The following is a 60,948-nucleotide window of genomic DNA, read 5'->3' as shown; positions in this document are numbered from 1 at the left end:
GTTAAAGTGCCTCGTTTGTACCGCGACCCGGGAGCTAGTGGGACTTGCTTCTGAGTAAACGCGCGCAGGCATCTTGCGCTTCCCAGAGATGGGGAGATAAAAGTGGGGCTGAGTCGACCATGGCTCCTTAAACCTGGAAACTGGAAGCGAGGAGAATGGTTCCCCCTTAAATGCTCAGGTTTCCTCTTGCAAGCGTGCTTCTGCAACCTCTCTGCCCTTCCTCAGGGTTCCAGTTTCATGGGCGGCGGGGGGGGGCTTTTCCCCACCCTGCCCCCCTTGCTTGAACCTCTTCCTCTTTCTCAGCTACTCCTGGAGTCTCTCCAGCCAGGCCTGCCCTGGGGCTTGCGCTGTGCATACTTTTCCTTCTCCAATCTCGCTTCTGGGCGAGAAGAAGCCAGGGCCTTGGGTGTGCATGGCGGTACTAATGCGCAGTGCAAGGAGCACATCTGCATTTATGGCACGTGGTGGCGTCCCTGGGCCTTTTCCCACACAGAGTTGAGCTCTGTAAAGGAAATGGCCGCTGGTTGTGAAAAAGGGCCAGGGGGATCTTCCCCACTGCCTGGACTCAAGCGGCTGGGGGGGTGGTATTGTTAGGGGCTGCCTGTCAAAGACACTGTGTGAGTGTATGGTGGCAGTCCACATTGGCTCTTGGGGCTTGAGGAGGCCTTTCAGGCTGGATCGTGCCCCAGTGTGCCGTGTTTTACTGTCCCCTTGGTTTCAGTGAGAGAGTTCAGCGTGCTTTGGAATCTTGCCGCTTGAATTCAACGGGGTGCAAAAGGACCTAATGCGATCTCTCTGTGTGTGTGTGTGTGTGTGTGTGTGTGTGTGTGTAGGAGGGGGGGTGTCAGTTCCCTGCCTTTGTTCCTTTAAGGCCTCTGTTTCTTCTGTCCCAGTTACTTTCCACCCCCAGTTAGAAGGAATACTGTGGTGGTCTGGCTGCATTCCCCCCCCCCCCCCCTTAAAGCCAGGAGATGCACTTAGCATAACTGACAGTCGCTTTCAGGACTGCCCATCTTGTCCAGCAAAAGAAACAAGGTGGCACTGGGTTCCCTTGACTCTGCCCACAGGCAGGTCAGGCCAGTAATCCAGATGTAGGTCTGAGTGTGAAATTCTGGGCCCCGATCCATGCTCCGTTCTTTTATTTCTGACCTTTGCTCAGAGAGGATATGGCTAAACAGATGGTGAACCGCACGCATTACTCGGAAGGAAAGAACACTTTGGGTGGAGGAGATGGGTGTGTGGAAATACTATATCTCGGTTGGCAGTTAAGCTTTGGGGCTGCCACTCTTATCAAGTTCCCAGACAAGGGGAAGTCAGTGCTGTGAGCTGCATACCTCCATGCTGGAATCTCAAGAGTTGTGATACGGATTAGGGGCTTGGCCCGGTTGATGTAAAGCAGGGGGGTGATACTTGGTGAGGAACTTGGGTGGAAGTTAAAATGGGAACTGAGTCACCTATCTTTAAGATGAGTGTTGCAGAACGGCAAATACAGATTTCAGGTGTTGGTGAACTATTCCTTGGCCTGCATGTTAAAAAGAAAAAAAAAGGGGGGGGGGGGAAGAGAGCTTGAATAGCAGCCTCACCAGCTATATCTTGCAGCCTGAAGATAGCTCTAGTCTGCACAAGCTTCTGCTACAGAAAATTTGTTAATCTTTAAGGTGCTCTGAGAGTCTGTTGTTACTATGATAACTTTTTAATGTCCTTTATAGTCCACCTTTACTGAGACTCAAAGCGGATTACACAGTATGAGATTAATCCAGTCAGTATCAAGGACATTTCCATAAACAGTGCTGTAAGGTAAATAAATGCAAGTTTATGAAGACTTAGCTTTAGCAGGAATCCAGTACAGAGTTGAAGACAACCTAGATATTAGACAACCTAGAACTACCCAATAGGATCTTACTTGGGAGCACATACTTAAAGCAACAGATAATATGTAAGGCAACGTAGTGGTGAAGTCTACGGTCCCTAACTCATTAGTGAAGCATCTGAGACCCCCTTCCTACAACACACCCCTCCTAACTGAGTCAAAAGCCTTTTTGAATAATTCGGTTTTGCGTAGTTTACAGAAAGCCAGGAGAGTTGAGGCTCTCTGGACATTATATGGCTTCCCCCTCTGGAATTAGTCTAAACTAGATGGGGCTCCCACATTTTATTTTTATTTCACTTATCCCTCACCTTTTCCCCAGTTGGGGCTCCAAGCATTTTACTATGTTTTTCACTCCTCTGTCTCTTAAAGCCGAGAAGGGTGTCACTTGTTAGTTATTGGTAGCTCTGCTGTCCTGGGTTTGTAATCGGGGCCCTTTGACCATTTCATCTGCAGGAGAATCGCGTGTGCCACATCTGGCCCTGGGGTCCTGTTACATATTTATTTGTCATTTATAGTCCACTTATTAAGAATCAAGGCAGGTTATACAGCTAGGGTGTTCAGTAAGCAGTGCACTACGGAATGCGAATTTGCTGGCGTTTGAAAACTCACAGAAATTCAACACAGAGCTGAAATGGTGCTGAAAGCATAAGCAGTATTTATAGTCCATTTTTCTCACCGAGACTCAGGCAGATTAAACAATGTAAATCAACACAGTCAGGGGCTGGAGCATTCAGTAGGTAATACAGAAGGGTACAGATTACAGAAATCCAATACAGTGCTGAAAAAAACCTGAGCAATTTGACACGACATATTAAACAACATGGTAGCTGCTCAGTAGGAATATTATAGCAATGAACAGTATGCAGTTGTATAGTCTACAGCTCCTATCCCTTTACCAGTGCGTCTCTTGGAATGATTTCCTTACAGTACGTCCCTCTTTTCTGTGTAAAAAACAAAAAAAGGCTCTAATTCCATAACTGTAGAGCATTATAATTTCACCCTCCCTGGATTCTGAGGCTGTTCCTCTGAATCTCTTGATTTCTTTTTCTTTCAGTGATTGTGACACTCCAAAGAGGAAAAAGAAGCTGTGCACGGCATTCAAGAAGGAGTGGTCTTCGCAGGATTCGGTCTCGTCGGAGTCTTCGCAGGATTCGGTCTCGTCGGAGTCTGCAGATTCGGGTCAGTAGCGGCTTGGCCACCCGCTCTTCTCCCTCTCACCTTGTGAGCTGGAAGTGGGGAAAGATCAGCCTGTCCTTTCACTGAAGTTTGAGGGGGGTGGTGGTTTGGGAGCGCAGCACCTCTTGAATTGCCCTTCCCCAGCCCCACAGCAGCTCAGACAACAGGAGCAGATTATTCTGGCTGGCCTGGAGGGGCGAGGGTGCCAACAGCGTGTGCCCCCCTGTGCCAGCCTATGCAGTCTAACTCCTGTGGCACTCCTTGAGGCACCCTAGAACTCATGAGTGATGGCTCTGAGATGTCCAGTAGTCTGGCAAAGCTGCTGTTCTCAGGGCATAAGCATAGCAGGGTACGCTATTCCCATTTGCAGGGCTTAAGCTTTGTCAGAGATCCAGAGGAGTTAGCCGTGTCATTCTGTAGTAGCAAAATAGTAAAAGAGTCCAGTAGCACCTTTAAGACTAACCAACTTTACTGTAGCATAAGCTTTCGAGAACCACAGCTCTCTTTGTCAGAGGCAAGACAAAGAGAATGGTGGTTCTCGAAAGCTTAAGCTACAGTAAAGATGGTTAAGCTTTGTCAGAAATGACTTTGCAGTCCGAATGCTTCCATCTGAAGAATCTGAGCCGTTTGGAAACTGCTGGGGCTTTTAAGCTGTAAGATGGTTCAGATGGAGCTGCAGAGGGATTCTCTGGGTGGCAAATGAGAGGGCACTTGCAGTTTGGGCCATTTTGGTCCTTCTCCCCACCCCATCTGTTGCGGGCTGAGGAGTGGGGTTGAGTGGGAAAGGAGGACACCACAACTACCTCTTCCTTTGCTACATCTTTGGGGCTGTTAATCTCTCTGTCTTTGCAACCCCGGTTTCATTCAACACGGCCGTTGTTTCTACCCACTGGCCTCCTTAGATGCCTCCTCGCTGGTCTCCCTCGCTGCTGGCAGTGCCTGACTTTCTCTCCTCTATGGTGCCCCCATTCTCCCTCCCAATGCACTTTAGGATGCTTCAGTAATAACTGCGCTTATATACCGCTCTTCTAGACAGATTAGTGCCTCACCCAGAGCGGTGAACAAGTTAGTATAATTATTATCCCCGTGATACAGCTGGGGCTGAGAGGAGTGGCTGACCCAAGGCCACCCACTGAGCTCATGGCAGTAGAGGGATTCGAACCTGTAGAGTGCTGATTCGCAGCTGAACAACTTAACCACTGTGCTGCCTGCAGCTGTATATTGCAAAGCCTTGATGTGTCTTTGCAAGTAAGCTGTGATGCTTTGCAAGTTGTATGCTGTTGGCATATCAGTGCTGTGCTGGCGTGGGCACTGAAGAGATGCTGGGCACATGCGTCCCACGGGAAGTTGCCTGGTTTCCCCTTTGCATGCTTTTGACATATCAGTGCTGTGCTGGCCTGGGCACTGAAGAGATGCTGGGCACATGCGTCCCACGGGAAGTTGCCTGGTTTCCCCTTTGCATGCTGTTGACATATCAGTGCTGTGCTGGCCTGGGAACTGAAGAGATGCTGGGCACATGCGTCCCACAGGGAGTTGCCCTGTTTTCCCTTTGCATGCTGTTGGCATATCAGTGCTGTGCTGGCCTGGGCACTGAAGAGATGCTGGGCACATGCGTCCCACGGGAAGTTGCCTGGTTTCCCCTTTGCATGCTGTTGACATATCAGTGCTGTGCTGGCCTGGGCACTGAAGAGATGCTGGGCACATGCGTCCCACAGGAAGTTGCCTGGTTTCCCCTTTGCATGCTGTTGACATATCAGTGCTGTGCTGGCCTGGGAACTGAAGAGATGCTGGGCACATGCGTCCCACAGGGGGTTGCCCTGTTTTCCCTTTGCATGCTGTTGGCATATCAGTGCTGTGCTGGCCTGGGAACTGAAGAGATGCTGGGTACATGTGTCCCACGGGGAGTTGCCCCGTTTTCCCTTTGCATTAAGCCTGACCCGCTTTAGCCCGCCCCCAGCTGAAAGGATGCTAAGGCACAGGTGATGGGTCTTGCACATAACCACCCAGGAGTTCGTGTTACCTCTGCCCACCCCTGGGTAGGAAGTGCATCATGGCAGGAACTTCAGGAGTATTCTCTAGGCGGCAACCTGACTTCAGTGCCAGCAGGAGAGACTAGGTATTGTGGCTTTCTAAGAACAACTCTCTTGCAAGGTGGGCCAGTTTGGCTTTTCAGCTGCTAAGTAACTCAGCTCTGGAGATTCTGCTTTGCCTGGGCCAGGGGTCAAGCCAGTGTTGAGCCGTGAGATTCGGGGCCCAGGATTCCCAACAGCTTTAGGCACGGAGCTGCTGAATAATCTTCCAAGTACCCCACTGTCCCGGGGACTCTTTTGAAATGAAATCAAAAGAGTTTTCGGCTAAACATTAGGAAGGACTTCCTGACAGTGAGAGCGGTGCCTCAGTGGAACAGGCTTCCTCGGGAGGTGGTGGGCGCTCCTTCTTTGGAGGTTTTTAAGCAGAGGTTAGATGGTCATCGGACAGCAATGCTGATTCTGTGAACCTGAGCAGATCATGAGAGGGAGGGCAGGAAGGGCTACATCAGTGCTCAGTTCTCACGGCCCCTTCTTACATGCACAAGTTAATGCCTATTGGGTCAAGAAGCAATTTTCCCCAAACCAGTTTGGCTGGGGATCCTGACAGTGTTTTGCCATCTTCTGGGCATGAAGCAGGAGTCACTGGGGGCATGTTGGAGGGAGGGAGTTGTGAATTTCCTGCATTGTACAGGGGGTTGGACTAGATGACCCTATAGGTCCCAACCCTATGATACTATGGTTCTATGACTGTAAGAGCATCAAAGGGATGAGGTCTGCCTGTGACTTGCTTGTCCTGCACAACTGCAAGTTACTTTCTTGCTCCCAAGAGAGAGGGATACTTTCTCTTAATCGTTCAAACCACCCCCTCACTAGTTCCCCACCTTCTGCTGTATTTTGCTTGATAAGATTTCAGAGCAGTTGCTGGGCCTTTGAACTCTTAGCATAAACTGCTGGTGATGGAAGCGGCCCTTTTGGGCGCTGTGCCCTGAAGGCTTGGCCAGGCTGGAAGCCTCCCAAGATCAGGCTGTCAAACGTGGGTGTGTTGAGAGCAGCAAAGGATTTTGGAGGTTACGCCAAATGTTTTTGCGCCGACCGCTTTCCTGCACCTCTTGTTCAGGGGCTGGAAGGGCCGGTGTCTCTGAGCTACAGGTGTGGATATAGAGGGAGGTTTTCACTCCCTCGTTCTTCTCCCAGGTGTGTTTTCAGAGTGGCCACTGTGGCCAGCCAAGGGAGAGGTGGCGAAGCTTATGGGAAGGCTGGACTCTTGAGGGCTGTGTACCTGTAGGTTAAAAGAAGTGTGCTATAGAAGGAAATCACTTGCCATAGTCCCTTCCCTCTATTCATGCTCTGTGCTCGGAGGCATAGATAGTAGCACCAGTCTTTCAAGAGAGCAAATGTGGTGTAGTCATTAGAATAGGAACGGGGAGGCATGGGTTCGAATCCCCACTCTGCCATGGAAGCTTGGGCCAGCCGCACAGTATCTACCCAACCTACCTTACAGGGTTGTTGTGAGCATAGAGTGAAGAAGAGTATGATTTAAGCCACATTGGGGAGGAAAGCAGGGTACAAACGACATAAATAATAAAATTAGCAGTGCCAGGCGCTGACATGTTTACAGCACGCCCTACCCATCGTGGTTGGCTCCAGCCCCTCTATTATTTCCTGCTGCGGTCAGGCAGGCAAGGCAGAGAGAAATTGGATCCCAGGGGACACGTGGCACGAGAGTATTTCAGTCCCCCATTCTGCAACCAAACCATACCCATTCCTCAAAGCTACATATAACTGGTATCAGTCGTAGATCCAGGGGAGTTAGCCGTGTTAGTCTGTAGTTGAAAATAGCAAAGAGTCCAGTAGCATCTTTTAAGACTAACCAACTTTATCGTTACACAAGCTTTCGAGAACCACAGCTCTCTTCATCAGATGCATACCCTCCATGCATCTGATGAAGAGAGCTGTGGTTCTCGAAAGCTTGTGCTACAATAAAGATGCTACTGGACTCTTTACTATTTTGGTGTTAGTCATGTTAGTATGTGGGGACATCGGCCCTTCTTCCTGAGGAACAGCGTGCTCCATGCTTCCTGCTTTGGACCCTCAATGCAGCAGACGTAACCAACTTAAGCAGTTGACCTGAACCCAAATCATTGGTGTAGGAAGAATATGTAGTTGAGTGCATATCCATGCTTCCAGTTCTGCAGCAAGGGCTGTCTGGCTGGAACGAGGGATAGACCCTTCCCTGTAAGTCCACAAAGTCCATATGCTTTTGTCCAGCAGGGCCAGCAGGTTCTTTGCTTCTCAGGAGTATAGTGTTTTGTGTTGTCACTTTCTGTCTTGTTTCTTGACTGATATTTCTCTTGTGTATCTTGAAACAGGTGTTGCCCCAGATTCCCCCATCGTGACAGATGTGGAGATCTTTGAAGACGTGTAAGTTGGAATTTTTCTTGATTGCTGAGTCTGAGTTTGACTGAAGCCCCTGTCAAGAGTAGACCTACTCTACAAATTTTGGACCTGCTTTGGGATTTGGTCGCAGTTGAGGAATCTGTGAACTTTATTTGTAACAAAGATGCTACAGATCTTTGTTGGAAAATTCCTTGACATCTGGGCTCTCATCACCCTATGATCACCCTATCTTACGTGTCAAGAGTAATGCCGATTGCCGCTTTGGGCCAAGAAAGAATTTCCTCCAAATCACACTGGCCAGGGATCCTGGAGGTTTTTGCCTTCCTCTGGGCAGAGCCAGATAAGAGGGGTCCTCCGATTGTAGAACACTCCAAAACAAATTTCATTATTCTCACTTTTTTCCCATCCATTCCAAGTGGGTTTTGGAATTGCCTGCTGATAATTTCTTCTTTCATTCTCTTTGTAATTAACTGCACAAGCATATCTCTCGGTAAATTCCTCTGGGCTGCATACGTTAATTCTATACGCCACACCAATATTGCTTGCAATTTCTTCCAATGGTTTATTCAAAAATCCTGCTAATATTTCCAAAATTTGCTCTTGGGAGGATTTCCCATCTTCCTCCGGGACGCCACGAAATCTCAGTTGTTTATCCATATTTTTGCACTCCATTAGTCCTGTGGTCTCCGCTTTAAAAGACGTAGCGAACTTAGCATAGAGCCCTAGTCTTCATTTACTGGGATAGCAATGTAAAGCTGGAAGGGACACCGAGGGTCATCTAGCCCAACCTCCTGCACAATGCAGGAAATGTACAGCTACTTCAAAACAAATTACAAACCTCGAAGGTTATATATTAAATATATTTTGTAAATTTTTATATTTTTGATTCTTACTAAAGTGCAAGTGCTCAAATGTAATAAATATTCTACAATAAATATACAGCTAATAAACCTTCATAAATAATCATAAATATTCATCAAACGTCCAATCCTTCCAGTCCACTTGAATTCCAAATGCCAGAGTTGTAAACTGTATATTCTTAGTTCTTGTTCTATTTCAAAGCTCATTTCCTGGAAGATGAAAGAGCCGACGGACCGTTGCCGTCTTCCAGGAAATGAGTGTGGTGGTGTTGGAGTGGTTTGTATGTTGATTTGAGCCTTTGAAAAAGACATTGTCGAAACGGGAAAGCAGGCTGGCAACACCCATCAGGCTCTTACAGCCCATTTTTGGATGGTCTTAGCTTTAACTACTGGGCAGTGTTGTTGTGTGAAGATATTCCGTACGGATATGAACAGTTCTGAAACTTCAAACAAATATCAACAGCTTTGAAACAGAACAAAGAACAAGATCATACAGGTTTTCATAGCCTAATCTTGGAGATTTTTTCAGCTGTAACTACTAGGCCATGTTGTCATCTGAGGATTCTCCACACAGATAATTTAGTTTTCAGGCTCCACACAGATATTAACAGCTTTGAAATAGAACTGTAAATATACAGTTTACAACTCTGACATTTGGAATCCAAAGTGGACTGGAAGGATTGGACGCTTGATGAATATTTATGATTATTTATGGAGGTTTATTAGCTGTATATTTATTGTAGAGTATCACATTTGAGCACTTGCACCTTTGTAAGAATCAAAAATATAAAAATTTACAAAATGTATTTAACATATAACCTTCGAGGTTTGTAATTTGTTTTGGAGCAGCTGTGAATTTCCTGCATTGTGCAGGAGGTTGGACTAGATGACCCTTGGTGTACCAGCTTTACATTTCTATCCCAGTAAATGAAAATTAGGGCTGTATGCATTGAAGCTGTGCTGTGGATAACCAAAGGTTAGAACTTTGAATGTTTTCTGGGAGAAACCAGGGCAAGTAGCCAGTTTTTTCAATGTGCGTTAAGAATCTAATCAATATTGCCCGATCCATTTTGGAATACTTTGATATGTATGCAAGATATTCTTCATAGAGTTTTGATAACATGCTAGAGTGGAGAGAGTATCTGAAGCCTGCAGGGACACCTCTGGCCGGTTTATTGCTGAAATTCTTACGGGACTCTTCTTTGCAAAGCTTAGGATGTGTTCTCCAGAGCTCTTAATCCTTTTACTGCTTGCTGCTTAGCCCTGCCTTTGTTCTCTTGTCTAATGTTCTTAGAGTCTCAGGTTTTGGTCACTTTGAAGTGCAGGCATTCCATGGAGGTGTGCTTCCAAAGTGACTGCTCTATCACTTAATAAGCTGTCCTTTCTGTACACTTGTTGCATTTCCCTCTCCTTTCCCAGTCTGTATAAACAGCGTCATTCGAGGATGGACTGGAATGCAGTGTGCTTGGCAGAGAGCATCAGCAGTAGAATTTGGGAGCTGCTGCCTGCGTTGCTAATAATAATGGTACACACTGAACATATGTACAGTGCTTTCCTGTTCGCTATCTTGTCGTAATTCTTACAACCTTGTAAGGTAGCCCAGAGGGGCACGGCTTCTGGTTTTGTAACGCGCTCACTGTTATGTGTCACTGTCTTCAAACTCTGGAAGTGTTTGTCTCTCTGAAATCTAACTTGCAAACTTGAAGCCCCAACAATTTGGGCCAACACTGTGTGTTATATGGTATAATCTGACTTTGGCATCTAGGTTTGTGAGTGATAGGATCTTTTTGCTTACGGCAGATTTCACAATCTCTTTGCAGCTGTGAGAAAAGGAGGGCTGTTGAACATTAAACTTTGAAAGAGTAAGGATTCACTTAAGGCTTATATATTGCTGTGGACATTTTGCCGAGGCTTGGAAAGCTGGAGCTGTGCGTTCCAGGATCCTATGTTCCCACGGAATGTGTATTTTTCTGCGTTGCTTGTTCGTTACTTGCCGTTCGTAGTCTGTGCACAAGATTGCCACTGGAGCACTCAGCTTGTTAATTTTCTTAAATATGTATATGGGCCAGATGCGAGCTTGTTAAAGTTCAAATAATAGCTCTTGAGCTAGTTTATTAAAGCAATCCTTGAAGCTGGACTTAAAAGAAAAGTAGGTGGCTTTGGTTGGCCCATTACCTTTATAGAACAGAGATTTGCATAAAGAGGGAGAATTTACAGGCTAGAAATGCAACTAAGCACTGCCTTTTGTTGAGGTTTGAAAGTGGCTTAACCCTGAAGGTGCTACAGAATGCTTTTGGTTATAGGTTTGTCTGTGTTGCATAAGGGTTTTTCAGGCAGAAACAAACGGATGCGTGTGCTGAAATGCGCTTGTTGGGGTGTTGGGACAAGGACTGTGCCCTGAGAGTTGATAAGAACTGAGTTGGCAGGAGGCAAAGAGTGCGATAGCCTCAGTGGGAACCCATGCCATCCTCCAGAGAGATGCTTTGCTGAGTGACGCTTACCGGCTGGTCTGTGTCTGTTGGGGGGAGGATTCTCTGGGTATAAAAAGTTTTTTCTTTCAAGAGAGGCTTCATCAGTCTCTTACTTCTGCAGGGGAAAGTAGACCGTGGTACTTCTTTGCTGCACGGCTACGAGGTTAGGCAGATGTGCTTGCTCTGAAACGGGTATGTGTCTTCCTTGATTCTTCGCACTAGCAGACACGGCAGGCAAGTGATGGCAAACGTGGTGGGAAACGTCTCCCCTTGTCTGCCACTTTAGAACTGGCAGCCCGCAAGTCCCCGAGAGTTGTGCTTGAAACTGCCTTATGGGAAGCGCATTCTTGTCAGATGGCGCACACTGTGTCGGTGGCCCTGTGTGTGTGTTTTTTTAAAGGTGTGTTGTTAATATCCTCAACAATCACCCTGTGAGGTGGGTGGGGCTGAGGGAGCTGTGACTGCCCCAAGGTCACCCAGCTGGTTTCAAGTAGAGGAGTGGGGAGTCAAACCCGGCTCTCCAGATTAGAGTCCTGCCGCTCTTAACTAGGACACCAAAGTGACATTCCATTTGACCATGGCTTCTGCTGTTTGCCTGGCATTAGCGCAGATGTTATCCCACGGAAACCGGTGCCACTAAATCTGGCATACTGAAATTGGCCACAGCACTGATGGTGCTTGAATTTTTTATTTTTATTTATTATTTATTTATAGCCTGCCTTTCTCACTGAGACTCAAGGTGGATTACATAGTGTGAGATCAGTACAATCAGTAGCAAGGACAAGGGCAGGCATTTCCATTCAGTGTCAAGGACGTTTCTCCCTCCAAATTTCAGTAGTCTGGTTACGCGACACAACCATTTGTTTTGCTTGCTACCTGATCGTGCAGGCTTCTAAATCTTCAAGGAGGCACCTTTGAGCTTTTGCAGCTGACTTCTGGTCAATTCCAGATAAATTAAGGATGGTTGGTGGCTCGCTCTGCCTCTATCATGAAATGTAAGCAGAGGGCAGATGCCTTCTTGCTGCTTTGCACCTGGTATGGGCGGGTTTGTTTGCAAGCAGCTGCTTGGCTGGTGAATGTAAAGCCTGGACAGATGGTCACTGGAGAGGGCTGGAGCTCTTTTCTTTTTTGGACGCGAACATCTGTCTGAATTCCTCTGCTCCCCTCTGTTGGCCTCTGAATCACAAAAACGGCTCGGAGAGGCAGACGCTCCTGCGGGATTCCCTGATTGTTAAAACGCAGCATTTTAGATTCTTCTGTCCCCCCACCCCTTCCCCAGTTAATGGGGCGTCCTGTCTGTGCCGTTGCTGATTCTTTTCATGGAGGCTAAATTAATTTTCCTCTGGAGCAAGCCTTTTCTAATTGTGGTGGCTCTCTGGGTTTGGTTATCTTGCTGCTTTTATCAAGCTTATTTTCAGTTTTGTTGGAGAGGGCACAGCCACTTTCTAAAGTGCATTCAGGGGGTGAGCAAGAAATGGGTTGCGGTTCTCTTTATTTTATTTATTTAGAATACTTCTGTGCACCTCTTCAGAGCCCTGCTTGCGGCAGCTTACAATTAAAAAGCTGTCGGTTATAAGCAGCGTAAAAATTACCCAGAAAACCGAAGCAGACCTTTTTTAAAAAGCTGAGATAAAACCCCAGATTTAAAAGCCTCAGTAAATGACGTGTTTTGGCCTGGTGCCTAAGAGACAGCAACGTGGGCTCCAGGTAAGCCTCGATGGGGCGGACGCGCCAAAGGAGAGGTGCCACCACAGGAAATGCCCTGTCTCTAGTGGCCACCCACCTTCCCTCTGAGGCCACAGAGAGTAGGGTTGGAGAGGCAGGTCTTAACTGGCGGCCGGGATGGTATAGGAGGAGATGGTTTTTCATACACGCTGGCACACTATTTTCTCTTCTAAAACACAGTTGAGGGCACCTGCTGTTAGTGAGAGGGTATAGATTTGACTGGGCTTTCTGTCCAGTTTCTCTCCAGGTCTTGGTATGTTGGTTCTACTCAGCTCTGACTGAGATCAGGATGGATAAAAATCAATATTTAATTTTTTTTTAATCAATTTTAAAATTTAAATTGGATTTTTTAAAATTTAAAATGGATTTTTTAAAAATAAAAAGGTTTTTGAGGAAAAATCTCTCTAAAGAGAGTTTTCTATTTAAGATACATTATCACTCAAAGATTATCATCATGAAATAAGGATTAGTTTTTTATTATGTAGCATGAGGCTGTATATTCGTGCAATGTTTAAATTTTTTGGTAAACTAATTCCATTAATTCATTCACAGTGTTATGCTCTTCCAGAGGTTTATACACGGAACCAGCCCCTTACCTCTTAAGTGCTAAGTTTCAAAAAATTCGATGCATAGAAGATTGTTGGGAGTAGAAGCTAGACGTGAGGAGTCTTTATGTAGAAAACCATGATTTAAATCTAGTCTTACTGACTAGTGATTTAAATCAATTTGATTTAAATCAAATCCACCCTGACGGTGATACTGTTTGGGGCTAGCAGGCCTTTTTCTCTTTTTGCCCCCTGCCATCCCCCAAGGAAGATATGCCTAGTAAGTCTGCAGTGTTCAGCTAGGCTTGAGAGACCGGGTTCGAATCCCCCGCCAGCCACAAAATGCACTCTGTTGCCTCGGGCCAGTCATTTTCTCTTGGCCTAACTGACTTCGTAGAGTCCTTGAGATAAACGGAAGAAGGGGAGAGCTATTGGATGCAGCCACCGACTCCTTGGTGAGAGGGCATCTGAACGGGTGAGCCCCTAAGCCGTGTGACATGACCTTGCCTGGGGTCGGGCAAGGCAGCCCTTCCCAATTGGTTTCTGCAGTTGCTGGTGAGCAGCAAAAACTGTTTGGCTTGGTGAGGTACCTGCTGACCATGGCTGTTGTGGCCTGTCTAGAGTTTTTAGCCTCTTGCCCTCTGCATTGGCACGCTGGCATGGATTGATGAGGGGTAGGGCTCCTTCCATGTATTGCAGCTCCTTGGGCGAGGGGAAGGTGTGCGTGCAGGGGCCCCGTATGCACGTGCAGGGCCAGTTCTCAGGTCACGCTACCTAAGCAGCTGCTTGGAGCGGCACAGGGTGGAAGACAAGGCACGTGCCCTGACGTCACAGATATTCTTGGTTCCTCGACCCGGCTTTGGGGGTAGGCCTGGGAGGTGGTGGGTCCCCGCCTTGCAGGGGGCTCCCAAAGGCCCCATGAGTTGGCATGAGGGCTGCCTCTTTCACAGGGCTGGGGAAGAGGCATTGTGGAGGGGGCTGCTGGCATCTGGGGAGTTCTTTCTGGCACGGCTGAGGAACAAAACCAACTCTGCAGTGGAGCATCAGTTAAATTGCTGCCCTCCTGGTTGTTAAAGGGGGTAGCAATAAGCGGGGGGGGGGGTTGGAAGTGTGCGGGCACGAGGCATATGGCATCCCAGCGGGCCTCGCGACTAATCTGCATACAGGTGGGAAGCGGCAAACGGCAACTGTCGCCATGGCAATGCCCTTGTTGGGCCCAGGCCTCTGCTGAAAGGGACTCTTTGATCCTCTTTCTTGGAAATTCCCCCCCCCCCCCTTTGCATCATTCCTTTTTTAAAACTCGCATTCTGCACCAAGGCAGCTTGGATGCTTTCCATAGCCAAGCAAGCCTAGTGCATAAATTCCTCCTTGGGAAAGGACCCGGTGGGACTTCAGCTACGGCTGCAACAGACAAGCCACAGCCCCCTGGGGTGTCTCCAAAGGGTCCCCCCTCACCTCCAGCCATGCTGACACTTCCTCTTGGGGGGCTTGCAGTTCACCTCCCCAAAGGCCCCTGTCATGTGTCTGAGCTCTTAGTAAAGCAGCGGGTGTGACTGGTTTGGGGTGGCGAAGGAAGAATTTTATGGTGATAGCATGCGTGCTGTGGGTGCGAAGGACCCCAGGTCTGCCCTCAGCAAGAAAGGTCTCTGCCTCCAGCAGAGGGAATGATACCAGCCTCAAAGGGGTATCGGTCTGGCTTGGTAGAAGGCAGCTGCGTGGGTAGTGTGGTGTAGTGGTTGGACCAAGAGTGTCACGTTAACAGGTTTCCAAGTCAGAAAACGGCAGAGATGAGAAATCCTGGGCAGGTGAGAGAACGGCAGTGTCGTATATTATACCAGCCTTGCTGAGAAGTCCAGGAATTCTTGAGCCACCTGTCCACAAACCCGCCTGTGTAATTATATTGTGATGCATGGAAATTTGGAAAGAACCAAACTGTGTCTGGTCCAGTTTGAAGAATGCCCCTGCGTGTTCCTCTCAAGGCAGTTCTTGCTTCTGGGGCATGGCTGGGCTGATGTCTGATTGCAGTCAGATGTGGCTTGAATAGCGTCCAGACCCACCCCTATAGAATGGGGAGAAGGGCAGCTTGTCTTGAAAAGCTGGAATGGGTGGGGGGAGGGAGTCCTTTTCAAAGTATGCAAGATCCAGAGGAGTTAGTCATATTAGTCTGTAGTAGCAAAATAGTAAAAAGTCCAGTAGCACCTTTAAAACTAACCGAATTTGTTGTAGCATAAGCTTTTGAGAACCACAGCTCTCTTCGTCAGATGCATCTGACGAAGAGAGCTGTGACTCTCGAAAGCTTATGCTACAATAAATTCGGTTAGTCTTAGAAGTATGCAAGAAAGCTCAACGTTTTTGAATGCACAGTGGCGTGACGGGAGACAACTTCACTAGGCTGATGATGAGAATTTTCTCCTTTGGCCCGTGTGGCTCCTGTTTCATGAAAGGGCAGTGGTTGTTGGAACAAGAATTGTGTGGTTTGTGCCTTAACTGAAACTGGCGAGGCTGGGGGTTTGCTTCGGACTTCACACTTCGAGTTCTATAAGAGAAACGTCCCCTTGCTCTCCTTCTCCCTCCCTCCCCATTTGTGTAGGTGATCATTCTATGGGGCATGCTTCTCTGCATTAGGTAGTTCGGCTAGCTTGCTTCAGCCCCTCTGGAGCTGTGTGTGTGTGTTTTTGTGCATAGTACTTGGCTCCCTCCTACCTACAGCACAGCACAACTGGGGTGTGTGTGGGAGTGGGGGCTGGTGTGTGCCTGACTCCCTGGCAGGCCCCCCTCAGTGCTTATACTGTGTTTACAGGTTGGAAACTAACTCTGTGTCTTCTTTTCTCCTGCAGATTTGAGAAGGCAGTATTGGAGTCTGGGAGAGTCCTCAACAGGTACGTGTAGCAAAACGTTAACGGGGTTTTTGTTTCATGCTTAAACCGATGTTGGGGGCTCCTCTGTCAGTAGCGGATGAAGAGAAGGGAAATCTCATTAGGGTTTTTTGCGACTTTTTGGTCTGGAGAAAGGGCTCCCGTGAATGGCTCTTATCCAGGCTTTGGAAAGGAAAGAGGGATATAGAAGCCTGGCGGCAACTTTGGCTGGGAGAAGAGCAAGATTTCCCATTGCTTGCAGCAACTTGTGCTCAGAGGTGCCTGGGCTTGGGGAGGGTCTCTGATGTGGGCTTGGGGCGGCTTTCCTCGGTCCTGTGGCTCTGCTCCTCTTCCCACGGTTGGGGAACCACTAATCTGGATTCTGCCGGCCTCTCTCCGATCGCTTCCTTGGTAACGAAGCTGACCCAGATACCATCACGCTTTCCCTTCCCTCCTCTGCAGCTGATCTGAGCATGCTGAGTCTTGTTAAGTTGAACAGATGGATTTACTGTCCCGAGATGCTGTGATGGGGGGGAGTGTCTCTAGTCTGGCGTTTGAAGCTTATAGGAAAGGCTCCATCGTGGTGGCTGGGAGGCGTTGGACTAGCTAGACTGAAAGGGCCAGGTCATGTGTTCAGCCTTCTCCTGGACTGTACCACTCTCCTGAAAAAAGACCATGGGTGGGGACTGTACCGTTTTCCTGAAAAAGGATGGGGGAGTGTATCTGCTTTGAAGCTTCCTTCATGGATGATCTTCTATGTAGAAAAACATAATTCAGGAAGAAATGTTAAGTGCCAGAAGCTTTTTTTAAAGGGGTGGGTTTTTAACCTAGAGTGGTTCAGAAGGAAAAAGGTTTTACCCTCGTAAGTTTCTCTGCAGCACATGTAAAATCCCTGAATTTTTTTGTCGTCTTCTTTGCAGTGACTCCTTCCCCATAAGAAGAATCAACTCCTTGCCGGTAAGTGCCAGCTGGTTTCTTACATCGGCTGTATGGTGGTGCAACTGGTTGGTGCAAGGATGCCAGTCTAGAGGTCCCCTAGGGGTTGGTATGGTCGCTCCTGCAGAAGAAGAGGGATGCCCATGAAACACCACTAAAGAGAGTTTGGTGTAGTGGTTAAGAGCGGCAGGACTCTAATCTGGAGAGGCAGTTTGATTTCCTTACTCCTCCGCTTGAAGCCAGCTGGGTCACCTTGGATCAGTCACAGCTCTCTCAGAGCTCTCTCAGCCCCACCCACCTCACAGGGTGATTGTTGTGGGGATAATAATAACATACTTGGTAAACCGTTCTGTGGGTAAGTCGTCCTGAAGGGCAGTATATAAATTGAATGTTATTACTTTCCAGTGCTGGTTCTAGCCTTGTCTTTTGACTGTCCAGTTTGTCTACCTGTAGAAATGTGTAGGGGGATTCCCTAAAAACCCTAATTTGAGTTTCCCCAAATTTTAATGATTGCACCTGTGAGGGTGCATCAAGGCAATGTAAGGGGCAAAGTCAAGAATAATTTTACTGGTGCAAGTACCCAAATGAACTGATGCACTTCAGTGGGCTCTGACAATCCGTGCCTCTCAGAGCATTTCCACTCTCTCTCGTAATTCTGCTTACTAACAAATTACAAGACCACTGTTTTGACTGAAGGAATGCAGAAGAGTTGTTTTTGCAAGCAACGAGGCAATCAAATATAGAAAAGTCACTGCGACCGGCCACGTGTTACTTTTGACATTCTTTCTGCAACAGTATGTTATCTTTTGCATATGATGTGGGACACATTGTGGAGACACACAGGGGAGTACAGGCACCTCAAAGTCTAAATATCTGGTTGGTCTGGAGGCCATCTCCCTGGTAGCATTAGCTAACATGCAAAATCTGTAAGGCCACTAAGATCTAGGTAAAGTATAGGACACAGGGAGGGGGTCAGCTACACCTCATCCCATCACGCTTTAAGACGAACCAAAGTTTCTAGCTTGAATACTATTATTACAGCCACTCGGTCTGAGATCCCTTTACTCAGTGCAAAAGCTCTTGTCCCCTTTTCAGGTTTTCTAAATATATTACTGAAATATATATATTTCAGGTTTAAATATATTACTGTTGTATAATGGAGAAATTATATAATTAAAATATAATGAACATAAGATAGCTAGAAGGAAGTAAAGAGTAACATATAGAGTATAGGTTAAATTGATTGACTTACGTTGAATGTATATTATGTTTATAGAAGGACTTAAAGTCATGCAGAATGTGAGACAAATGGTTTGTCCCATATTGATGAGACTAGAATGTGTAAGATCGAGTATAGAATACAAAAAATAGATAAATGATTATTATTATTAAAGGTTATATGCCAGGAATGTAATGTCTAGTTGATAAGTTAGGTGGGAAAGGGAACAGAGATAGCACGGTGTTACAATAGATAAGCTTAGAAGAGAGTGAAAGTATATGTTTATTAGAATAAAATAAGTATGAAATGAGTAGGGGGAAAATGGATAAGGGGTTGGAAAACTGTTGGAAGTCAACAAAAGGGGGGGAAAGGGAGGGGGTTAGAACTGGAATATTTAAAGGAAATGGATTGTAATGAGTATAATACTGATCGATTTCTAATCCAATAAAAATTTTTCAAAAAAATATATATATATTACTGTTTGCCCAAGTCTGTTGGCATCTGAAGAAGTGAGGGCAGTGCCTTTGCTGGTCTGAACACCACCTTCTTTTGTGGCCTGACTTTCAGGAGAGGCGCCTGGGCGCCAGCCCGCTTCTGCGGAACATCTCAAATTCCAAGGAGTTCAACGGCTCCCCCGAGGACTGCCGGGCCTTGAGGCTCAAAGGCAACACAGAAAACGTAAGTGGGGAGTTCATCTGCCTGCCTGAGATTCCCAGTTGTCCTCCCATTGGGGGGGACCCCTGCAGATGTTCCTTTGTGCACCCTTGTAAAGTTGTGCGCTTCTTCTTGCTGTTTCAACAGGAAGGCGTCTTTAAGAAGCCCCTGAGGCCACCAAGCAGGCTGTACTCTGCTGGTGAGAAGGCCCCGTTTGCACAAAGGCCGAGCTCTGCCCCAGACCTCATGGTGAGTACCATGGTGATGGTGGCAGCATGCGTATGCGTCTGGAAATAGATGCACAGTGTTGAAGATGAGCAGGTGCATTGCAGCAGAGGTTCTAATCAAGGTCGTGGTTTAGTAGTGGTGGAGAGTGTCCTCGAGTCACAGCTGACTTAGGACGACCCCGGTGGGGTTTTCCTGGCAAGAGACTAACAGAGGTGGTTTGCCATTGCCTGCCTCTGCAACCCTGGACTTCACTGGAGGTCTCCCATCCGATTACTAACGAAGGCTGGTCCTGCTTAGCTTCTGAGAGCTGGCGAGATCAGGCTCACCTGGGCTATCCAGGTCAGGGTAGAGAGAGCTTTAAGGGCTTGAAATAGACCTGTCCCTTCTCTCTGCAACGTCTGAATTTGAGCTTTTTCCAGTGAGCACATTGCATTGCGCTTTAGAATGGCATCTGGTTTTAACTGGAGAAGAGCGTGTTAACGTAAACTGCATTCACAACGTGGTTTTCCTGTGGATAATTTAGAGCTTATGGCTCTTTTGTACACTTTCAAAAATCTAGCTAACTGCAACATGAATCATGCTAGCTTCCTGACAGTCTGGGTACAATACCCCTCCCACCCTCTGCCTGAATTACAAGGACTCCTTCCCCTTTACACTCATATTTATTTATTTTATTTGCTGACAAAGAGAGCTCTGAATCTTGAAAGCTCACACCGTGGAAATCTAGTTGGTCTTTATTTATTATATGAGATTTTTAGTCCACCCTCCCCGCCAGGCGGGCTCAGGGCGGAGTACAACATTTCAATTTACATAAATAAAAATTAAAAACCAATAAAACATTATACAAATAACATTAAAACAGCTTTATGCAATAAATACAGTACAGCTTCTCTTCAGATGGCGACGATAAAATACTACATTTCAGGGCCTAGCTTATATATAGGATCATCATATATAGGGTGGTGGACCTAGCCTCCACCATATGCCTGGTGGAACATCTCTGTCTTACAGGCCCGGCGGAAAGATGACAAATCCCGCCGGGCCCTGGTTTCCTCAGACAGTTCCACCAGGTCGGAGCCAGGACCGAAAAGGCCCCGGCTCTGGTCGAGTCCAGGGTGGCCCCCCTTGGGCCAGGGACCACCAACAGTTGTTTATTTGTTGAACGAAGCATCCTCTGGGGCGCATACGGGGAGAGGCGGTCCTGCAGATGGTGTTACTGGACCTGACTCTTGTTCTACTACGGACCAACATGGCTACCCACTTGAAACTTTTTTTAAAAAGCAACCCACTGCTTTGGCCATTCCTTCCCAGAGCATAGCTTGGAGATGAAATTAGCTATGTGACTTTGCCTCTCAGCAGGTTGCGACAGGGCTGATGGATCACTAGGCGGAACATGGAAATACCTTTGGTCACCCCAGGATTCTAGAAATCGATTCTTTTAACGAGCATCAAATCTGCTGCTCTGTCAGAAATAGCCTGTCTGATGTATGGGGTGAAAAGGGCCCAATTTCCAATTCTCCGCACTGGAATTGCAGGGAGGAAAGGCTACTCAAGTGCAAGCCGAAGGAAACAAGCCTCCCCCTGCTTTGCTGTCTTGCCTGACAAAGTTGCAGAGACCACCTTTTCAGGTACGCTTGGACTTTGCTGCTAGAGATCCTTAATCGACCTCCTCCCCCTTCCCCCCCAGTATTGCAGCCCTCAGAAAGAAAACATGAGCCCAGGGGAGGAAAGCCCCGTCTGCCTGCGCCGGTCTTCCTTGACCTCCTTCATGACTGATGAAGAGGATGATGGGTTTATGGATATTATGGACGAAGAAGAGCTGAAGGTAAGAGGCACAGTGGAGGGCACCTTGGTCCGAGTTCTGCTTTGCAGCTGATTTTATTTTTCCCTTCTTAAATTCTCTGTTCTGCTCTAAAGAAAGCCAGCTGCTGCCTCTTGGCTGCCGTCTTGCTTGGGTCAGCGTGTGTAACTTTCTGGGAATGTGGATAATATTGGACAAAGTCATCTACACAATTCATTCTGCAAACGTGCTTTTTTGGCTGGCCTGCCTGTCTTTGGGGGAGCCCTGCCTTTTATTCTCCCCCAGTCTTGAGTTGCCGTGAGCGATTTCTGCTCTCTGTGATGGCCTCAAGAGGAGGCCCTTTCTTCCTGGTTTTTCTTATGTGATTGCCTTCAGGTGATAGTTGAACACGGTTCCCTTGCAGGTGACTTCTGGGATTGTGTTGCTGGCTTTTCTTTCCAAAAGTCCTTCTCCTTGGTTTGCTTATTTGCTTTTAGTGCAGTTGGTTTGATTTTTAGCTTTATTGCAGCTTTAGTTGTCTTGTAGGATAGAAAAGCAGGGTAGAATTATTTTGATAAATAACCTTTGGAATGCACACAATCTGTTAGGACGAGGTTTCTTTGTCTCTGCCCTTTCTGGTTGGGGCTAGTCTAATCTGTGAAGCACAGGGAGCTGAGTTAATCTCTTTGGAAGCTTGGCTTGGAATCGCTCCTTGTGTTACTTCAACCTGTCGTTGTGGCTGTAGGGTGCTGGGACGTTTGGTGTCAGAATATCCTGAGTTTCTGACTTCTGCATCAGATATTCCTGTCTGTCCCTACATGTGCAGTGTGGACTCAGAATATTTAGCACGGTGCTCCTTAAAACTATCCCTCCTCTTGTTACCCTGGATTTGCCAGTAGGCATTCCTCAGAATCCTGGCCTGATTGTTAGTTAGTTTCTAGCTGATCCGGAGAAGGTCTGTAAGTCTCCAAAACTCCTTAAAACCACCCCTCCTCTTGGTGCCGGGGAGCCCCAAGTTCGAATCCTTACGCCGCCATGGAAGCTTGCTGGGTCACCTTGGGCCAATCCCACACTCTCAGTGTAACCTACCTTACAGGGTTGTTGTGAGTATAAAATGTAGGAGAATGATGCAAGCCGCTTTGGGTCCATAAGGCAGGATATAAATGAAGTAAATAAAATAAGTAAATTTTTTTAAAAAATGATTGTTACAGACTGAAAAGATTTCAGTGTGGAACAAGCGTTTGTTACGAAGCAGCCGCCCTTGTTACGATGAGGTTTGTCAGTACAGCCAAGATAAGAACATAAGCACTGCTGGATGAGACCTGCGGTCCATCTAATCCAGCATTTGTCTCACCCGTTACTCTGGAGGGCCAACAACCAGGCATAGAGGCTGAGGCCTTCACCAAAGGTTGCCTCTTGGCACTGGAATTCAGAGGTAGACTACCTCTGAATATGGAGGCTCCCTTGACTCAGCATGGCTAGCTAGCCGCTGAATCTGCCTATTCCCTTTTAAAGCCATCTATGGCGCGTGGCCTGTGCTGTCTCCGTTGTCAGTGAATCCCGCAATTTCTTTACTCGCTGAGCAAAGCAGTATTTCCTTTTGTTTGTCCTGAATCTGCTGCCCTTCAACTGCACTGGGTGTCCCGGAGTTCTAGCATTTTGTGAATGCTAGAAAAAAGTTTCTTTGTCTCCTGTGTACAATTTTATAAGTGTCTGTTATGTCCCTCCCTTGGTTGTCTTTTTTCTTCTGAACTGAAAAGTCCCAGACACTTCAACCTTTCCTTATAGGGAAACTGCTCCGACCCCTTAATCCTCTTGGCTGCCCTCTTCTGTGCTTCTTCCAGCTCTGCAGTGTCCTTTTTGAGATACGGTGACGAGAGCGGCACGCGGTATTCCAAATGAGGCCGCACCGTAGATCTGTAATATTGGCCGTTTTGTTTTCATTCCCTTTCCTAATAATCTCCAGCTCTGAGTTTGACCTTTTCGCCCCTGCGGCGCTCCAGGTTAACGTCTCTTTGGTCTTCTTGCACCTTGTCCCTTCGTCCGAAGCGGGGGCTCTCTGTGACACTAGGGGTCTGCAGGGTCTTTCCCGTTCTGGCTGAGCCTGTGTGGGTGGTTCGGTGGGGTCCACGGGTGACTGTTTTCCCCTTGTGCCTCCTCTAGAGTGACACGGCTGTCCCGTTGGGTATGGAGAACCTGCTGAAGGCTCCGCTGGTGAGAGACAAGGAAGAATTTAGCCCGGTATGTCAGAGCCCCCCCCCCCCTTCTCTTTTCCTGTGGCCACCAGCACCGTTTGAGATAGAGGTGGAATCCTGTACCGCGGATAGTACTGTGCAAGGAAATGACCTTTTCAAGGAAGGAAACGCAGCAGCAGGAACCGCAACGCAAATTATCCTGGGGGGAGTGTTTGCCCACCTCCTCGGTGCCCGTCTGCACCCCCTGCCAGGCACCTCGTTTTTTTAAAAAAAATAAATTTTATTGATTTTCAAACACAGCATAAGAAAACACCATCTAGACCACAGACGTAACATTCACAGTTACATAAGGGAATAGAGAGAGAAAAACGTGTGTGATAAAAGGGGGGGAAGCTAAAGAAGAAAGAAGAAAAAAATAAAAGGAAAAGAAGGAAAACAGGCAGTGTTGAATCAACCTATTAATGGAGGACTTTTCAACTTTATCTTGTACTATAGCCTACCATGCACTTTCCACATTTTGGAAAGCCACTCTCAGTGTTTCCCCAAATTTTCGGCGGCGCCCCCTCCCATTTTTCCAATGAAAAAAGCTGTTTGGGGAGGGGAATATACTGATATTTTTTCCAGACGTTCACATTGCTGGCAACCAGACACCAGGGCTCAGGCAGTGTCTCAGAGTGGTTTCTGTGTGGAATAACTAGTAGATCTTTGTGGCTAGGAAAATGGGAACCGTTGGGCCACCGAGGGCAGCTCAGTTCTTGGGGTGGGGGGCATGAAGAGGGAACCAGACGACGACTACAGCCCCACTGTGGCTATTCCAAGAAGTGCCTTGCCCTACAGGGAGGGACAGTCCCTCATAACTAGGCAGCTGCCTGGGATGTCTTGAGTGAGAACCCTTCCCGTTACGTGTGAGAGATCCATGGGGGGGTATTGAGAGTTGCAGCTACTTCTCTTAGGTCAAGAAGTGGGGGTGGGAGGGTCCCTTGGGAACGAGTAGGGTGTAGTGAGGAGTCTTGAGTCCAGAAGTTGGGAAGGGAAGGCTCGGCTGGTGAGTCTGTGTCCTGTTGTCTGTCCGGGGCAATGAGAGCGCTCCCTGCCCAGAAGCGGAAAGCATGACTGTGCCAAAGATTCTGGTATGAACTCCATCCTTCTCACCAAGGCGCCCACCCTGTATAGGGGCTATGCTGCTGCAGACAGCCAGCAACGGGGCTTGCTTGATGGAATGTTCCCTCTGATTCTCCCTGCACTAGAAAGCTAGCACACCAGGAAAGAGGATTCTAGCCTAGCCTTCACCTGATATGCTAGCTTTCTGTGCGCAGGAGATGGTTTGAATAAAGGAGCATTCAGTCACATAAGTGCAGTCTGCTTGGCCATACCAGTGAGAATTAGGGGCCCTGGGCGTATCAGATTCCCATTTGGCCACTAATCCATGCAGCTGGCCTGAACTAAAGCCGGCTTTGGCCACGTGCATGAAAATTCAACAAGAAGTCCGATTAAGTTTATCCAGCACTGAGTGCCGCTTCCTCCGACCAATTCTGTTGGTATCAACATGTTGACGCGTACCTCCTGCCCCTCTCTCCACAGGCCCTGAGGTGTGCCAGCAAATGCCGCCGCCTCTTCCGCTCCCCGTCCATGCCGAGCAGCGTCATCCGGCCCATTCTGAAGCGCTTGGACCGACCTCAGGACAGAGACACACCGGTGAAAACCAAGAGACGGAAGAGTCTGGCGGGAAGCACCATTCCGGAGAAGGCGGAAGAGCCGGTAGGGATGGAGGAGGTGTGTTTGAGGGTGTGTGGTTGGGCTGCAGGCGGCTGGCTGGCTTTGCTCCTTGGCTCCAGGCTCCGCATCCAAGTGCTGGTCTCTGCAACTTGCCCGCTGAAGATTTCAAAACTTGGGGAGAATTTCTGGGCTCTCTTCCGCTAAAAGGAGGCAGCTTTGGACTACAACAAGGTTGTAGAGACGGAGGGAGGGTGATGCTGTGAGAAGAGCCCTTCTTTTTCTGAGCTGTCCACATCCCATCCCTCAATATTTCCAAGACTACTGTGTGCCCCCAAGAGACGTAGACACCAGTTCCCAGTCTCTAAGCTCAGAAAGATCCTCTTTGCTTGTGTTCTCAAGGTGCTCTTGTCTCGGGCGGGGAGCTGTAATGCAGTGGTGTAGAGCGCTCGCTTTGCACGTGAAACCTTGGCATCTCCCGTTAAAAGGGTCTTGGGTCTCTGCTGCGGGGAAAACTTTCCTCCACAGTTCTTGGAGAGTGGTTTGTATTTAGGGGAGTGGTTGGGAGCCAGCAAGGCACAACTGAAACCTGACTTAGCTTCACATGTTAGCCGGATGGTGGACATGATGTGAGAGTGTACCTTTCTGTGGTGTTACATTGGAGGCCGGTTTTTCTTAGTTTCTGTGGTCATCCCTTCTTCCAGTGGACAGCGGGTGATGATGATGCCTTGTGCTATAACAGAAGATGTGGATTAACTCTCTAGACCAGGGGTCCCCAACTGTTTTTTATTTAGTTTTTTAAACACAAAACCCCCCAACCACCATCTGAGTTGCACATGCGACAAACGAAAAAAACACATACGAAAAAAACACACACACACACACAGAAAAAAAACCAGAATAGACCATGTTGAATCTAGTTGTTGACAGAGGGCTTAATATTTAACACTTTTCAGATTCATCCTGCAAGATATAACTAACAGCTGTTCACAGCGATTCAGTCAGCCCTCCCCACGTAGCGCAAATTCAGGGGACTGAAATGCTTTTCTCTCTTGTGTCCTTCCAGAAGCCACGGCTGGTGCGCTCCAAGTCCTGCTGCCCCAGTGAGATTGAGAACATCTTGGACAATGATAACAGGGAAATGATTGGCGACTTTTCAAAGGTATTCACCGGGCGAAGGGAAAGCTTCAGGGGTGCTTCTGCACAGCATGCTGGCGGGGTGGGGAGTGGGCGGGTGCAACAGCAGCAGCCAGGGAGTTAATGATAATTGCACTTGATGTTCTGTTTCACTTGGAATGGGTCACTCTCTTGCAGCCAATCTGAATTTTTCCCGTCTCTTCCCTCCCCCTCCCCTGTTCTCCAATCCAGGCATATCTCCTACAGACGGTGGAGGGGAAGCATCAAGATCTCAAGTACATCTCTCCAGAAATGGTAAGGAAATAGTAAGCGCCATCTGTTTCCAAGAGACGGCTCTCGATCAGAATTTTGAGTCAACTCCCCCCCCCCCCCCGCTTGGGTAGCTAGCAGCAGAAGAAAAATCCCCGAGTTCACTCAGTGTTTCTTGGATGAAGGTTGAGCAATAGCACTAAATTCCTGGCCGGCTTTGTCTTCTCCGGCAAGTGGGCCCGCCCTGTTCACATGCTAAAGAGGTCTCCAGAGCGATTGGATCAACTGCAGGAAAAGGACTTGAGTGTCAACTGATCTGCTGTACGGTCTCTTTGCTTCCTCCACAGATGGTGGCCGTGTTGAACGGGCACTTCAGCAGCGTCATTGAGAGCTGTGTGATTGTGGACTGCAGATACCCGTACGAATACGAAGGAGGACACATAAAGGTCTGGCTTCTGTGCATGCTGCCTTTTAATGCCAAAGCGAGCGTGTTTGGCGATCTGTTCTCTGATTGTGCCATTAGTGGGTAGAAAGGTAGTGATGAGCAAACATGACTTGCCGGATACTGTCAGTCTTCCATACTCACAACAGCCCTAGGGAGCAGGCTAAGGCAAGTGGTGGGTTTGGCGGGAAATCTTCCCAGGTCTCCAGCATATTGGTCAAGAGGTTGGACTGTGCACCGGCACTCTGCTGGTTCGACTCTCACTCCTGCCATGAGCTCAGCAGGTGTCCTTGGGCAAGCCACTCCTCTCAGCCCAGCTCCCCAACTGGATTGTGGGGATAACAATAACACTTGAGATTTTCCCCTCTTAGTGGGGCGCTAAGTGGTTGGAATGTGAATCAGCACTCTGCTGGTTCGACTACCACTCCTGCCATAGTGGTTAAGAGGTTGGACTGTGCACCGGCACTCTGCTGGTTCGACTCTCACTCCTGCCATGAGCTCAGCAGGTGTCCTTGGGCAAGCCACTCCTCTCAGCCCAGCTGCATTGAGGGGATAACAGTAACACTGACTTTGATCTCCACTCTGTGTGGGCATTAATCGGTGTAGAAGAGTAGTATATAGAGTTAATATTGTAGGAGCTGCTGTAGCATAGTGGTTAACCGGTTGGGCTGTGAATCTGCACTCTGCTGGTTGGAATCCCACTGCTGCCATGCGCTCAGCAGGTGGCCTTGGGCAAACCACCCTTCTCAGTCCCAGCTGTGTTGTGGGGATAATAACAACTGAGTGGGGCACTAATCTGTCCAGAAGAGCAGTATATAGGTGCATTATTATTTCCCACGCCATTCAGACATGGCTTTATATCACTTGAGGGCTCCCTCTGCACAATGTGTGAACTGTCGAGCGTTTTTTTTGCTCGCTCCTGGATGCGTGGAAATTTTCACCCGATGAAGGGAGAGGATGTCATATGGGAACTGGCTTGGGTGGCAAGATCTTGTGGCTTGGTTCCAAAAGAGTTAAGGTGCTGTCGGCCTTAAGGCGCTGTCGGCGCTGTCTCTGTGTGTGTGTTGTGGGGGTTTGGGGGTAAGGGGACAGGCAGTGTATTACTACAGCTGAATAAGGCTGTAGCGTGTGTTTACACCCATGCCCTCTCTCCCCAGGGCGCAATCAACCTCCCCCTGGAGAAGGACGTAGAGGACTTTCTGCTCAAGAAACCAATTGTGCCCTTCGACGCAGCCAAGAGGGTGATTGTGGTTTTCCACTGCGAGTTCTCCTCGGAGAGGGGCCCCAGAATGTAAGTCACTTTGGGCTCACGATGGCCAGAATGGGGAAAAAACGTAGTGTGACTATAGTCACATACGGCTCTTGTTTACCTGCCCTCCTCTTCTTCAAAGGTGCCGTTTTGTTAGAGAAAAAGACCGAGCGTGCAACGACTACCCGTCTCTGCACTATCCCGAGATGTACATCTTGAAAGGAGGCTATAAAGAATTCTTTCCCCAGTACCAAGTGAGTGATGCCTGGAGTTGCGCTCTCTAGATCACTGTTAGTGTTAGACTCAAAGGGAGCCTTTCCCAAAAAATGATTGCAGCTTTGCTATGCAACTCTTAATTCCTGTAACAGGAAAGAATTCCAAGCTTTGTTCATCTTTCAGTCATCCCACAATCCCTTTGTGGTTTCCAGTTGGCTGGGCTGGTGGTCGCTTTTACGAGGCATAGATCTTGCTTCTTGAATGTTTCTTATTTTATTTAATGGTAAAAAGTCCAGTAGCACCTTTAAGACTAACCAACTGGATTGTAGCATATGCTTTCAAGAACCACAGCTTTCTCTGTCAGATGCATCAGATGCATCTGACACAGAGAGCTGTGGTTCTCGAAAGCTTAAGCTACAATAAAGTTGGTTAGTCTTAAAGGTGCTATTGGACTCTTTACTGATTTGCATTGAAGCTATAACCCTTCCCCTCTGTTCTCGAATTATCCTTAGTCCCGTTGTAGCAGTTTTGTGGCCACCAATACGTAATGGGTGTCTTCTCTTGCCCAGATGCACTGTGACCCCCAGAACTACCGCCCGATGCACCACAAGGACTTCAAAGAGGACCTGCGCCGATTCCGCCTCAAGAGCCGCACGTGGGCTGGCGAGAAGAGCAAGCGGGAGCTCTATAACCGGCTCCAGAACAGCTAGGAGGAGGAGACGATACAAAGACTTGTGGAGGGGGGGGGGCAGGAGGCACTGCTCGGATGCATGTATCATGAAGCATTATTGTCTGGGGTTTGTGGGGGGGTCTTCTCCAGTGTTGGTTTCTACACGGCAGAAAATCAAGAGATCTCTTCCAGCCATTTTGGTTCCTTTTTTGGGGACTGGGGAGGGGGCTCAGCGCTTTGTCCTGCGACTGCCACTGGTCTGGTCATAACAATACCTCCGGCTCCAGCAGGCTGGAGCCCCTCGTGACACTGTGAATCTTCCTCTGGGGCATGAGCTTGAAGCAGCTGGTCCAGCCAGGCCTCTTTCATGGGTTCTGGGTGCTCCTTGGAACACAGCACCCTCCTTGCTGTCCCTGGTAAAGGATCATCCCAGATTTTGCCATCCTGTACACGAGCCAGGCGGGAAGGAGTGTCTTTCTGACTTGATGCCCTTCAGCGGACAAAAATCCAGGCAGCTATTTGGGAACACCCACTTGCGCGGCACCGAGAAGAATCTGGTGTATGAGAGCTGTGTAGTTGTTGCCGTGAATTTTGTATGTGTGGCTAGGCATCTTTCCTCCCGTCTCTCTTTAAAGCAAAGTAGACACGATGCAATTGGACAGGTGTTTTTTTTTGCCAGCTAGCTACTGTGTTGTGATAGTCTTCTAGAGGCAGACTTCATTAGTAGACAAATTTGCTTCTGAAAATTCAACCGTAGCTATATTGATGAGCAGGAGTGGTTCACCCCAGGAGAGGTAGAGTGGGGGAGCGGGGGCTTTTCTTTTCCAACTTGCGTGCAGAAAGCAAGTGACTCTAGGGGGTTTGGACAGGGTGATACAGCTGGGGATTGCTACAAAAGTGGTGCAGCATTTCCCCCCTTAGTCTTGAACATCCTTTGCAGTTGGAAAGGATGTGAAATAAGGAGGCTTCGAGCAGCGAGATGTTTTTAGCGGCAGCCCCACCCTTTGTGTACCTCTGGAAGAGGTTTAGTGTGGCCGACGAGGACAACCATGTAATAAAGGGGGCCCGTCTAGCAGAGATCTGGCTGAGCCCCTCTTAAGCTGAAAGTCCCAACGCTGCCCATGTTGGCTAGCTTCTCTGTTTGCGTCTTTAAAGACCAGGCCTGGGACTGTGTCAGGTAGATGCTCTCACTATATATATTCCTTTTGCCATTTGTTTTTTGTTTCGAGGAGCAGCGTTCAGAAGGTGGGGCGTGTCGCAAAGGCCTTCAAACTTGCTCAGAGCTCTCTTGCTTCAGACTGGAGGTGAAAGGGGGCTTGCGTGACACAAGGAATCTCAGTAGAGAAATGGTCTTTTCACGGGAGGAGGAAAGCCTCTTCGCCTTCTCTCTGTAGAGAATGGCTTTGCATCTCCAGGCGAGGACAGCCCTTGCCACCTGGAGTGAGACGGCCCCCGATGCAGGTGGACTGGCTCAGACCAAACCAGTCTAGAGAGAGACTCGATCCTTGTATTCAGTCCCTACCATGTAAGGCCCCCACCCCACTCCAATACTTGGCCACTCGGAGAAGTCTTTCTTCTTCTTCTTTGATATACCGTGTTCTTGAGCATTTCTGGCCTTGCTCCAGCAAGGGTGCCTTTGAAATGTAAACAGTTGCCCCTGAAAATGATCATGCCAAAAATAAGGTTTTGTCTGCTTGCAGGAGCAGCGTCCTCCTTGCCTAGAGGTAGAAAAGGCGCATGCGAGATGTTTTCTTGCCACTTTTCCCTTAAGATCTGCAGTGCCCCCTGCTGGCCATCTCGCCCAGCTTTTTCCTGTGGTGGTGACGCTTCGTTCCCGGCTGGGTCTACTCTCTGTGCGGGCCCTTGGGACAGCTGTGCTCCCACTTGCCCTTACCTGCGGTGTTCTCTTCTTCTGCGCTCTTCACCTGGTGATGCTGCCAGTGGCAGAGGAGAACCGAGTCATCCGCTCTGATACGGCACCTGGCCTGCAGCGCAGCATGGGCCTTCCTTGGCCGGTTGTCTAGGGCGAGCCCCGATAAATCAAGGGTGAACTCTGCAATTGCCTGGCAACTGCAGGTGCTTTGGAAACAGCTTGGTGCAAATTCCCAGTCTTGTTCGTTTGGGCCGGAACGCTGTCTTTCCAGAAACAGTGGGCTGCACACGAGCTACTAAACCTTGCTTGGCTTTGGTCTCTTCTCGTCGTGCTGCCCAGACAAGGGCGGAGAGAAAGCACTTAATTTCTAATTTTGCGCAGAAAGAACAGATTCCCGTATTGAAGTTGTCCCCATTCCCTCCCCTATTACAAAGTAAGAGACCGTATAAAGATACGTATTTTCCGTGGCAAATAGCTTTGGCTGCAGGAATGAATGCAGTGTGGTTTTTTTAATGGAGGCACTGCTGCCTTCTTGGATAAGAAATCTGTAGCTTTTTTTTTGGGTCAGGAAAAAGAGAACTCTGCAACCGTTGAAGCTTTTTAAAAAAAATCCACCGGTCACTTTGGTTCATACCTGTTTTTAATGGAAAGTAACCCTTAAAGCAATTTTTACATTTTGTGCTCAGCTTTAAGATACAGTTTTTACACTTTTTATGTTTTAAACGTTTCTTATGAGATTCTTTCCAAAGCAAACTGATGTTAGCAGACCCGCCTGCTCGTCGGTTGTCCAACCCATGAGGCGGAAATGCCTTTGACTATTCTGTGAACGCATCGATTTGATAGCGAGCAGAAATGAAGAGGCTCTACAGGAAAAAAGGGGGATTTTTGAGAAAACATGCTTTATTTCGAAACTAGGAGCCCTTCAGTGTGGGGGAAGGGAATCTTAAGCAGTTGTGAGGGGGAAGGGGGTGAGTCACTATTGGCGGGGGGGATTTGGAATGAGGTGAGCGGGGGGGGGAGAGGTCTGGCATTATCCTGAGCAAAGATGCCCCTGGAGCACTGAGAGAGGGTGGGCTGCTTTGAGGCCCTGGCTGGTTCCTAGGCCTTGAGAGAGACGTGTCTGTACATTGCTTTTCAGCATCTTGAGGACTAGAAACTTTGGCAACTGTCAATTGACTGAGCGTATCATCATGTTCTGTACGGGAGGCTCTGTCTGGCTGTCGGTGTGGCTTGTGGGTGTTTTGTGCATAAAACCCTTTTTTATCCATGTGAGACTTAGCAACACTGCCTTCAGAATAGCCACTATAGCCTTGATGCAACCCAGTGTTGGGCCAGGTGGTGGCTGTGTAGTGCATCAGTTAAGCATCCTGGTGTGTTTTCCACACAGGGACATTCTTGGGTAGTTTCCCCATTACTGTTGCTGCTGACGCAGCATAGTGACAAGGGGGCTTCCATGCGGCCGACTTCCCTGCCCCAGTCCCCCAACAACAGTTACACATACACACACCCCAGTGCCAACAAGGCTTTCCCCACATTTTTAAGTGCTGAGTGTTACAGTGTTGCAACAGCAATCTATGTATCCCATTTTTCTGAATGCCCAGCTTTTTAAAAGAGTCTCTAACCCCTTACGTTGCAGAGAGGCACCTTTCCCCTTATATCTCTGCAATGAAAGGGACTAAAGAAGTAAGAAACAAAAGCTTGGCATTCAGAGAACAGAATGCACAGATCATTAAAACAAATACTCCCACTTTGGGGGAGACGGGGAAAATACCCACTGTGTGGGTAGGACTAGGAAAATCTGAATTTTTCTCTGCCCTCAGTATCTAGGCCTTATTGCAATCTTTCTCCAAATCGCAACAAAGCGGGTCTGGGAAAGGTTGGGTTACTGTCCAATCAGTGTACAATTTAATGATGGCCTCTTGTTCTAGTGACAATGCCGCATTGAACTTACCCCAATTCTTCTCTGGATGAAAGAAAAAACGTAGTAATTGGGGGTTGTAGATTCTGGCTCTGATACAAATCCAGTGCAGCAGGAATATGCGCCCTGCTGCAGAATGCAACGCAAATGGACATTTGGACACGTGCTCATGGTCTGCTCCGGCAAACCCTGGGTCTGCTGAAGCCTGCATTTCTTCCCAGATTCTTCTGTGGAGGGGTACAGCCTCTTACAAAAAAGCAAGCTGGTAAAGAGTTTGAAAGTTTTTGGGGGGTGTGGAATTGGGTCAAGGCTGATCATGCAATGCCAGATATTGCAAGCCACATGGACAACTGCTCTGTGTGTTTGTGTGTGTGTACATTTGTGTTGATGAAAATGTGCTGTCTTTTTAAAAAAGTAGATTTTTTTTTTGTTCGGTGTTTAAATGCCTCCTACCCCTACCCCCTTTCCTAGGCAGTAATGTATAATCAGGGAACAAATAAACTGCTAGGTTGTGGAGACTGTCTGGATGGTTGAACTTTCTGTGGCTGCCTTGAGATGGAGAAAATGGGAGGAAAGATGTAAAGGGGGCCGGGGGGCTAGCCAAGTGTCTGGCTGTACTATTTCTGAGTGGATGTATTGGGAGAAGCAAAATCAAAGAGAGTCCAGCAGCACCTTTAAGACTAACCAACTTTATTGTAGCATAAGCTTTCGAGAATCACAGGTCTCTTCGTCAGATGCAGAACTGTGATTCTCGAAAGCTTATGCTGCAATAAAGTTGGTTAGTCTTAAAGGTGCTACTGGACTCTTTCTGATTTTGCTACTACAGACTAACACGGCTAACTGCTCTGTATTGGGAGAAGAACTTTCTTGGCTGGGTGTTCAGTTCTCCCTTTAGGTTGAGTGCGAAGCCTGGAAGCTCCCCCCCCTCCCCCGGATTTAGTAAACTCTGCTCTCAGGGGAACCAAGTGCTTTCTGGCCCAGGTGAAGAGAGTTCCCATTTTGATTTGTATTTCATTTTGTTTCATTACATTTATAACCCGCTCTCTGTGCAAGCAAGCTCAGAGCGGGTAACAACAATCCAAATTACATTAAAAATCTATTAAATATATTAGTTGCATCAAAAACGCATTGAAATCAAAAATCAGTGCAAGAAGCAGCAACTTTTAACAGCAACCCATATGCTGAAACTGAATACATCCCATGGTATGTGTAATGGCATGTCTTGTTAAGTGGGTCGGCAGATGATCGGGAGGAGGGGGCTGCATTCTCGACTCAACAGGAGACTGGCTAAAAAGCCCACCCAACCTCAACCATATGCCTGGCAGAACATCTTTGTTGTACAGGCCCAGCGGAAAGATAGCAAATCCTGCCGGGCCCTTGTTTCCACCAATGAGTTCTGCCAGGTGGGTGCCAAGACCAGAAAGCCCTGGTCGAGGCCAGGTGAGCATCCTTGGGGCTGGGTACCACCAACAGCTGTTTATCAGTTGACTTAAGTACCCTCCGGGGAACATGGTGAGAAGCGGTCCCGCAGATATGCTGGTCCCAGTCCATTAAGGTATTTATAGGTTAAAACCAACACCTCGAACTCGATCCAGAACTCCATTGCCGGGTCTTGGACATGTTCACGTGGGCGTTGGCTGCGGTGATGGTGTTTGCTCCTGTGCATGCGTGGGGGTGACAAAGTGAACCGAGTTGCAGGAAGTTGATGTGGAAAGATTTCTGCCTGCCCTATGCACCAACAGGAAAAGACTGGTGCAGAAATGGATCCATGCTTTCAAAAGCCAGAAGGGAGTTCATGATGGTGGGCATAGAAATCTCAATCTAGTTCCTAGATCCAGAGGAGTTAGCTGTGTTAGTCTGTGGTTGCAAAGAGTCCCAGTAGCACTTTTTTTTTAATTTTCATTTTATTGAATATGAACAAGTAATATACATAAGTCAACAATATAAACTATTAACATTTGAACAAGTATTATTACAACTCCCAGTATAGTGGTGACCTCGATATAGAAAGAGGAATCAAGGCAATACAGTTTGTCATATTTTGACATTACAGAATAAAGTTTCCAGATTGGGTTATTGCCAGTAGCACCTTTAAGACGAACCAACTTTATTGTATCTGATGCATCTGACGAAGAGCGCTGTGGTTCTTGAAAGCTTATGCTACAATAAAGTTGGTTAGTCTTAAAGGTGCTACTGGACTCTTATTTTGCAACCTAGTTCCTGTAGCTAGAAATTATGGGGAAGGAAATACCTGAGCAGCAGGGTGTCTCCACTTGTTTCTTGCAGATTGATTTATAACTGGCTTTTCTCCCCAAGGGGTTTAATTCTCAACAAGGTTCTAGTGCCCTTTATACAACGTTTATACAACGTTAGAGCCCAGGTGTCCCCTTGGGTTACTGAGGGCCGTGGGCAGTAATGTTGAAGCTGGGGCATTTGGAGTGGCAGCTTTGCCCAAAGATGTCAAGGCTGGCAGTTGATAAAGCAAGCCCTGAGAAAATACAGTGTTGGAGCTTAAAGTGAAATCCAGCTGCAATTCTTTTTTTTTTTAAACTTTAATTCTAAACCAGCTGCAATTCTTGATCTCCTTTTTTTCCTTTTAAAAGTGCAAGAAGCAATCCAACGGTCTTGTTTTCAAAAGAGAAACTCCCAAGTCACGTTTTAATTCCTACTGACTGGCATGTGTTGAACCTCAGCACCAGCCAAAGTTTCACGTGGCTAAAGGGTGGGGTGGGGGCTCCACCCGCACATTGCTTCTGCAAAGCGTGGCCAAACCCCAAACCTTTTCTGCCTGCCAAAACTTGGGGAAACCACACCTTGCCGGAGGGCGAATTGGCCTCAGATCAACACGTGCTTTGGTGTGGCATTTCCGCAGCAGTTCTTGTTGACCTTGGACTTAACATAAGGTGCGCTAGGCCAATTTTTCTCCCCGTCTCCTGCTGCAGTGGAATTTCTTTTTGTTGCTTCTGAAGGCCAGATGCTCAAAAGCAGGAAATATATTTTCCTGTTTTGTAGGCTGATAACGCTCATAATCTGACACTAAGGCGAATTTCAGAATTACAATGCAGTGGGAATGGTATAAACATTGTCGTTTATAGTCCACCTTACACTAAGATCAATACAGTTAATTTCCATCGGGCATATGATTGAGACTGGTCTTAGGTGTTCTAGACATGCCTCCCAACCGGTCTCCAGTAAGGGGGGGGTCCATAACATCTGCGCCTCCCCACATACAAAGTCACAGTTCGTACCCCCTCTCCCCCTTGCTTATATTATGGTTGGGAAGAGTGGAAGGAGCTGCTACCTTGAGATTTTAAATGTATTTCTTGCTGATTCTGGTTTTTAATATATTACAAAGACATAAAGAGTTAAAGAAATGCTGAAACAACATAAGCAATTCTAGGGCTGACATCAGACCACATGAAGCACAAGTAGCTTATAGAAGCACCTATTTAAGACAACAGGTAGTAGGTAAGGCAACATAGTGGTGAAGTCTGTGGTCCCAAACTCATTAGCGAAGCATCTGAGAGCCCACCTCTTCGTCTCCTCTCTCACTTGGTTTTGCACAGAAGGAAAGAGATCCAGGGATTCGGACTTACGCCAGTTTCAAAAAGAAATGATCAGTATGAGTGTAAACAAACTGAGTTTCCTAATGTCCAATAGTACACTCTAAAATGAAGTATGTGCTTTTGTTTAAAAACACACAGAAGCTGTTATTCCTAAACCCAGCTGCTGTCCCAGGAACGCAGTCCTGTCTGCAGTAAAATCTAGCCAAGTCTGCGCTCCCCGCCCCTGCTGAGGGTGCAGCTGCAGCCCCTCCCCTTTGGCTCAGATTCTGATGCGTGTGCCATCTGCTGCCAACACACAGGAGGCATTGGCAGCTCAAGTGCCATGAAGGGCGTTTCCTTACTGAAAGCTGGCAGCTATGGTGAGAACTGACTACTTTTTCCCACTCTGAGGGGTGCCATTATTGCACACGTGAATTCCGGTTATTCAGTATGTACGGATAAAGCTAAATGCACTTTCAAAACCCAGGAGGGAAGGACGCTTGAGAACAGCGGGGCTGGTGAGAGGGAAGGCTTTAGCCATGTATCCTTTTGGGGAGCAATGGATGTCTTCAGCTGTTGGTTGGCAGGCAGAAATCAACAGGTGAAGCTCTGCAGCAGCAGTGCAGTGATCCGGAAAGGTGCTTTGTTGAACTTCGGCCTGCTTTGCATCACTGGCCGTTTTCACACGTCTTACTGCGCAAAATCGTGCAAAACTCCCGGAATGACGGCGTCTTCCTGGCGCGATTACCCATCATGACTCCGTGCCACAAACCCGCTGGTAAGGTGTGGGAAAAGGGCCACTCTTAAGGCATCAACCTGCAAAAATAATTTCTGTTCTAGTTTCTGCAGCAAAAAATTATGCGTCTGCCTAGTGATCAGATATGCTGGCTGGAGATGAGGGCCCCTAGGCCTCGCCACGGAACAAGTAAAGCAAGCCTAGTTAGGAAAGGCCCTCTGAGCACATGTAGCACGTCCTCCTAGGCTCTGAGTAACTGCTGGTAGAGAGAGAGATCTTGAGGTCGTGGCCTGCTGTAAGTCCTGATAGATGACCAAATAATCACGCATCTGACGAAGAGAACTGTGATTCTCGAAAGCTTATGCTACAGTAAAGTTGGTTAGTCTTAAAGGTGCTACTAGACTCTTCGATTTTGCTGCTACAGACTAACACGGCTAACTCCTCTGGATCAAATAACCTGTGTCTTCCTGAGGATGCAACAGGTCTGTTTTGTTTGTTTTTTGGGGCGGGGGATGAGATTGCTCTAATATGTGGCTTGGCCCACTTACTGGAGTCACCTGCCATAGTTGATTACTTCTTCTTTTTTTTAACTCCAGTTTGGGCATCCCTAAAAAGGGGATGTAGGCCAGGCCTACCCTATGACTGCATCCCGGTGGCCAAATGCTGCTCCTCTGCCCCCTGCCTTTGCAAGTGATGGTTCAATGTCCAGCTGTTGCCAGTCCTTATAGGAAATTGGCCTTGATAACATTTGGTTGAAATTCTACGCAAAGTAAGGGTGCCAGCTCCAGGATGGGAAATTCCTGGAGATTTGGGGGTGGAGCCTGAGGAAGGCAGAGTTTGGGGAAGGGAGAGACTTCAGCAGGGTGTAATGCCATAGAGTCCACCCTCCAAAGCAGCCATTTTCTCCAGGGCAACTGATCTCTATTGCCTGGAGATCGGTCATAATTCCGGGAGAGCTCCAGACCCCACCTGGACACTGGCAACCTAGGAGGAGGAGAGGCACCGTTGGCTGGTGTGTGTTTTGCTGTGCATGTTGAACTTTTCTACAAGAATCCTCTTAACGGGAGATCTCCAGCTGGCACTTGGAAGCTGGCAACCCTAATCGCTTGGTTCTGATAGGGGCATGCACCATGCAAAGAACTCTTCTTTTGCGCAAGTTGCTCTGCCTCTGCTGTTCTTGGGGGTGGTTGGGAGGGGGGCAAGAGCCGAGTCTTTAACCACTGGCAGTCCCTTCTGCAGGCTGCCCAGGCTTCTCAGACCCCACATCCTTAAAGCGTTTTGTAGCCCTAAGGGCTAGACACGTGCAGCTTTCCCCAATGAGCCTATGAGCCAAGCTACAAGTGCCGAATTACACTTGCCTGGCAAGTGAACAGACTCACGTGTATTCCTCCCTGTTCACTTGCCATTGATCAAGCGGAGAGCAAGTGAGTGGCAAATGAACAAGGAGGAATACACGTGAGTCTGTTCACTTGCCAGGCAAGTGTAATTTGTCACTTGTAGCCTGGCTCTAGAAGAGCCGGTGCCTGGCCAAGCCCCCGCCCTTGCCGGCTGCAAAGAAGCGCTCACCTCCCTGCCTGCCGGGCTTTGAGCAAAGTCAGTGCCTGGGAAGCAGGTGAGGAGGGTCGGGAGTCTGCCAGCAGCGCTCACGGGGCTCTGCAACATGCCCTGCCCTGTGGCTGGCAAAGGAGCCACGGGGGCTGCCCACAGCTTGCCAGCTTTTGAGTGGGACACGTATCTGCCCTTTGCAGGGCTTCCCCACCAAGAGCATTCTGGTTGCCACCTCCCAGTCGGGAAATCCTGGAGATTTGGGGAGTGGCGCCTGGGAAGGGCAGGGTTTTGGGAGGGCTGGCGCTCAGCAGGGCATAATACCACACAATTCACCCTCCAAAGCTGCCATTTCCTCCAGAAAAATTAATCTCTGTTTCCTGGTGATGTCACTCCGGGAGATCTCCAGCCATCCCTTGGAAATTGGTCCGGGCCCAGAAGCACCTTAAAGACTGACTAGATTTCCAAGGTAGTTTCAGGTGGGCAGCTGTGTTGGTCTGTAGCAGAAGAGCAAGATTTGGGTCCAGTAGCACCTTCAACACCAACTAGATTTCCAGGGTACAAGCTTTCGAGAGTCAGAGCTCCCCTAGTCAGATAAAGGGCGAAAAAAGGAAGGAGTCCTTATAATCCAAGCAGAGGGTGGGGTATTGTGAATTAGAATAATACGCGTTGTATTTAACTTGACAAAGCCTGGGTGTGAAGTGCTGGAAATTAGCATCTGTAATGCAAAAAAAAAAAAAATCCCAACGCGAAAGTTTGCACAGTCCAACTGTGCTGAATCTGGGGCAAGGATGATTGCGACTGTTTAGAAAACATGATCTTGGAGCTCCCCCTGCTGCTGAAAACACTTTTCCTGCGCTTCAAGGGGCGCCAGAACCGTTCAAGACCGGCAGTTCTATTCCAGCCTGCTGTTCATGGGCCGGAGCTCTCGTGCATCAGACACCTCGTGCCCAGGAGCAGCGGGTGGTTAAAAAGGGGCGCCTGGCTTTTTATTCGGAGTCCTACTGCAGTCTCCTGTTGCCTTCAGGCTCCACCTCTACTGTGGCTGGAATTAGGCGATGCCACTGCCTACAACCGGATGAACCCGTTGTCCTATTGCCAGCCAATCATTAGTCACTGGAAGGGTTGCCAACCTGCAGGTGTTGGCTGGAGATCTCCATTCATTACAGCTGATCTCCAGGCCACAAAGATCAGTTTCTCTGGGGGGGAAACGGCTGCTTTGGAGTGGTGGACGCTATGACATCACACCCAGCTGATATCCCTCTCCAGGCTCCTCCCCCAAATCTCCAGGAATTTCCTGCCCTGGAGTTGGCAAACCTATTGGGAACATGGCTGCTTTGGGGAGACACTGTATGGCATTATATCCCTTGAAGTTCTACCCCTCCCTGCAGTCCCCAAATCTCCAAGCCTTTCCCAACCTGGAGTTGGCAACGCTACCAGGTTTAGAATCCTTTAAAACTTTGATCCGTGAGACCACGCCCTCCTCTATTACTTTCGCCAATTCCAGAAGGGGGCTTAATAAAACGCATGCGCATTATTTTAGAAAAAGGAAGCCTCCGAAAAGTTAACGCCAACTTTCAAGTTGACTACATTTCCCATAATGTCAGACAACGCTTGAGGTCGCGTATTGCTTCCAGTGCCACGCACGGGTTCCTGGGAAATGTAGTTTCTTTGCTTTCCCAGCCCCTGCTTTCCAGTCTCGGCTGTTTCCCTTCTTTCTTTCTTTTTTTTTGCAACACTTTGGTGGGAATTGAGATTTCAGCTGCTGCTTTCGGAAAGAGGAAGAAGAGGAGGAAGCAGGGGTGAGTGAGAACCGTTCGCCCTGGGGAGGGTCTCCGGGGAGAGTGTCAGGCAATTTGCAACGAGTGTGTTGGCTCCCTTCAAATGTCTTGTGGCGGAAGGTTCCGTGGACCAGAGGCCGCTTGCTTAGGGATGCGTGAAGCGTGGTCTCGCTTTGCGAATAATGCACAAGGGAGCAAATAAAAACCAGCCCTGCAAGAAGTGGTGCCAGAAAGCCCTGAGCTTGAAGGGCTGTGGGGAGACCAGCTGCCTCTTAGGGTTGCCAATTCCGGGTTGGAAAATTCATGGAGGAGTTCAGCCTGGGGAGGGACCTCCGCAGGGTGTAATGCCAGAGAGTCCACCCATCAAAGCAGCCATTTTCTCCAGGGGGACTGATCTCTGTCGTCCGGCGATCAGCTGTGATTGGAGAAGTCCAGGCACCCTCCTGGAGGCTGGCAAAACTTTTCCAACTCTGGGTTGGGAGTTTCCGGGAGATTTCCGGGATATGAGCTCCCTTTGTCAGATACAAGGAACGGAAAAAGGAAGGAGTCTTTATAATCCAAGCAGAGTGTGGGAGGGGTATTGTCAGGAGCTAGCTATAATAGGTGTAGTTAGCTTGATACAGTAGGGGTGCAAAATGCAGAAAATTAGCATCGAAAAGAAAAATCCTATGTCCTGATTCAGTCTTGGCTACCCACCTGAAAGTGTGGAGGAGATTTGGGGAGGTGGAGCCTGGGGAAGGTCCTTAGCAGGGCATAATACCATACAGTCCACCCTGCAAAACAGCCGCTTTCTCCAGGAGAGCCGTCATCTGGAGATCAGTTGTAATTTTGGGAGGTTGGCAGCCTTAGGTGTCAGGCCTATGGAAGCGGCTGGAGTGAACCAGTCTCCGCAGAGCCCCCCCCCCCCCAATTTTTTAGTCTTTCCACTGCCGTGGATGCAAGAAAGCTTGATAAGAGGGCCCTCTAAGGGAGAGCAAGCCCTTCTGCACAACGGGGGAATTGGAAGGCGCTGTAGCTATTAAATCAATCGCTGCAATTCAGTGATACCCCAGAACCTGCTCACTCAGGTGTCTCTGGAAGGGGCAGTCTGTTTTCTTTCTCAAAGAGCTGGTCTGATGGCAAGTTCAAATGCACAGGATTTCAGGTGTGTTTTATGTACTTACAGTAGTCGATCCTTTTGTTGCAAAGCTTTGGAAGTTCCTTTTGCCTCTGTTTGCATCTGCGACTGGACGTCCTTTCGGCTTTAATCCAGTCCCATCAGCTTGTCCTCGGCTCTTCTCCAGTAGCCAGTTGAGTGTCTTCCGACCTAGGGGACCTGTCCTCCAGCACTCTATCTTCGTTCATTTTGGAATGGCTCATAGGGTTTTCAAGGTTAAGAGGTTAGCAGAAGTGATTTACTGGTGCCTTCTTCTGCACAGTACTAAACAGGGTTAGCTGAAGTGATATGGCTGTGGTCTGTGAAAGATCCTCCACCAGGGTCACCTTCCAGTACTGCTGCTGCCCAGTAGCTGACCAAGAATGCCTCCGCTCCCATCACCATTGGAACAGTCAGTTCTCTTCTGCTGATGTGACTGTTTATTCCTGAAGGGGGTGGATACATCTTAGTCTGGTGTCTCAGATCTGCCCATTCCGCCTTGAGTGACTCTTCCAGGAGTTTAGACTCTTGCCCAGGCCTTTTTTTCTGCTGGAACGCGCTGGAAGGGCATTCCGGCAACTCTGCAAAGTAGTCACATGTTCAGGTGGCCCTGACCAGCTTACAAGGGAAAGGAGCTCTTTAACCCCCGCTCTTCAGCTGGTCGGGGTGAAGTCCCCCCCACCCAGCTGAAGAGTGGAAGTTAAAAGAGCTCCTTTCTGCTTGGCAAGCTGTGGGAAAGGAGCTCTTCAGCTGGTGGGGGAAGCCCCAAAGTGGCTTTAAACTTCAGCTGAGAGGAGGGGAATTCCCCTCCTCCCAGCTGAAGCCTTCCTTCCTTTCTCCCTCCCTTCCTTTATCTTTTCTCCTTTCCATGTCTTTCCTTCTTTCTTCCTTTCCCTTCCTTTCCTTCCTTCTTTCTTTCCCTTCCTTCCTTTCTTCCTCCCTCCCTTCCTCCTTTCCATGTCTTTCTTTCCCTTCCTTTCTCTTTCTTTCTCCTGTGGGGGGGGGCAGCTGTGCCCTATGTGAGGACATCACTTCCAAGAAGTGATGTCATCGCACGGTCCTGGGAACACACATGCGCTTTACACATGCATATGTTTTGTGTACGCATGCATGTAGTGACAGGGGCACCACCTCCTGCCGGGAGTTGCCCCGGGTGAGAGTTCCCCCACCTCTTTCCCCAGAAAAAAACGCTCCCGTCTTGACCAAGCCTACGCTCCAAACAGTATTGCTCTCAGCTTCACTGACGTACTCAGATTCCCTCACCCTGTTAAGGTGTGTATCCAAGTGGGGGACGGTAGTTGCTGTTGCTCATTTGTTTTTCTCCTTTTATTCCATTTACATTAAACCCAGAGAGCCAGTCACTAACCCCCATTGGCTCAGGCTGAGAACTTACTGGCTAGTTTTCTCAGTTTTGTGATTCAGTTTGGGAGGCTGGGGCTGTGCCAACCCCAGGAGGATGTCCAAGGGAAGCAAGAGTAATTTGCAGGACAGACCCCCTCTCCCTTTTAAAGCCATTCTTTTGGTGAGATGTCTCTCCTTCCCTTCATACACTGTTGCCAACAGGCCTGGAGAAAAATGCCTTGCCCCTTTAATAGTTGCTTAATGAGTGGAAATCGGCAGTTGAAGCTTTTCATGGCACTGGAGGTAAATGACATCGCCTGGTAAATGACATCCATGTTAAAGATAGAGGAGGAGAAGCCTTAGGAGTTCATTGGAGCTCAGAAGCTAAGCAGGGTCGCTATGTGGATGGGAGACCACCAGGGAAGATGGGCTTTGGTGCAGAAGGCGGCAATGGTAAGACCCCCCTCTGCTCACCTCTTGCCCTGAAAGCCCTATGAGGTGGAACTTCATGGGGTGCCATTAGTTGGTTATATCAAAAAGAGTCCAGCAGCACCTTTAAGACTAACCAATTTTATTGTAGCATAAGCTTTCGAGAATCAAGTTCTCTTCATCAGATGCCTGATACAGAGACCAGTCTCTGTATCAGGCATCTGACAAAGAGAACTTGATTCTCGAAAGCTTATGCTACAATAAAATTGGTTAGTCTTAAAGGTGCTACTGGACTCTTTTTGATTTTGCTACCACAGACTAACACGGCTAACTCCTCTGCATCTACGTCCCTGAATTCAGGCACTCAGATTATGTGCCTTGGCTTGGACGTCTCAGTGTTGGCTCATTCTTGGAACTGTATCCATCTCTCCTGATCCGCAGCCCCTTCCGTCGCAACCCGCCTGCCTCCATGGTCCACGCGTTCTTGATCCACACCATTCGCTGCCGGCCAGGAGATGAGGCGGGGCACTGCCGAGTGCTCTATTCAAGGGTGTTCGGTCCTGAAAGACTGGATGACGGCGGATACCAGGATGTTGAGAAGGAGCGGCTGGGCAGGAAGGAACAGATCCTGGCTGTAGCAAGGTAATTAAATGAAAGCTAGGGATAGTTTCAGTTGGGTAGCTGTGTTGGTCTGCAGTCCATGAGCAAGATCCAGGTCCTGTAGCACCTTAAAGACTGACTAGATTTCCAACTTACGAGCTTTCCAGAGTCAGAGCTCTCTTTGTCAGATACAAGGGGTGGAAAATGGAAGGAGTATTTATAATCCAGGCAGAGGATGAGAGCAGTATTTGGGACCAGGGCCGTAATAAAGCAAGATGCCAGTTCTGTTCCTCATATTTACTCCAACAATACAATCAGTGGACCTAACAGCACCAGCTATACCATCTCATTGTCTCACCCTCACAAAAGAGTCTTCGGAGCCCCTTTAACTGGAAACTAAGTTGAAAACTTGTGCAAAAGGAAATTTTGAAGAGATTAAAATTTAAAGTACAATGTTTGTTAAAATATGATAGATGTAGAGAAAAATGGAAAATGAAACGTATTGTTTTCTGTTTTTTTTAGTTTGTTTTTCTTTTCTTTCTTTCTTTCTTTCTTTCTTTCTTTCTTTCTTTCTTTCTTTCTTTCTTTCTTTCTTTCTTTCTTTCTTTCTTTCTTTCTTTCTTTCTTTCTTTCTTTCTTGCCCTTTTTACTGGGCTCTTAATTCTATTAATAAAATTAAAATTTCTTGAAAAAATAAAAATAGAAAACTAAGTTACAGTGAAAATCTAAGCAGTATTACTCCTGTCTAAGTCCATTGAGCCTAGCAGGGACGCACCCCCAAGATTTCTTGCATTTTTGTTAAAATCAAACCGTTCATCAATCTTAAGTTGTTTCAGAGCCCTTATGTAGTCCAGAGTATCCAAGCCTGGCCAATGATCATTTTTTGAGCTCATTTGAAGCTAGAGTCAAACAGAAGTAGATGCAGAAAAGCTCCTTCGCTGGTTCCTCTTCCAACATTAGATATGCCCTCAACTATGGTTGTTGTGGGTTTTCCGGGCTGTATTGCCGTGGTCTTGGCTACACCTCTGAAGATGCCAGCCACAGCTGCTGGCGAAACGTCAGGAACTACAGTGCCAAGACCACGGCTATACAGCCCGGAAAACCCACAACCACCATCGTTCTCCGGCCGTGAAAGCCTTCGACAATGCCCTCAACTGTCAGCAATGCCTTTCCGCTCTCTATATTGGACGAACAGATCAATTCCTTCTCAAAAGAATAAATGGACATAAGTGTGATATCAAAAATTGTAATATTAAAAAACCAGTGGAGAACATTTCAGTTTGCCAGGATGTTCCATCACTGACCTAAACGTAGCAGTTCTCAAGCAGAGAAACTTCAGGGTGCTGAAACAGAGTTTATTCACAAATGTGGACAATGCCCCCCCCCCCCCGGGGTTGAATCGGGACATAAGATTTTTCTTGCATTACAGATGCTGATTTTCTGTACTTCACACCCATGCTGTATCAAGCTAATTACTACCTGTATTACACACCTCATATCTGACAAAGGGAGCTTTATAACAACAACAACAACATTCGATTCATATACCACCCTTCAGGATGACTTAACATCCACTCAGAGCAGTTTACAAAGTATGTTATTTATTATCCCCACAACAACAATCACCCTGTGAGGTGGGTGGGGCTGAGAAAGCTCCTAGAAGCTGTGACTGACCCGAGGTCACCCAGCTGGCTTCAAGTGGAGGAGCGGGGAATCAAACCTGGTTCTCCAGATTAGAGTCCTGCCGCTCTTAAGTGACTGACCCAAGGTCACTCAGCTGGCTTTAAGCAGAGGAGTGGAGGGGAACCAAACCCGGTTCTCCAGATTAGAGTCCTGTGCTCTTAACCACTACACCAAACTGACTCTTTGACTCTCAAAAGCTCATTACTTGGAAATCTAGTGGGTCTTAAAGTTGCCACTGGTCCTAAATCTTGCCCTGAGTGGAGATGCACTTTGTTGGGTCTTGAATGTTCCACGTCTCTACAGATGGGACAATTCTCTAGGTGACCTTAAACCCATCCCCCACCAATTTTTATTCACTGCATTTTGGCCCTTCCCTCCTCCCCATCCACAGGCAAGCAGAGTCGGCGTGCAAATTACATCAACAGGCCTCTGGGAAGCCCCACCCTGAGCACCTCATCCAGCTGCCTGATGAACCCATTTCTCTACAGGATGCTCCCTCGGGGGTCTTCCGTCTCCCTCCGGGGGACCCCTTCTGCGAGAGCAAGACTGTGCTCTGGCTGGGTGTCCAGTGCCTAGGCTTTGCTCTGGTCTGCGACCTGCATGAGAACCTGATGCTTGCCGAGAGCAACCTGCGGCTGCTCGTGAAGGGGCTGCTGGAACACCTCAAGCTGCTGAGCTCGGGGAGTGATGTAGTACTCAAGGCCGACAAGACCGAAGTCCTCCTCGAGAAGTTCCTGCCGCACGGTCAGCTGCGCTTCCTGAATGAGCAGTTTGTGCTGAGCCTGGAGAAGGAGGTGGCTAAATAGAAGGGCTGGGCACCCAACTGAATGCTCGCCTGGGCTGAGCGGGAGCCTCGCTGGTGGCGTCTGTAGCCAGGGGCCGGCAGTTGGCTTCTGTGTCACGCTCTGCAGCACCATGATGGTGTGATACAAAAACTTTGGAGGGGAAGAAAGGAGGTAATTCAGCAGGCACTCGTCGCCTCCTTCTGCAACCCAAATACTGGTCTGTTCCCTGTCTCCTCACTACATAACCCCATCCTGTCCTGCCTGTTAAAAACAGCTTTGCAACAGCGAATTTTGTGTGTTCAAAGTATTTCCCTTACACAGTCAATGTTTACAACCATCCTGCATGCAGGTGTGTTGCCGAGGTGCAATGGTTCTTTTACATTTGAGGTTACTTGATTGGCCCAAAAGGAGATGGGGTGGTGGTTCCTGGGAATATTTCCAAACAGGTAAGAGAGTGAAAGCGTCCAGGTAAGGAGAAAGTGTATCCCAAGGCTTTTCTGGTTACCTCCTGAACTGATGTTGTGGCAGCCAATCCCAAATAGTCCAGTTACATTATTGTGAAAGTCTAACATTTTTGTTGGAAAGGGAAATACGGCAAGATCCTTTCATAATAAAAGAAAAGTCTACAGGCACCTCAAAGACTCACACCATTTATTTCAATACTAGCAACAAAGCCCGTTGTGAGTAAAAAAAAAATATATATATATAACGGGATCTAGAAAGGGGAGGGTGAGCGGGCAGACATTCGCTCCTCCTCTGTCACTCATTCCAGCTGGTGAAGGAGGAGGGTGGGCATTGTCGTCTGCTCCACACGTGATCCACCTGATCTTGGCCATGTGAAGGGGTGATGAGTCAGCTACCTGCTCCATGCATGCCATGTAAAGGGGGGGGGGCATTGCCTCCAGTTCTGCACCTGGCTACCTCTGAGTGAAGGGGGGCAGGCCTTACTGTCTGCTCCAAGCCTGATCCCAGCTGGGTGAAGGGAGGAACAGGCATTGCCTCCTGCACCATGCCTGATCCTGACAGGTGAAGATGGGTGTTCGGCTTTACTACCTGCTCTGCTCCTGATCCCAGTTGAGTGAAGGGGGTGCGGGCATTGCCACCTTCTCTGCTCCTGTTTCCTAACTCCAAATTTGTCAAGGCAGGGGTGGGCATTGCCACTTTCTCTGCTCCAAAGACCAACCTTGTTAAGGTGGGGCCAGCCATTGCCACCTGCTCCACTCCTAATACTATCTCAGTTAAGGTGGGGGTGGGCATTGCCACCTGCTTTGCTCCTAATACCAACTGGTTTAAGGTGGAGGGCAGCATTGCAACATGCTCCACTCCTAATACCAACTGAGTTAAGGTGGGGGTGGGCATTGCCATCTGCTCCTCTCCTAATACTCGCTGGGTTAAGGTGGGGGGTGGGCATTGCCACCTGCTGTGCTACTAATACCAACTGGGTCATGGTGGCGTAGCATTGCCACCTGCTCTCTGTTTCTTTCTGGAGGGACATGGTGCCTGCGTAGGCTTCCTGTCATGGCAGCGCCCTCTGGTGGTGCACCAGGATATAAAGTGAGTTGTCTGAAACACGCTTACTCAATTATATAATAAGATGAGCTTTCATGAGACAGCCCGCTTTGTCAGATAGACAGGTGAAGGGGAAACCATACTAGGAAATTTTATGGGGTTGGGTGGGGAAGGAGCCAAGACTTGGGGTGAATTACAGCATAAGTCTTTCAAGTGTAAATCTCAACGTAAGGGAAAAAGGAGAAGGTGATGTAGAAAGTTAGATGTGTGTCCTGTCCATAAATCACCAGAATAAGCAGTTACTCTGACTGGATGGTGAGGGAAGAAAGAGTTTCAAACAGATAAGCAAATACTTCCAGAGAAAATTAACTCACGCGGGTGCAAGGTTATAGACCAGTAGCAGCGTCTGTGGAAGACGGCTCTGAAATTGCATTTCAGATTGGCTCAAAATCTTGCAAGATTTCTGATTTCAACTTCCAGGAACTGAAGCAGCCCCGTTCACTTCCATGGGGCTTGCAGGGCACCAATGGCCAGTGGATTTTGCCCTCCGATGCATGCCCAAACGGCAGTGTGTATTTCTTTTTAATGTGGAGCCTCTGCTCAGAAGTTATTTTCTTGAAGGGGAGAAGGTGGTGGAGCTGGAGTCTCATCTCCCTCCACAGTTCCGGCTGTATAAGGACTCAATGTATTTGCATCAGGGCTTTTTTTCTGGGGAAAGAAGTGGTGGAACTCAGTGGGTTGCCCTTGGAGAAAATGGTCACATGGCTGGTGACCCTGCCCCCTGATCTCCAGACAGAGGGGAGTTTAGATGGCTCTCCACGCCGCTGAGCGGCGTGGAGGGCACTCTAAACTCCCCTCTGTCTGGAGTTCAGGGGGTGGGGCCACCAGCCATGTGACCATTTTCAAGAGGTTCTGGAACTCCATTCCACTGCGTTCCAGCTGAAAAAAACCCTGATTTGCATAGTGGAGAGAGGAAATACACACTGCATCTGCTCAGGGGCACGTTCGTTGATCCTTCCTATGTTCCAGGGCTGAACCTCGGCATTGGAAACCAAGCCCTTGCACAGACCCTGCTACTTTGTCATCTCATGTCTTTAGAGATTCTGCCCCTCGTGCACGGCACAGCCAAGTCCTGCCTTTAGGACCTACTTGGTTCAAGCCCATCTTTATTTCCTGCTGGTGCTGGTTTCTCTCTAGGAAACCCGTGGCTGAAGGAGAAACTTCATTCACCTGGAAAGGAAGCAACACTAGGCTTTGTGCGTTGCACGAAAATATCCATATAGTCACTTTTTTAAAAAAACAACATTGCCCCCCCCCGTGCCCCTTTCCAGTCTTTGGAACACAGTCCTGATGGCAGGAGCCTGGTCCTGGGGTGGTATTCCTTTGGGTCGGTTCCAGACCCCCTCCTCTCCACTGCCCACCACGAACCTCCAGCTTACAGCACTCTTCTTGCCATCCATCTGCATGCCTCACACCTGCCGGGGTGCCCTTCACCCTCTTCCTCACAAGCCCTCTGGCTGTGTACACTCATATTCCCCAGGGGTTCCAGGCAGTGCTTGACTAGGAGTGCTACTGCTGTGGTTGCCCGAAGTGTTACCACCACGCTGTGCCTGGACAATCTTCTCCAGCTGTACATGCAGCTGAGATTGGGGCAGGCTCATAAGTGGGCAGGGGGAAGGGTACACTGATAGGTGGCGGGGCAGGTATATGAGTGGGGAGTTGGCAGCTATTCCACTTTAGGGTATTCTTGACTTAAACTGTGAACTGCTGGACTCTACGTGCTCCTTTACTGGTAAGAGAAGTTTGGAACTAGGCTTGCTTTGTAACAAGGTGTTACCAGGACTGGTCTCCCTGCAGTAAAATGATTTGTGGGGGAATTAGCAAGCAAGGAGAAGGGCTGTGCAAGAGGCCGGTAACCGCAGGGATCTATCACCAGTTTCTACCAGGTCCCTTCCCAAAGTAGCAAACAAGGCTGGTTCTTAAGGTCCAACAATAACTTTTATTAAGAACAAAGTGACATGTACATGCACGCAGGATTGTGGGGTAAAAATACACACACACACACACACACAGAGTCCTAAGAAGCTTAGTCAGAAATTGGGAATAGAGAAAGAGGGAGCAAATATATCTACCTATCCTGAAGAGGGGTCTAGTCTGCGGGAGAAGAGAGTAGCTTCGAATGGCCAGCGACCTCGGCCAAGAGAGCAAGAGGCTTGGGTAAACCTCAAGGGAACAGTGCTTGTGGATCAGGAAGTGTGTACAATTTGAATGAGGCCAGGGCTCTACCTTTATAGGTAAAATGTGCCCTGAGGTGGAAGAGACCACCTAGCCATTAGAACAAAGACTCCCAACGGTCAGCTCCTGGGTTTGACAAAAGGTTTGAGTACCTTGATTTGTAGCTGCCGGGGTGCGTGAAAGCAAATGCAAAACGTGTTCTAGTGCTGCACAAAAGGGATAGTTTGTTAGTGAATTCCACCGGAGCCGAGTTGATGGATTTTGGGTGGGGACTGTACTTTCCCAGGAATGACTGTATATACTTATGAATGTCATTTGATTAGCTCCTCAGTCAAGGACAGGAGATCTCATCATGGAAGAAGGGAAAGGAATGTGTTAAGTGGGGATGACTCTGCGAGACCTTTGTTGCACTGGGCACCTTTGGGGCTGGCGGGACTGCAAATCCAATCGCCTCTTAATCACTCTGCATTCCTGTGCAGCATTCCATGCCTGCCAGGTTCTCCCAGGTGGGGCTCAGCACCTGCTTAGAGGCTCTCTAGTGGCAATACCGCAGCCATTTTAACTCCAGAGGCCTGACCATCTTTAATATCACAAGCAGCCATATATAAAACTTCTATTAAAATGGCAAGAGAAGAGAAAAGTTACGTTGGAGTCAGTGATCTTTCCATTGTTTTCAGCCATCTCTATATTCTCATAGATGCTGTGGCTTGCCATTCTTTGCCAATAATTTGGATGCAGTAGGTTCTCAACTCTTATCAGCTTTGGACCCATTACTCTCTTATGTAGGGTTGCCAGGTCCAGGTTGGGAAATTCCTGGAGATTTTGGGGGTGGAGCCTAGAGAGGGTGGGGTTTGGAAAGAGGAAGGTATAATACCAGAATGGTATTATATATCAGAATGGTATAATACCATTGAGTCTATCCTCCAAAGCAGCCATTTTCTCCAGGGGAGCTGATCTTTGTCACCTGGAGATCCGGGAGATCTCCAGCCACCACCTGGAGGCTGGCAACCCTACTCTTATGAGAGCCCTCCACATACGGCAGAAATTCTGAAGTGACAATTTCCTATTAGAGTGGTATTGTGTTTGCATTCTTCCTAGTCTTTTGAACTGCAGAAAGTGCATATTTGTATTTGTGTGTGTGTGTGAGCGTACATGCTGCATGTGCAGGGAGAGTTTTTCTTCTTGCCCAGTTTTTCTCCCTTAAAAACACCCCTAAACCAATCCAGACTAGTACAGCATGCCAACACAAAGCAAAAATCCTTTCATTAAAATAAAATAAATTTAACTTTAATTTTCTGATTATATCTAATATAAACTAAGGAGTGAATGTTGTCTGTCATAAAGGTGAAAAGTAAGTGGCAAGATTCTCCAGCCAAACCTTCTGCACCGGGGGAATTGGTGGAAAGAAGAACAAGCCTTGCTGAGGAAGAAGCAGCATGGCTGCTGCACAGGAAAGCCTTTCCTTTCTGCTGCTCTAAAATTTGGACGGATTTGTATAACAGATCTGTAGAGTTGGATCAGTCCACAAGACATGTTGTTGGCCTTTCAAAAAGAGTTTGACCAAATTGCAGAAAGTTTAGCAGCCCTGGAGAGGGTTCTTTTATGGACTGGCCAGTGGAATCTAAGGATTTGTTACTTTTTTCTGCTCAAGAGAAGACCTTCTTGCAGATCCATCTATATTGATCTCTACAGGTGATGTCATTCCATGGCTGTGAATCGTCATATCTCAAATGCACACAGTCTTCTTGCTGGTCGGGTGCTCCAGCCCAGTTATCAGGTTGTCCGAAATGCCAGAAACTGCAGAGATTTGGCAGGAAGGGGAAAAAAGATTATATCGTTGCAAAATAAATGGATTCCCTCTATGGAAAGTGGAAACTCTTTGCCTTGAGGATTCCTGCCTTTCTCCCCTATTAATCAGTAACTTCTGAGCCAATGCACCATAGTGGTTGGAGTGTTCGACTAGAATCAGGGAGACCCAGGTTCGAATCCCTACTCTGTCATGGAAGCTGGTTGGGTGACTTTGGGCCACCCATACACTCTCAGCCTAACAAGGTGATCATTAGGATAAAATGGAGGAAAAGAGAACAAGGTGAACCATACCATATCCCCGTTCAGGGAGAAAAGGTTAGAGATGAAATAAATAAAATCAATGAATAAAAATCAATAAAAGGAAAGTGAAGTGTGGGAAGGAAAGCAGTTTGGCAGTGGGAGGGGACTATCGGTCTCCTGGAGATCTCTGTGAGAGATGTGCTAGTTTGCTTACTTATAAGTGGAGTCTGGTGTGTGTGTGTGGGGGGGGGGGACCCCAGGAGACTGCCACTTTTAGTGACCATGCCATTTTATTCAGGATTAAACAATGAACTGAGGACTCATCTGAAAAAACAACAAAAATTAAGCAGATGTCACATTCAGGCCACAGCAATATCAGCTTTATACAACTGCTGCCAGGAGTCCTTTAGTAGGGCTATTCAGCCCCTGCTATTACAATGATAAAAAAATGGCTGTCCGCATGTTATATGGCTGCCAGGTCCCCTTACACTCTCGGTGGGAGTGGGGACCTGCCATTCACCTTTTTTGTTGTCCTGAAGCAGTGCAATGACATCACTTCCGGGAGTGATGTCATCACACAGGCCCTGGGGATGCTCCTGAGCTTTGCATCGGGCAGATTTGGGCAGCTCTGTGCAAAGTGCGGGAGGACTCCAGGGGCCTACACGATGATGTCACCCCAGGAGTACATCTAGGAAGGCTGTTCCCATGCCTTTCTCCCCTGCCAAGCAGGTGACTGGTGGGGGTGGGTGGAGGGTGGGAGCGGGGGATGCCCCACCCTGACTGGGGGACCTGGCAGCCCTAGCATAACATCACTTCCAGGGAAAATATCAGTCCTCTCTAGGAATAACTGGAAACCTTATGGTAAAACCTGGATATTATTTCCAGGTTTTTGTCATAAGCGAGTTCATGTTATTGCTGATGGCGCCCCCTCATCCCCCGAGCCCTGGACTCTAGCTGGTTGCTGGGCTCTTCCTGACAACAGCCCCTGGCCCCACCCCCAGCTTGCAAACTTTTCCTGCCTCATGCCGTGGTTGTATTTGGTGCCGTCCGTCCAAGTCCAGTTGCCTTCTTCCTTTTGATCAGTGAGTCCAATCCAAAACATTATCCCTCTGGTCTTTCCGCGAAGATATTCCTGTGATACATATATATATTGTATTTTAAAAATATAATTATGTTAAAAAATCTCCAAGGTATCATACACATTACGAACAAATAATATTGGTTAAATCAGTAATAAAGAGCTTTATGACCAAATATATAAATTGTAAGTGCCTAAATACTTGGATAGTCCAGGAAGCCTAATCTTGTCAGATCTGGGAAGTTAAGCAGGGTTAACAATTATATCGCCCTTCAGGATGTCAGGTCCAGTATATATCTTAACTATACTGACTCCATTTTCTAATGCTTTTAGTGTTTAAGTGTTTTCTCCTCAGGTGCACCAGTTCCCAGGCAGCATTCCCACCAGAGGACTGTTTTGTCTAACACCGTTCCACCAGGCATTGGCCTTGAAGGAGAGCAGCTTCCCAGGACTGAAAGATGTTGTTTTGAGAACTGTGGGGGGAGGCTGTTCCAGATGGGTATTGTTACTCTGTATCCTATGCTTGCTCTTCATTGGTAACAATGATCATGTACCATCCTGAGTCTCCTATTCAGGACAGTGGACTATAATGGACCTTTTCTGCAATAAAACTTCCTTTGCTAGACATTGGACTTATTCTTGCTTCTAAAGGGAATCTTGCAGAGAGTACCTTATCTAGCCACAGTCTGACATTTTGTTACCAATCATGTCTGTGTCGGGCCCAGCGGAATCCAAGGTTGTCCCGGACAGGGATCCTTTGTTTGATCCGTATGCGTCTCCCGACAATCAACCGGTGCAAACCCAAGACTCCCAGGAGCTGGGAGCAACCGGGAACGGAACCGGAGCCTCCACTTCTACCCTGCCTCTCATCGACTTCAGTACTCGAAACGAGACCGAAAGCAATCTCGGGGCAAGGCCGAAAGCAACCGCTCTCCCCTTGATCTCGGTGCCCACCCCGTCGGAGTGGGGAGCCAGACCCCGAGAAACCAGAGAGCGCCGGGCAGGTGGACTCCATCCACGAGTCTCGATGGACGGGCGCCGAAGCCTAGAAACCGTCCCGGAACTAGATAGCAGCCAACCATGGCGATATTGGAACAGGACGTTTGAGCAGATGGAGGGGGACACGTCTCGCCGAGGCGCCCTGAGTTGGGATTATTCCGAACTTGCCCCGTGGAAGGAGCCAACGGAAGTCCCTGACCCAAGTTGGGAGCAGATACGAGGTCGCACCTATGCGGTAGATACCAGCATCTCGGCCGTGACGGGTATGGCCAAGGGAATTCTAGCCGCGAGGTCGCGAATAGTTCAAGGGGACCCTCCTCCGTGGGGCCCTTTCTCCCCGGTGAGTACAGCGAATGAAGGTTCCCTGAGCGAACAACCAGGGCCAAGTCGTATACAACAATTAGAAGCTAAGCTGATGGATATGGAAGAAAGCTTGGCTCACGCCATTCATTTAATTTCCTCAATGGGGGCAGGGGAAAGACTGTCTCCTGAAGAGATGGCGATACAGATAGCTACCCTTCAAAGTGTCATCTCCTATCCGATGGAGGAAGTTCAGCAGCGGTCGTCGCCTACCGGCGGGGGGGGCACCTATCCTGGCGAATCGGGAGAACAACCCAAGGAACTTCCCCCTCAGCGGGAAACTCCACCGAGAAGGGACCACCCGGTTGTGCCATCCGGTGAGACTCCCATCGAACCTCCTATCACGGGAGGGGATGTGCCGCCAGACGAGACCCCAGTTGAGAGGCCTACGGAAGGGGAGGAAAAGCCAAGTGATACACCGGTGATACCCCCCCATACTTCCCCGAAAACGGTCCGGCCGGACCAAGCGGGAGCACCCGTGGCTCCATCAGGGGAGGGAGCCCCTGTTCAACCGCGCGAAACTGTTCCCGTCGGGCAACCTCCGGGAGATGGTCTACCAGCGCCAAAAGGCCAGCCGACGCTTCCCAGAACAACAACGCCCGGAGGGGCAAGCCCGCGCGGCCTTCCACCCATTCGGCCTTCGCCGCTGCGGCCCCCTCCGCTTCGACCACAACTAACCCCGCCGCTGCAGCCGATACGTTTGCCACTGGAACAACCCGTAAGACCGCCTCCGACCCAACCGACGGGACCTACACCACTGCGACCCCACCAACCCACCCCTCAGCGGCCGATTATTACTCCGCCACACCAACCTCAACCGCCAGCACCTCAACCGCTACGGCCAGCACCTCCGGCATTACCACCAGCCCTACCGAGAGCACCGCCACCAGCCCTGCCGAGAGCACCACCGCCAGCCCAGCCGAGGCCGGCACCCCCGGCTCAACCGGTGAGGCCACCGCCAGCACAACCGGGTCCCCTCATACCTCAAGTGCCATTGAGGCTTCCGGCGGACTTCTACCCAGCCCCGGCTCCGAGGCAAGACCTCCCAATGGGTTGGGTGAAACTAGACGCCACTTTTGACGGGGATCCCTCCAAACTGGGCTTTTTTCTAGTGCAAGTCGTGCAATTCTTCAACCGGTGGGGACACCTCTTCGGCAGCGAAGCCAGCCAAATTGAACACCTCGGCTCCCGTTTGCAAGGGAAAGCAGCGGACTGGTACGTAGGACTATATAATATCGGGGCCCCAGAACTCGATACTCTCCAGGGGTTGGTGGATGCTATTAGAGCACAATATGAAGATCCCTTAGAGGAAACCAGGGCCCGAACAGAATTGCAGGCCATTAAGCAGGGCAGCATGGCAGCGAGAGACTATATCACGAAATTCCGACAATTGGCTGCCAAGTGCCCCAGGTGTGAGGAGTCCACAAAAATTATTCTGTTCAAACAAGGACTTAATCCGAGACTTTTGGACAGAGCCCTCATGCAAGACAATCCCCCTACGCTGTTAGGTTGGATTCAACTTGTTTGCGAAGTGGAAAATCGCATTTTAGAAGTCCGTTTGGTTGAGCAACAACAACAAACGGGACAAAGAAGACCATTGACCTTACAGAAGGGAGCTCGGGGAGCTGGCTACGCCACCCGTGGAGCGAGAGATGCTAGATGGCAACAAGGGCTGTGTTTGCAATGCGGACAGGCTGGTCACTTTGCAGCACAATGCCCCTACCGGCCTGTGCAAAGACCTCCGCTCCAATTACGGCGTCCAACCCTTGCTCCGTTCCCTACGCTCCAACGCCCGACTCCAGCTCCACGAGCAAACAGAGGCCGCGGCGCTTCCCAAAGGCCAGCCTCAGAAAGAGGGCTGGAAGCGGAAGAAGTTATGGAATACGATCCCGCTTCCCCATCTGCAGAAGTCAACCCAGAAAGTCCCCAGTCGGGAAACGAGATGGATCTGTCGTAAAAGGGCCCAAACGACAGATCCGCCCCAAGCCCGTCCCTGCACGGAACCGGCCACCTGGGTCCATTTTATTCATGCCAGTGACTTTAATCAACCCAGAGAGAAAAATGCACATTCGGGTGCAAGCTCTTATTGACTCGGGTTGCTCAAGAGACATCATAGCCCCAGCTCTAGTCAATGGACTGGTCTTACCAACTCGGGATTTACAAAATCCAGTAATTTTTGAACAAATGGATGGTACCAACATGAATCCGGTCACGACTGAAACCATCCCGGTGATCACAGGCATGGGACAACATTGGGAAAAGAGGTCCTTTGTCATCAGCTCTACTGCCAAGTACCCGTTAATTTTAGGCAGCAAATGGCTATGTGATCACAATCCCTACATAGACTGGGCTCAAGGATGTATTACCTTCAATCATGCCAACTGTAAAAATCACCGTTGGAATCAAAACTGGGGCGAAGACCCAACTTATAAAGAAAAGGCCCTCCTCACCCAAGAAGAAGTCAACCAAATACCCGAACCGTACTGGCCTTTTCTAAATGCTTTCTCGGAGGAGGAAGCTGATACTCTACCCCCGCACCGACGAACGGACTGTGCGGTGGAAATTTTACCCGGAGCCTCATTGCCTAAAGAACGACTCTATCCCATGAGTCTCCATGAACGTGAAGAGCTCCGGAAATTCATCGACACCAACCTCCAACGAGGGTTCATCCGCCCAGCCTCTAGCCCCCACGCCGCTCCAGTTCTCTTCGTGAAAAAGAAGGATGGGGGGCTCAGACTGTGCACGGATTTCCGAGGACTAAATGCAGTGTCCACCAACAACGCCTATCCTATACCGCTCATCCGAGACCTTCTCAACGTCGTGGCCCAAGGTAAGATCTTTACGAAATTAGATTTAAAAGATGCTTACTTCCACGTTCGTATCAAGGCAGGGGATGAGTGGAAAACCGCGTTTAATACGCCCCTCGGACAATATGAATACTTAGTTATGCCTTTTGGATTGGCGGGAGCCCCGTCTGTATTCATGTCCATGATAAACGAAGTTCTACATGAATTTCTATACAAAGGGGTGGTGGTGTACCTTGATGATGTTTTAATTTATTCTGACACCGAGGAAGAACATGTTCAAATGGTACAAAAGGTCCTGGCCACCTTGATGAAGAATAAACTGCCCATCAAATTGTCCAAATGTGAATTCCATAAAACCGAACTCACTTACCTTGGGTATTGTATCTCACAAGAGGGGTTGAAAATGGATCCAGCCAAAATACAGGCGATCCAGGATTGGCAAACACCCACCACCCGCAAAGAACTGCAATCCTTCCTGGGTTTTGCCAACTTCTATAGAGACTTCATAGCAAATTTCGCCCGAATCACACTTCCCTTAACAGAATTGCTGAAAACCAAAGAGAAAGGGGACCAAGCCAAAAAACCCTCTGCTAAACTACAATGGACCCCCGATTGCCAAACGGCCTTCGAATGCCTTAAAAAGCAATTTGTAACGGAACCCATCCTCTCCCACCCCAACGAACAGTCCCCCTTCATAGTACAGGTCGACGCCAGCGATACGGCGATAGGGGGGGTTTTGCTGCAGAAGGGGGAGGATGGGAAATTGCGGCCTTGTGCATTCTTGTCTAGAAAGTTCTCAGAGGCAGAAAGGAATTGGAATGTGTGGGAGAAGGAGGCCTTTGCAGTGAAAGCAGCTCTCACTAACTGGAGGCATTGGCTGGAGGGAGCGAGATACCCTTTCGAGGTCTGGACAGATCATAAAAATTTGGAGGCCCTCCGAAGCCCCCGCAGACTGAATGCCAAGCAATTGCGGTGGGCGGAATTCTTTTCCAAATTCAACTTCACCCTCAATTATCTCCCGGGCAAAACTAACTTTTTGGCGGACGCCCTGTCGCGCATGCCCCAACATAAGAGCAAGCGGGCGGAGACTGTCGACACGGTCTTCTCGCCTAAGCAACTTGGGGGCGTGGTGACTACTCGCAGCCGCGCTAAGCAGCCCCTCCCGGCCGACCAAGAATGGAAATCGAAACTTAAAACTGAAGTGGAGAAGGAGGGGAATAAAGCTCCGCGAAACAAACTAACCCAATCCCCACAGGGGGATTGGCTAGCTGGGAGCAAGTTTTATGTCCCGGACAGCCTTAAGTTGGAAATCTTGCAGCGCTGTCATGATGCTCCCACTGCTGGACATTATGGGTATCTGAAAACTTTACACCTAGTTCAAAGACAATTCTGGTGGCCGGGCATGCGCAAAGACATTTCCCAATACGTTGGTTCCTGCCCTGTTTGCCTCAGCGCTAAAACCAGAAAAGGGAAACCTCCGGGTCTCCTGCAACCATTGGAAACACCGAACAGGCCCTGGGAAGTAATCTCCATGGACTTTATCACTGATCTGCCTCTTTCAAAAGGACATAATTGTATTTTAGTTGTGGTAGATCTGTTCTCCAAACAAGCCCATTTTATCCCCTGTACTACTATACCCTCCGCTCGAAAACTAGCGGATCTGTTTCTAAAACACATCGTAAAATTACATTCTTTTCCGTCCAAGGTGATTTCGGATCGCGGCGGACAGTTCGTTGCCAACTTCTGGCGGGAGCTTTTGAAAATGTTGAATATTGAACAAGGTATCAGTTCAAGCCACCACCCACAAACCGACGGGCAATCCGAAAAAACAAACCAAATATTAGAACAGTTCCTTCGTTGCTACATCAATTTTCAACAAGATAACTGGGTGGACCTTCTCCCTCTAGCTGAATTCTCCTATAACAACAGTGTACACGCTTCAACGGGAGAAGCCCCCTTCAAAATTGTATATGGGACTCACTTCAATCCCTTCCCTTTGGACGCACCCCCTCTCCATTCCTCTAAATTGCCAGATGTATCCTCATGGTGGGGGGAGGCGGTGCAACAATGGACTATCATTAAGAGACACCTCGAAAAAGCCAAACTGGATTACAAAAAGTACGCAGATCGCCATCGTGTGGCCGAATGGGAATTACAACCAGGAGACCATGTGTATATTTCCACAAGAAACCTAAAGCTAGCTCAGACAAGCCGCAAACTCGCTCTGAAATTCTTAGGACCTTTTCCTGTGCGCAAGGTAATAAATAAAGTGACTGTTGCTGTAACATTGCCCAAAAACCTTCGCCATGTGCATGATACGTTCCATGTCAGCCTTTTGAAGAAAGCTCCCATCGACAACAAATGGCATATCAAAGCTCCACCCATTCCAACTTTAATTGACGACCAAATACACTATGAGGTACAACAAATTTTGGACTCTAAAATCAAGAGAAATCAGCTTTTTTACCTCATTAGGTGGAAGGACTTTGATTCTGGTTACGATGAATGGGTGAACTCTGCACATGTTCATGCTCCTAGATTGACCAAAGCTTTTCATACTCGCTACCCATATAAACCAGGGGGGGATCTATTTTAAGGGGGGCAGAAATGTCAGGTCCAGTATATATCTTAACTATACTGACTCCATTTTCTAATGCTTTTAGTGTTTAAGTGTTTTCTCCTCAGGTGCACCAGTTCCCAGGCAGCATTCCCACCAGAGGACTGTTTTGTCTAACACCGTTCCACCAGGCATTGGCCTTGAAGGAGAGCAGCTTCCCAGGACTGAAAGATGTTGTTTTGAGAACTGTGGGGGGAGGCTGTTCCAGATGGGTATTGTTACTCTGTATCCTATGCTTGCTCTTCATTGGTAACAATGATCATGTACCATCCTGAGTCTCCTATTCAGGACAGTGGACTATAATGGACCTTTTCTGCAATAAAACTTCCTTTGCTAGACATTGGACTAGGGATGTGCGTTTCGGCATTCTGAATGCCGAAAGAATGCCGAAACAAAAGTGTTTCGGCATTCTTCAAGAATCCCGAAACGTTTCGGGGAATGCCGAAACGTTTCGGGATTGCCGAAAGAAAAACCCGAAACGTTTCGGGATTCTTTCGGCATTCTTTCGGCATTCGAGAATCGCCATTTTGATTTTGCTAGCCGTTTGCCTTAGCAAGCGGCTAGCAAAATCCTGCTGGAAGCAAAGGCTTCCTGCAGGCTCTTAGAAGAGGGGAGGGGGGGAGAAGGAGTGAATCACTCACTCCTTCTGTCACCCCCCACCCCTCTTGCAAAGGAGGATAGGGAATCCTGCTTTGCCTTGCAAATGCAAGGTGCAAGCATTGCATTGCACTTTGCATTTGCAAAGCAGCAGAGATTCCCGCCAAAACTAACAGGTAGGGGAGGGGGAGCAGGAGGAGGGTGGCTCTTGGAGTGTGGGTGGGGAAAGGCAGGGGACTGGGGACTTTAGGAGTCACCAATCCCACTGCTGCATTCTCATGCCAGCCAATAGATTTAAATCTTTGGCTGAGGCTGCAGCAGGGGATTTAAATTTGGAGCAAGACTGTCTGGAACACTTCTGTTGCTGCTGCTGCTGAGCTGTGACCGAGAGAGGAGAAGAAGAGAGACTGCACCTGGAGCCTGGAGGACATCTGCCTGGAGGATCAACTGTGCTGGACATCCTGAGAGGACACCTGGTAGGCCTTTTTAAAATTTTTGTAAATTTTTTTGATGCTGGGCAATGTGCTGCTGTGGCCTGCCTCTGCAAAAAGGTGTTGCAGTTTATTCTTGGCATGGCCTGGGGGACAGGTTGGGCAGACAATGTTTAATGGTGGGGTGGGGGTTTCAGCATTGGTTGTTGTGCTTGCCTTCTTTAAGCTTGATCCACTGTTTTAAGATTAAAACAAGAGTGTGCCAGCTTTGGGCCTAC

The 60,948-nt window shown here is 48.5% G+C and overlaps 2 protein-coding genes across 3 annotated transcripts; both read left to right on the top strand.

Annotated features, from left to right (window-relative positions):
- Positions 1-2,967: 2,967 nt before the first annotated feature.
- On the top strand, positions 2,968-28,659 carry LOC129339487 (M-phase inducer phosphatase 2-like; the record flags this gene model as incomplete). The annotated part of the gene is made up of 15 exons (XM_054994067.1): positions 2,968-3,049; positions 7,446-7,497; positions 15,912-15,953; positions 16,850-16,886; positions 18,652-18,762; positions 18,886-18,987; positions 20,654-20,791; positions 22,910-22,987; positions 24,523-24,714; positions 25,721-25,816; positions 26,023-26,085; positions 26,388-26,486; positions 27,640-27,773; positions 27,874-27,985; positions 28,517-28,659. Coding segments are annotated over 15 exons (1,479 nt in total), but the record flags the coding sequence as incomplete, so codon positions are not given.
- A 7,799-nt stretch (positions 28,660-36,458) lies between these two features.
- LOC129340221 (AP-5 complex subunit sigma-1-like) lies at positions 36,459-46,604 on the top strand. 2 transcript variants are annotated; one of them, XM_054994874.1, is made up of 3 exons: positions 36,459-36,731; positions 43,362-43,562; positions 45,595-46,604. In XM_054994874.1, exons 2-3 carry the CDS (start codon positions 43,390-43,392, stop codon positions 46,007-46,009), a joined length of 588 nt encoding a protein of 195 aa, XP_054850849.1. In that variant the 5' UTR covers positions 36,459-36,731; positions 43,362-43,389; the 3' UTR covers positions 46,010-46,604. The 2 variants fall into 2 exon arrangements, with proteins under 2 accessions (XP_054850849.1, XP_054850850.1); XM_054994875.1 differs by lacking the exon at positions 36,459-36,731 and adding an exon at positions 39,929-40,036.
- The last annotated feature ends 14,344 nt before the right edge of the window (positions 46,605-60,948 follow it).

This window comes from Eublepharis macularius, chromosome 12 (assembly GCF_028583425.1).
Source record: "Eublepharis macularius isolate TG4126 chromosome 12, MPM_Emac_v1.0, whole genome shotgun sequence".
Lineage (NCBI taxonomy): Eukaryota > Metazoa > Chordata > Lepidosauria > Squamata > Eublepharidae > Eublepharis > Eublepharis macularius.
The sequence above is the reverse complement of the archived record's forward strand: the minus strand, read 5'-3'. Positions and strand labels throughout refer to the sequence as shown.

Bases quoted from the DNA above. Each gene is read 5' to 3' on its own strand.
- LOC129340221 (XM_054994874.1), top strand. From the start codon at position 43,390: ATGGTCCACGCGTTCTTGATCCACACCATTCGCTGCCGGCCAGGAGAT. The intron at 43,563-45,594 runs GTAATTAAATGA...CCCCATCCACAG, and splicing joins CAGATCCTGGCTGTAGCAAG to GCAAGCAGAGTCGGCGTGCA.